This window comes from Acartia tonsa, chromosome 13 (assembly GCF_053477335.1).
Source record: "Acartia tonsa isolate MP-2025a chromosome 13, ASM5347733v1, whole genome shotgun sequence".
NCBI classification, from domain to species: domain Eukaryota; kingdom Metazoa; phylum Arthropoda; class Copepoda; order Calanoida; family Acartiidae; genus Acartia; species Acartia tonsa.
In genome coordinates, this window is record NC_137272.1 from 31,236,588 (window position 1) to 31,308,676 (window position 72,089).

The window sequence follows — 72,089 nt, forward strand, 5'->3', positions numbered from 1 at the left end:
GACTCTCTACTAGAGTTAATGTATGTTTGTCCTTCAATTTCAGCACTTCGCTTATGAATGTTGTCATCCTTGTTTTAATAAGTAATGAACAATGAATTTTATTTTTGAGCTTTAAAGTAAGATGTATTTTAATCATTGAATCAATATGAAACTTTTGTCTTAACTTGCTTTAAAGGGTTAATAAAAGTGTTTGAAAATGCATCAAAGTAAAAATTCATTAAAATATTTTGTTTTTTGTCTTTAATCAGTTACAAATATTATGGAAAAGAAAAAAAATTAAAGATTTAAATTTTACGAAGTAATTAAAAGTATTTTTTTAATCTCCCTACTTTTGAATTGTTTGGTAAGAATTCTTTTGTTTGTTTTGAAAAACGGTCTGCTAATTTCTTATCTAATAGTGAGGTTTAGTGATGAGATTTAGCGAATTTAAACCCTTATCTACTTTACTATAAACCCTTTTTTATAATAGTTGAATCATCCCAAACATTCAAAACTTTTAAAGGTTTTGTGAATTAGTTGCGTGATTTTAATAGAATTGTTGATCAGAAAGAACTTCCCTTGTCCCTGATTAGTAGTACAAAAGCAGGGATCTAAAAGGATAGATAATGGCCGATAAATTAATGTACATACCCATTAATGACATACAAAATTACCTTTTCTGTAATTCATAATTAGTGGTTTAAACGTTTGGACTCTTGAATTAATGAACCAACCAATAAAAAACTCAATAAATCCATCGGGTCAACGAATAAGAAAATGTTATTATAAAACTTTGGGGACTAGTGAATAAACAGTCCAATGTCCCCTACCTCCCTGGCATAAATGAGTTATAATTCTTTACCTAAAGTTATAATATGACAGTAGTGTAACAGTAGAGTATGATACTAGTCCAGACTGTTATCATACTGTCATACTAGAGTAGTAAACAACTATGGAAACTATGAGGAACAAAATACTTTTCGGTGACGTAAAATTTGCCAAACCTGATTTGATTAAGAGCTTAAAAATACACACACACACACACACACACACACACACAAACACATAAAAACATATTTAATGCTTTTATAAAAACAAGGATAATTATACTAATAAGTAGCGTGGACAAAGATTTATAGGTATATAAATTAGATAGATAGATATTTTCATGAAAGATAGGTTGATAGATAGATAGTCATAGATAGATAGATAGTCATAAATAGATAGTCATAAGATATATAGTAATAGATAGATAGTAATAGATAGATAGTAATAGATAGATAGTAATAAATAGATAGTCATAGATAGATAGTCATAGATAGATAGTCAAGTCATAGATAGACAGATAGCATTTGTCATAGATAGATAGTCAAGTCATAAATAGACAGATAGCATTTGTCATAGATAGATAGTTAAGTCATAGATAGACAGATAGCATTTGTCATAGATAGATAGTCATAAGATATATAGTAATAGATAGATAGTAATAGATAGATTGTAGAAATATAGTCATAGATAGATAGATAGATAGATAGATACTATAGTTAGATAAAAAGATAGTTTCATAGAAAGATAAATTGTCATAGATAGTTAGATAGATATACAGTGTGTTTTTTTTTATGAGCACTTTTTTGAAAGCAATTTTACCCCACTTATAGTTATCAGAATTTAATGATTAATGGCTTATTTTCTTCGTTTTTTAAGGGAAATTATGAAACAACAAAAAAAATTACAGTTTTTGTTGAAAAAGTACAGTAAAGTTGAAAATTAAAAACTTAGGTGTCAACATCTAAAAATGGTTTTAGCGCATTTTTCTTATGCTCAAATAATCAACCTTTTGCAAGAATGGCTGCTAAACACTTCAAAGTTGAGATATAGAGCTAAAAATGTATACAGATACTATTAGGGACATGTACTAGAACATATCAAAGTTTGAAGGTCATATCTCAACCAGGGAGGGAGTACTGGCCCCCCAAAGTTCTACAGAAAATCCATTTTTTAAAGAAAAATGTGCTAAAATCATTTTTATATGTTGACACCTAAGTTTTTAATTTTCAACTTTACTGTACTATTTCAACAAAAACTGTAATTTTTTTGGTTGTTTCATAATTTCCCTTAAAAAACGAAGAAAATAAGCCATTAATCATTAAATTCTGATAACTATAAGTGGTGTAAAATTGCTTTCAAAAAAGTGCTCATAAAAAAAAACACACAAACACACGAACGAACAAACACACAAAAATCAGTGTTGTTATTTTTGTAACATTTTAGAACGTATTAAAATTGTACTCTATCATATACTAACTATACAAACAAGGATGACAACATCCATAAAAACATCGTGTAATTTCTCTTGGGAGGGTGGATGTAAGTAGTTAAGAACTTTCCATTGAAGGAAGCTTTATTTCATTCAGCCGTTACCGAGATCTTTAGCTACACCTAGACAGACAGACATCAGATTACTTATATTTAAGGATTTAGGTTTCCTTGATATGAATGGTTGTTGTCATTCTTGTTATCTAATAATTTCTAATATAGCTACGCAACCAGCATATATACAAAGACGTCCATGTTTTTTAAAACCTGTTTATTTTCTCTTCTTTCATCAATATGACATGGAAACTAAGAAAAGTATTCTGATAACAGATTACACAAACGTACAAATTGATGTACATCCCCAATGCTGATACACAAAATTAAACCTTATGTAAGCTACAATTATTGGTTGAAACGCTTGGACACTCAACATAATTAACCAACCAATCAATATTCGCCAAAGGTCCCCAAGGTTGACAACAAAAAAGAAAACGTTATTATAAAACTTTGGGGACTAGAGTAATAAACAGCCCATTGTCCCCTCTCTCTCTGAAATGTTTGTCTATCAGAAAAATCCTCCTATTAATTTTCAGAAGTCTATCTATTAAGTAGCTGAGTAAATCACATTTTTTCATCAATAATTTTTTTGTTGGAATTTCCAATTACATTCCTGATAATCTGACGGACAAAGTAAGTTATAGACTAGAAGCTAACTGGAAAGCTCATAAAATTCTAATTCTATAAACTTCTAATTGCTATATTAACCGAGAAAAGTATCTCAATTATCTCTAATAACAGCTAAGAAATTGTCTTTAACAATATATATCACTATCCAGTAAAGATTAAAGAAGCAGATTAAAACATTTTACATTAAAATCATTAATAGATGGATAGATAAATACAAGAATCTTGTTTGTCTGCGCAGCTATTATAAAACGTTGATAGGCCATACAACGGACTTTCGCGACAGAAAGATTGTAATTCAGTTCAATTCAGGCGCTTCTATCTTTTGGACTATGTAGTCTAGAGCATACGGCCACCCTGTTCCTCCATGATGTCCTATCCTTGGCATGTGCTTCAGCTTCTCCCCATGTCAATTTTAAATTAATTAAGTCTTTTTCAGTGCTCTGCCTGCAGGTAATTTTTTGGTCGTCCCTGTATACGTTTACCAGTGGTGGGGTTCCATCTTAAGCACTTTTTGGAATCCTGTTGCGTTCCATTCTGAGCACATGTCCTAGCCATCTTAGTCTTTTATATTTCACTTCTGCTTCAATACTATTGCACTTAGTTTTAGCATACAGTTCAATGTTTGATATTTTATTTGGCCAAAATAGTTTGCAAATTCTTCTTAGGCAGCTTATTGGAATGCATTAAGTTGATTTGTTTCACTTTTTACAGTTCTCCAACATTCAGCTTCATAAAGAAGAACTTATTTCACATTACTGTTGTAAAGTCTGATTTTTTGTTTTCAGAGCAAGTTTCTTTGATTTCCAAACGTTGTGTAGACTGTTGGTTGAAAGCAATCCTAGCCTTATCAATGCTGGTTTTAATAGCAGCTTTTGAGCCAGAAAGATTGCTATACCCTCTTTGAATCATAAGGTGGGTGGGAGGTTCGCAGAAAAATATCATAAAACCACTCTAGACATGTATATAAACTGCGAACCAAAAAAATAGGCAAGTCTGAATTTTCAGAATATCAGCTTTATTATTCATTTATGATGATTTTACTGTAAATATGAAATGCAGATGCATATTTTGGTTACAAGTTTCCACTGTTAATTTTTTATTAATCAGCACCAATGAAGCACAAGATCTCAAAAACAGCATTTTGGGGAAATACTGGTGAACCAAATAGATATGCAAATCCGAAACAAAGCAATGGAAAAACGATTTTTTTGCACTTTTCTCCTCTTTTAAAGATTGATTCTGATAAATTAATAATTAATAAAATAATTTATGCATTAATTATTATGAAATATAGTATAAGGTAGAAATTAATGAATTTTCTAAATAAGAAATATTAGAAAAAAAGAAACTCGACCCCTATCACTTTAGAGGACAGCTGCTGACCTCCAGTCTTATGTATGAAGCTAAATACATGTTAAAGATAAAAATTACCCTTTAAAGTAAACAAAAATGTTTTTTGATGTGCTAAAAAAATCCATTTTAAAATCTTAATTTGGAGGATGGTGGCCTTTAAGATGCTTCTACTGGGGGTGATGGTTAGCCAAATGTTATCAAAGTGCATGCCCATGATTACACCCCATACACTGAACTATGGTCCAATTTTTGTATTCATAGCAGCCTCGAGCCAAGCAGTATTAAAAAAGAAAAAATTTCAATTTTATTTACTCAAATTTATAAAGTAAATTCTGTAGTTTTTAGAAGATGGTTTTATTTCTTGTCAGTAGGCTCCATTGGAGATTGCTATGACTACAAAAAATGGTACATAGGTTAATAGACAAGTTGTTGTAATGGGCATGTACTTAGATAACATTTGGCTCACCAAAAAAGTGAAGAAAAGTGCAAAAAAAAACAGTTTTCCCATTAATTTTCTTTTATATTTGCATATCTTTTTGGTTCACCCCCAAATGCTGTTTTTGAGATCTTGTGCTTCATTGGTGCTGATTAATAAAAAATTAACAGTGGAAACTTGTAACCAAAAGATGCATCTACATTTCATATTTACAGTAAAATCATCCTAAATGAATAATAAAGCTGATATTCTGAAAATTCAGACTTGCCTATTTTTTTGGTTCGCAGTTTAGATTATCTATTCGACCTTGCAAATTAAAATTTAATATAATATAAAAAAATTACTTACAAAAGTAAACCCCCCAATTAGATACAGGAACGTGTCTTCCCTCCCCAGAAAAATAGCTTAAAACCAAGATTTTTACCAATATGTACACTTGACGGACGTACATAATTATACTTTCTATCATAGAGTACATTTTTTATATCAAGATGTAGATTTAAGTAAACATTAGGTAATGTTTTCAATAAATTTGATGTAATTTACTTTTTTGGTTTTTCTAAATATTAGGATAAATTAAACAACATGTACTTAATTATGCCCGGAACCAATATGATAGATAAAAAGCACTACTAAAAAGTTTTAGAGGTCTTAAGTGACAACATTTTTACTTAATGATTACTTTTTTGATGTAGGTTTTTTTATTTAGGCGTTTTTATCGGAGCAAGATTATTCTTGGGAAGTTGAAGGTGCTTCAAAAATGGTTCAAAACCATTCACGGATTACAATAAAAAAGAACCAGTTAAGTTCAGCGGCTAGTAAGCTCTTTTGGTACAAACAGATTTACACACACACACACGCACACACACACAGACATAGATATGTGGGACAATGAACATTTATTACACTAGTCCCCACAGTTTTATAATAACGTTTTTTTATTCATTGGATTAAGAACTTTGGAGACTTTAGTAAATTTTGATTGGCTGCTTCATTAAATTGAGTGTTTAAACGTTTCAACCAGCTATTTTATTATACAGAAGAGGTAATTTTGTGTATCATCATAGGGGATGTACATCATTTTATCCATGGTCTTAGTCCATTAGATCCCTGGAAAAAAGTGTGAGGGGAGGGGATTCAGCGCTCGACAGGCACTTTGAGTGAAAGATTTATCTTCTTGTTATCATCGTGTTCCAGAGTACTCTTTGTCAGGGAGTAAGGGAGGGGACAATGGGCAATTAATTCAATTTAAGAGTATTTGTGGAAAGACCTTGAAATCCAGATTAATTAAGAAAATATGGAGGAAATTTTAAAGGAAGAGTTAATACAATACAGAAAACAATAAAATAAGAAGAAAGTTTCAAGAAAAAAGCATTCATTTGAAAATTATATTACCAGCACATCAGACTGACGTAACCATTTTGTAATTAATAACTAGAAAAATCTCCCTGGAACCCATTCAACCCATAGCCCCATAACCCAAAATTTAATTGGATTCTTAGATTTTTTATTAAACAAATATCACAATAAAGTTTTTATCTATCAAATGATATTTTCTGGAGAGAAAAAAATTGTTTAAACCAGCCACATCATAACAAATTAAGTTTATTGATACTTGTCTGCAATATTTAAAATTAACAAACGAGTTAGCGGCATTCTGTGCGCTAGTACCCAAAGTCAGTCAGAAACTGCTAAATTCTTGCACATTCCCTTTAAGCCAGTACCCAAAGTCTGAGACTCCTAAAAATTGAATATTCGATGCATTGTCCCCTCCCTTACTCCCTGACTCTTTGTCCCCTGGGGGATTTAAAAACCGGTAAGTTATACAGGGGTATAGGAATAAATTTTCTTCTCCCCGTATTTTATGTTTAAAAATCTGTTATATGCAGCATTATGACTTATTGGACAAGGGACATTCCATATCAAATTAAACTCGTAGCCAAATTTGTATAACCACGATTTAAACTTTGGGTACCTTTCTTCTTTATTGATCCGAAAAAGTAGTGTCCAAACTTTTTAACTAATAATTTTAAGCTAAAGGGGTAATATTGTTTATAATCATTCGGGATTTACTCTTATTTGTTGTTTAATGTCTTATGAAGAAGAAGAAAGTCCCTCAATGACGTCATAAAAATGAGTTATGAGGAGAGAAGGAGTGGGAAAGAAAACCCCCTAAAAATGAGATGGGTAATCCCTCTTTTTTAATACGTAACATGCTGATTTTTTGAGGGACTTTTTTCGTCTTCATGTCTTATCCCTTAAGATCCTATGCCTTATTAAAGTATCTTAAAAATTTAGGAACAGCAAGGTTTAAAATTAAAATATATGCCATTGTCTTATCCCTACCGTTGGTAGAAACACTAAATTACCCTACCCCCTTTTCAAGCTTTGGGGTGGAAGATAGATTTCACGATTTGCCTATCCCTATATTTCTAAATTAAAGCCTAAAAAGCTATTTGTAAATTTATTAACGTTCAGTTTAATTTTGGTATTTAGTATTAATCCGGCTTTCATAGCGAAAACATCATAAATACCATACAATATGATGGTTTTTATTATGTGTGAATTATTAGGAGCTCTTATATGGCAATAATTTTCAGTTTATAACAATTTATTTTATTTTATTATGTTTAAAAGTTCAGCTTTTTTAATGGTAATGAATTCTATATAATACCAACAAAATTGTTTATTTTCTTGGCTGCTAAAATAGTAAGAAAGTTGGATTTTTGGTGAAATGCTGTGCTGTGGAGCTGGAGCTGCCATATTTTGCCGGTTCCGAAGCTGGATCCAAGGCCGTTACTTTCAAATAAGTCTTTGGAAAAAAAAGATATTAATTACTTGATTAAACTTAATAATTAAATTTTATAATTTGGAAACTCTTTTCAGTGTTTAACCCATTAGTGCCGAGCGCCACTTTTATGGGCCGATCGAGCTGAAAGTTTCAGGGAAGCTTTATAATGGTCAAAACAGAATTCGTATTTTTTTGTTTTGCTCTAGTGGCGTGCACAGGAAAGTTGCAAAAAAACCCGGTTCGGCTCGGCCATAAATACCAACCAGGCATTATTACCCGTTTTTGGTGCTTTCCCCCGGCGTTAAAACCCGGTTTTCCTGTAAAAACCCGGTTATTTTGACCAAAAATCGAAAAATGTAATTTTTGAACGCCAAAAGTGAGATGAACACTTTTTAGAACTTTGATACGATCCGTAATTGAAAACTACACAACCTCATGTAATCTATAGAGCTACAAGTATAATACGAAGCGATTTAATTCAAATTTCGTGTTTTGCCGGCAATTTCGGGTAAAAAAACCCTGTTTTGTTGTTGTTGTCAAAAAAGATCTATTAGTGAAACCGGGTAATAAAAATTTCAGACTCCAAATGGAAATGCCGAACCGGGCCTATATAGGGCGTAAAAAACGATAAAAAAATCATATAAAAAATAATAATTTAAATAAAACGAATTCACAAATAGATGTACTTGTCAATAAACTTTAGATTTAACGAAAAAAATCAGCGACTTTACTATAAAAACAAAAAAGTTAGATGGGGTATTTTGAATTTTCATGATTTTCAAACTTTGTTGATCTATACCGGCAAACGGAAGTAAGCAAAACTGCCTGCTCCAGGGGGAAATGAAAGCCAGGGTAGTAGAGGGGGGATTCATACTGAGAATGATGCAATTATGAAGCCGGAAACCGTTTTTTTTTACATTTTCTGGAACCGGGTTTTAAAACCCGGTTCGGCACTAAAGGGTTAAAGTACATTTTTCTCAAAAAGTGAACTTTTAAAACCTTCATAAATAAAAATGAATTGGAAAAATTTTTTTTGTTAAATTTTTCTTAAATTTAGGTAGGAGACGGTGGCAGAGAAGCAATAAAATGAACCGGCTCCACAACACTGGTGTAATGAGTAAAGTACTCAATAAATACCTTAGTCTGTCGGTCTTTATGTAATGCTTTAAAAGTACATCATTCTTTTTAGAAATTCTTGGCTTAGCTTCTTACTAAAGCTGCTTCGCTTGCTATGGATGTTATTATCATCTATAAGAATAAAATTTTAAGATAAATATGAAAATTCCACAACTATCTATATCTCCAACCATAAGAGGGTTGCTGTGTGTTTTTGCTGGATTTATTATTCAAATGGTTGTAGGTAATCACATTATTTATATACCAAACTATATTCTATGCAGTTATTTATCAATTTATTTATATTCTATATATATTTACTAGCGGCTTCGCCCCTAGCCCAAAAAATTCTGGTGCTGCTGCCAATAATTTATGTGAAGTAGTTTCCCCAGCTTATTTTTTTTTTGGGGGGGGGGGCGAAAATTTTCATTTTTTGGGGGGTTGAGGGGTTGAGGGTGTCCCACCCCCCAAGAAAAATAGCCTAAAACCACCACAGGACCAGAAGGTATATTCCCTGAAGAGTAGAATCCAATCGGTTCAGTGGTTACCGAGATCTTAAGGGACGGACGGACAGACAGACAGGCAGACGGACGGACAGACAGACATCATTCTACTTTGTATTATAGGTATACACTAGCCCCTAGAGGTATCCTGGGGGTTAAGTCGACCTTTCACTTTCAATTTTAGTGAAATAAAAACTTTTTGGGAGGTTGGTGGGGGGGGGGGGGGTTCCGAGGACAATTAATTGATGTACATCACCATCAATGATGATAAAAATTCACCCATAATGTAGATTTAAATCAATCGTTTGAAATAATTGGACACTGCTTTTATGAACAAATCAATCAAATTTTATAAAAGTACCCAAATGTTTATAATTTTTTTGTTACCCGTATCATTTGCAGTCTATTACTCTCTCCCTCCAAGGGCAAAGTCATAATAAAAAAAGTAGCTGAATAAATACTTAAATGTATGTCTAATTTTAGGTAGTTATGTTAGCATTTTTGGAAATTTTTTACCATACCTAGTTTCATATAAAAGACAGGTAATATCAATTAATCTATAATTTAATCTGTTACAATAGCTATACAATTAATTTTGTCAGTAATCTAAAATCCATTGAATTATCTATCTATACCAGGGATCTAAAGGGATAAAACAATCGCCGATTATTTAATGTACATCTCCAATGATGATACACAAAATAACCTCAATTAATCTATAATTTAATCTGTTACAATAGCTATACAATTAATTTTGTCAGTAATCTAAAATCCATTGAATTATCTATCTATCATCATCAGGCGCATCTCTCTTTTTGACTGTGAAGTCCAGAGAATACGGACACCTTGTTCCTCCATGAATTCCTTTTTTTGGCAAGTGCTTCAGCTTCTCCCCATGTAAATTCTAATTTAATTAGGTCTTTTTCAGTGCTCTGCCTCCAGGTCATTTTTGGTCGTCCCTGTTTGCGTTTACCAGTGCAGTGGTGGGGTTCCATTTTAAGCACTTTTTTGGAATCCTGCTATGTTCCATTCTGAGCACATGTTCTAGCCACCTTTGTCTTTTAAATTTCACTTCTGCTTCAATACTATTGCACTTGGTCTTAGCGTACAGCTCAATGTTTGATATTTTGTTTGGCCAGAATATTTTGCAAATTCTTCTTAGGCAGCTATTGTGAAATGCATTAAGTTGATTTGTTTCAGTTTTCACAGTTCTCCAGCATTCAGCTCCATAAAGAAGAACTGATTTCACATTACTGTTGTAAAGTCTGATTTTTGTTTTCAGAGCAAGTTTCTTTGAATTCCAAACGTTGTGTAGACTGTTGAAAGCAACCCTAGCCTTATCAATCCTGGTCTTAATATCAGCTTTTGAGCCATTTTCACTGCTGATAACACTCCCCAGATAGGTGAATTTGTTGCTTTGTTTCAATTGTTCACCATTTATTGTTATATTTTGATCAGGGTTTGTAGGTATATTCATAATTTCGGTCTTCTTGACATTAACAAAGAGCCCGACTTGTCCTGCTTATTTGACTAGTCTATCTGTTTTAGCTTGTAGATGTTTGATTGTTTCTGAAATCAGTGCCAGGTCATCAGCAAAGTCCAGATCCTCTAGGTGTCCTAGTATGCCCAGCTGCAGACCACGTTTTTTTTCCTCTGTGGTTTTCTTCATCACCCAGTCAATGACCAATATAAATAGAATAGGTGATAGAATGCATCCCTGTCTAACTCCAGTGCTTATTCTAAAAAAATCAGACGTCTTATTGTTTCCAACTGAAACACAGGCTTGGAAGTTGTCATAGAATTTAGTTATCATAATTATCATCTTTTCAGGTATATACCAGGGATCTAAAGGGATAAGACAATGGCCGATTAATTAATGTACATCTCTAATGATGATGCACAAAATAACCTCTTATCTAGATTACAATCGGTGGTTGCAACGATTTTACACTCAACTAATTAAACCATCGAATCAAAATTCACAAAAGTCCCCAAGGTTGTTGAACCAACCAATAAGAAAATGTCATTATGAAACTTTGGGGACTAGTGTAATTAACAGCCCAATGTCCTCTCCCTTCCTGTATCTGTATAGTAATCTACCTATCCAACTTAAAATCCATCTAATTATCTATCTATCATTCTATCTAATTATCTATCCATCTAACTATTATGTATCTAGTATGATGACACAATATCCTATGGGGAAGCAGCAATATTGCTACCAGCCGGTGGCTTAACTATGGGCATTTTCTCACTTATTTGTAAGTATTAGTCCCCCCCCCCCCTTTAAAATCATTGTATATTCTGTTATATTTCTTTGTCTGTCTTTCTGTATGTCCGTCCTTCCTTCAGTCTTCCAGTCCATCCATAATGCTATAGAGGAAATTTAAGACACAATACAATCTGTCCCGATTTTGTATTACTTTTGCGGAACATGATTTCAGTTACGTCATATTTTTCTTTCCCGAAAAAGGGAAGGGGGAAAGAAAGAAAAGGGAAGGGGGGAAGAAAAAAGAGATGGGAGAAAAGGGGGTTTTCCCCATATCTTTTGAAGAGATTTTCTTCCCCCCTTCCCTTTTTCGGGAAAGAAAAATATGACGTAACTGAAATCATGTTCCGCAAAAGTAATACAAAATCGGGACAGATTGTATTGTGTCAAATTTAATTTTCTTAGCTACTATCTTAAATAAACAGCAAAAATTTTCGGCGTAGATTCTCTGAACCAATACATACCTATCTAGTTTATAATTTACATGTCGTTAATGCTTCAAAATACTTATTTTTTAACAGGTTTTGTGATTTTTATGATTTGTCATATGTTATCTCAAATTCTCAATTTCTTTTTCTTGTTTATGACTACTGAACTTCTGCCTCTTAACTTACTTTGTCTGTTTGGCCATTCATGATATTTTATGTCTGTTACTTGCGGATGCTGTCATCCTTGATTTTACTATATTATTTTTGTTTTCAGCCGGAAGCATTATAATCCCATTGGTTGGAGCACGGCTGTGTCTCATCTTTGGATGCTTCATATACACTATCTCACCAGTTTTAGGAAAGGATTAAAAAATAACAAATGGTATTTGCCCAGGGAGGGAGAGAAATTGGGCTGTTTATTACACTAGTCCCCAATGTTTTATAAAAGCATTATCTTATTTGTTAAGGCATAACAACTTTAAGGACTTTTAATGAATTTTGATTGGTTGGTTTATCAAGTTGAGTGTCCAAAGTTTTCCACCACTAATTGTAATCTACAGCAGGGGTAATATTGTGTATCATCATAAGGGATCTAAATCAATTTATCGGCCATTGCCTTATCCCTTTAAATCCTTAGTATATTACCCCAAATTAGTAAAGAATGGTATGTAAAATCATACCCCCAAATAATCCAAGTTATATTTCATTGCAACTATCCAAATTCATATAAATATAAAGATGCTTACAGGAAAAATGAAATAATTAAAGACTAACTGGAATATGTTGAAAGAAAAGAAAATAGACTGATAAAATTAAAAAAAAGGTTGTAAAACATATTTTTCAATTCCTTATAACCTTCATGTTACAGGATATTTTGCTCTAGACTCTTCAATCCATCTTCTAGCTTTTTGGTAAGTATTTTGTTTTATAAAATTAAAAAATATCAAAATGATTAATTATAAGTACCAAAAAAAGATGATTTATTAATAAGTACCTAGTTTATATCAATTAAATTCACATGATTTATAGTTTTATATCAAAAGTTAATCCTTTAAAAAAAATTAGTAGTATAATTACTCATATTTTGAATTAGATTTTACATTGTGCTATAATCTTTATTTCTCAAAAACTTTTTTTGCACTATTTTTGGTAGCAAAGCTATTCTGTACTTGTAAGTTTTCTGTAAATAATGATGCTCTCTTTTTAATCTATCTCTCTCCCACTATCTATCTCTATCTCTCTTAGAGGCATAGCTTGAAAGCCTAATGTAAAGAATGTACTAATAAAAACAATCAATGCTCTCAAAATAAGTTTAAGATTTCAAAAAGCTTATCTACTATTGGATGTAAGTCGCTATGTACAGTTCTTGTTTTTAAAAAGAGTAATGATTTATTTCTTAGTCTGTCACTACCTTCAAATTGTAAAATTTCCAAACCTGCTTTAAAAATATTTAATTAGATTTGTTTTAAGAAGGTTATGTTTATACGTTTTGTCCTTCTATACGTTTTAAAATTGTTTTATTTGAACAACTAAACCTTGTCAAGGTCTTAGGAAAAACGAAGGAGTGACAAACGTCATTTATCCTAACCCAACCTATTTTAAACCATATAACAAGTTTTTGAAATGTCTAACTACTGCGGGGGGCTTATTTGTTTACTCATATCTTAACCTAGCTTATTTTGTATAGAAATACTTAATTAACTTAATATGTTAGACATTATTGCCTTTAGTCACTACTACGATTGTCCTTGAACCCTATATAATAGTATCTTTGCTTATAATGTTATTTGACATTTTGCTGCCCAACTTATGTCTATATTTTTCAGTTACGGAGTGTTACCAATAGCTGCTATGAACATAGTAGCTATTCCAACAATGACTTTTGCTGTCTCCTGGTTTCCTAATAGGTAACGGTTAGCCTGCTTCGAAGCTGTAGCTTTTAGCCACTAACTATGGGCAATGTTGCTGTCCATGACACTGTTTTTACGCCAGGTCAAGCAACCAATGATCACTAAGGAGAACAACATCTTCTTTTCTGTGTTAATACACTAAGGGTCTTAGTTAAAGTGACACCCAACAGGCATAAAATCCCTTGATTGCATCGCCTTTTTCGAGTAGCCTTAACTGTGCATGGTAATAAGTTATCCAGCTTAGTAGGGAGGGTTTGTTATTGCAAACCCTCACAAAATAGCTTACAACCTTCCTTAGACCATTATAAACTTTCCTAAAAATTGTGCAATAATTAGTGCAACCATTTAAGATATCTTTAGGAACATACACACAAATTACTACTTAATAGAATATGATAAAGTCTTTTTTATATCCATATGTTCATCACGTTAGAATGAATTTTGCTACCTGCCTACTGATCTTTACTTTTCTATGGTAAGCAACCAATTAGTGGACTGATGTATATTATATAATTGTTTTCTTTCTGGATAATTAATGAAGGTGGTTATGAAAAAAAATAGTTTTGTGTTACTTTTACAAGCTCAATTTTTGCAGGGGGGAGGAAGCTTTAGCTTATAATTATTATGGTACCCAAAATTTTATAATCCTGCTCTGACTAAATACCTTTGGGTACTTTTATTAAATTCTTGACTGGTTTGTTCAAACTAGTAATTTTTATCCACAGAATTTTATTTATCATTAATGGGGATATACATTTATTCATTCATCCATTGTCTTATCCCTGAAGATCCCTGAATTATATGAAAAAAGCATAATATTATTTTCAACTCCCAATGAATAAAAAACATAAAGAACTAAATGATACACTTCAAATGCAAATTAATCAAGGGTTTTATTCTAATACTAGCGGCTATGCCCCGAGAGGCTTCTAGTGGAACTTTTTTTTTGTCAGATTTTTTCTATGTTGCGTCGAAGTCCTCACAATATTTTAAAAAATTCGATTTTTTGTGATTTCTGTTGGGAGGGTGGTGGTACCCTCTCCCAAAATAGTTATAAACCTTGCCGGGACCTATGAGAAGCTACTCTGTTCAGCAGAACCCATTCGGTACTGCAGTTAGCGAGATCCTTTATTACAGACAGACAGACATAGTTCTAATTTGTATTACATTTAGATATGTATGGCTTTTTCTACATAGACATAAATATGTTTATATTCTTATTTCTTATGCAAAAGACAACAACAATTTACATAAACAAATGGACAGAGCAAGATATTCTGTAAAGAAATAAGAAGCAGCTTATAGTGACCTGCAATGGTAAAAAACATATACTGGCCTATCATTGGTCATTTGTATTGTATTGTTTTAGTTAGGCTTTATAAGTTGTTTCAAGAAATAGAGAAACAACTACTATAGAATGTAGAACCTTTAGTAATTTACCCAAATGCTACTTATTTTCTGAAAAGCATATTGTATGTTCAACAAATTATGCAAAAATATCATTTTATATTTTGGGTATTTGTCCTGCTTCATATTATTTGTGTCCTTTACAAATTTTCCATCCAAAAAATTATGTAAATATTATTTAAGTTTGGGGGTAGATTCTATTCAAAGCATTCTTTTTGAAAATTGCTTAAAATTTTTTATTGATTTCAACATTGATTTAAGCATTTGAATTTTGGATAAAATATCCAGATTTCTAGGATGTTAATTAAGCCATGTTGTTTCCATTGATATAGAGATTAATCCTATAAATTCAGGGGTCTAAAGGGATAAGACAATTACCAATAAATTGATGTAGATCCCCAATGACACACAAAATAATCTCTTCTTAGATTACAGTGGTTGAAACATCAACTAGATGATGATACCACAGAGTTGACAGCACATAAAATAAAAAATGAAACTAATTAAAAAATTTTTAAAATAGATATAAATTTACCATCCAAGAAAAAACTTCCCAAATTTAAAATATATAAAAACTAAATTTTTTTTTAAAAATAACCTGCACCCAAAGACTGGAAGGACAGACTGAGAAAGATTATTACCAACCCATCCCCCACATTAAGATTTTGACCATTACAAGAAATATATAATTCGTGCTGCGCACGAATTGGCAATTTCTTATATACTAACAAAATCTTACCTCTACAGAGAAATACTTCCCAAAGAACTTTCAAAACTCAACAAAACAAAAATATTTTATTTGTAAACATATTGTCAATTTGATCTCATGTAATAAATATTTTAGTATTTTTAGTATTTTAGTATAACACTAAATCTAACAAGCCAAAACCAATCAAAATTCAATAAAAGTCCCCAAAATTCTTAAGCAAACGAATAAGGAAACGTTATTATACAAATTTGGAGACTAGTGTAATAAAAAGCCCATTTTCTCCTCTCTTTCTGCACTACAACCCAATTTTTGTTTAGTCGAGGAAAAGTGGTAGGGTGTGTTATGGCTGGTATGGGATTCAGCTCCACAGTGTTCATACCTCTACAGACTTATCTGGTAAACCCAGGTATTGCCAATCTATCTTTATATCATTCTATTTTTCCATCTATTAAAAACCTATCTGTAAATGAATCTATTCATACATATATTCACCTTGATTTCAACTATCAATCTATTTCTCTATCAATCCATTTGTCTATCTATCTATTTATCTATTTTATATATTCGTTCATTTATCTAATTATTTATTCATTCATTTATCTATTTATCTATTCATCCATTTATCTATCTATCCATTCATCTATTTATATAGAAAACATCTCCCCTGTAAAGGCTAATGGAACTGGATTTACACTTTTTGACTCACCAGAAGTTTTGGACAGGTATTGTGCATGTTTGATTAACAAAGCTACTCTATGGTTCAGCCATATCTGCCCGTCTTTCTATATAAGTATGTACATAAGTATGTCAAAAATATGATTCGAAAATAGACAATTGGTATTAAGTCATTAAATGACAAATAAAAAAATGCTTTGAACTAACCAATAAAAATTTGATAGAAGTTTTTAATCTAATAGAAGAATGAATAATTGACACTGTGGCAGTACTATGTCCCCTCACGCACTGTATAGCCACCTGTAAAACCAAGATAAATTGGGATGTCTTGGCCCATTATAAGGAGCAACCTGTTACAATTTCAATATGCATTCAATATATTCAGAGTTCCAAATTCTTTATTGTGGCTGGCTTTGGTATATGCTGTACTAATGGGTAGGTAACTTATATTTATTTTTAAAAATTAAAGAAAACTTTTTTCACTCAATAATCTTGACAGTGGCCTTTTTTATTTCATTATAAAGCATGGAATAATTGCCTGATTGCTTTAAAACTTTTAACAGTTTGATAAACAAAGATATTTTATAAGTATTAGGGAAATCAAATAATACTTTCTATTTGGTAATGATTAAAGTTTAAGTGACTATAGTTGAAACGAACAAACCCTAAGTCATGTGTTTGATAAATTATGCCATTTGTATAATTTCAAAACTTTAGGATTTAGTTTATTATTATGCATCCAAAAGACTGTAGAAGTAAAGAAAGATGAAAAATCAAACTCTAAAATAGCTCAAATAAGGTAAAATTTTTTTTTTAGTTTTATTGGCTGTATAGTTGGAATGTATTGCCACAAAAACAGGCGCAGCTAATTATTGGGAACAGTTAGGACTTTTAGGCAAAGGATATGCAATGAAAGGGATGGTTAACCCTTACCCTATATTAGGTTAGGTTCAGTATGAGTTAGGATAGCCCCACAGGCTTTGATCTAAGGGGTTAGAAAACTGCATGGTTAACATCATGGTTTTAAAAAAAAAAACTTGCATTTATAGAGGGGGTTTCTATGGTCCAATTGTCGGTTCTAGGGTTACATATTCATGGTTGACCATTTTAGCTAAAACTAATGTTTGAAATAATGAAACTGATGTGATTTTACTTTTCAGGGAAGCGTTTTTGTTTTTGAAAGATAAAGGATTAAAAAGCAGAGAGTTTTACCTTCTATTCATTTTCAGGTAAAAAAAATCACAATACATACCTATAAATGAAAAGATTTGATTAGATGTTGAATGTTATTCTGTGATTTACTTTGTCTGGCAGTCCTTCAATTTTGACTTCAAAATTAGATGTTTAATCCCTGATAACCAAAAGACTATTTATAAGTGCATCTGCATATCTATAAATCATTAATCCTATCTATCTATCTATTTCATTTTCTTCTATCCTATATCCATTATCATACATGTTTCATTTTCATAAATCTATCCATAAATCTATTCATTTTTTTCCTATTTTCCAATCTATCAATCTAACTATCATTTATTGAAATGTCAATCTATATAAATGAGTCCATCTATTTAACTAAAATGTGTATCTATTTATTTATCAGAGTTTTGATGATTGCAACTGGTGCCTCCATTCTATCTCAATGGAAATCTTTCAGGTAAAGAAATAATTTAAAAAATAACATATACAAGTACAAAATCAATTACAAGATAAGTTTTTTAAATGAAAAAAAGATTACTGTCTTTAGTGCAGACATACAAACCTAAGGGAATGTTAGAATTTTTTCTTAAACATAAAATTGGAAGAAAAAGATGTACGACATTTCATGAGACACACATATCAATTTCACATAGAAATATAAATTTTTTTTTTATTGGGTTGAGCCCAAAAAGAATTAAATTCTAATAAAATAAATATTTAAAAGTCACGCAACCTTGCAAAGTCCTTATTTTAAACTTATTTTACATAATTGGAGGAGGTGTAAACAAAATAACAAGCAGGCAATCTTTTTTTTGTCCCAAAGGCTAAAAAAACGACGAAAAAGCATTAAAACATTTTTGAATTTATGGCAGAATTAGAAACAATATGCTTTTTTCAAAAGACATATAAAACATTACATACTAAATTATAAGCCAAACAGATGAACAGACAAATTAGAAATCAAAACATTGTTATTTGGGAATCAAAAGGACCTAGAGACATTGCTTATTATAACAAAATTGAAAAATTAAACCTTTTCTAAATTTTTTAGTTTGTTACTAAATACAGATGACAGGTTGCTCTCTGTAATTGGAGGTAAAAAATTTGTATTTTTATAATTGGTTTATAAACAAGGAAGATGATTTATAACCTGAGACAGAGCACTAACACACAAACCACCCTAACCCATTTAAGGGTAACCACTGAACCCTTTTTAACATTTTTTTTAAAAATTACTTTAAACTAAATACCAATTATATGATTTAGGAGTTGGAGGTCTGTTTAACTGCCTATCTAGATTTGTAATAGGTGTTTTGTTAGACAGGTATGTATATTAGATTGAGAAAATATTTGATAAAGAATGTTTCAGAGAAAAATTATAGCTACTTAAAGTGCCTATATAAAAGGGGATAAATTCAAAAACTATTGGCCGAAGTATCCCCTTTTTTATAGGCACTATAAAGAGCTTATAACATTTTTTTTGGCTAAGTCATTAAAAATTGCCATCGTTACAAATATATGTATGAATACTGTTACAGAGATTTTTAATGATACAATTTTCTCTAGATTTAACTTCAAATTGGTAATGAGCATACAGACACTTATACTGGCTATTGATATGGCCTCCATATATTGGGTGGGATATGCCAGCTTTCCAGGTATTAGATAGACAAAAAGAGGTAAGATGTCAGTCTATTTGTCTATGCCAATGTCACTCTCTAAACAGTTAAGTCCTCCATTAAAGGGAAGTTTTTTGTGTGTTTCAAAATGCTTTCTATTTTTTTGATGATTTTAGGTCAACCATACAACCTTCTAAGACATAGAATGTTATTATCCTGAATAATATAAAACTGGCCACAAAGGACAAATTATGTAGCTGCTTATAGTGCCCTCGCAAAACGGGGATAGATGTCACAGCTTTTGGCCTACTTATTCTATTGACGTCAGGAAATACCCTGTACCCAATTTAATTTCTAGGGGGTTTCTCTCCCCTTTCCTCTTCTCTTCTCCTCTACTATGACGTCAATAAAATAGGTAGGCCAAAATCTGTGATATCTATCCCCATTTTCTTAAAGCATACATTAAGTAATGTTAAAGATATAAGAGTAAAGCCTTGTTTTATTTTACCCTTACTACATATTTCCCAAAATTTCAGATATTGTTATAAACTCAAAAGTTTATAACAATATCTAACAATATAACAAAATAAGATTTAATTTGAAATATCATAAATTTAAAATTAAAATTAACTTTGGCTAACTTTATTATTGGACAGAAACAGAGATATTTAGAATTTAAATACAATAAAAATCAATGAGTTGAAAGAAAAATCAAGCCTAAAATTCAAGAACATCGTTTTAAATGATATGAAAAGTAAAGTTTAGATTTATACATAATTACAATTTATTGCTATCACTATTACTACTTTGATAGAGTGGCCTTTATTTGGATGTGCTATTTTTTGGTCAGAAGGATTCCCTCTAGTCTTCTATTAATATCACGCCCTTGACATAACAGCAGTGCATGGCTCATCAAGCCTGATGCCTACCGAACCTAAAAAATAAGCGCATTTCTAACTGTGCTAATTACATGGGTTTTTGCGCATTTTTAATGGTTTTAAATTTTAGGTTTCTGTGCTCTGATATTGTTGGCATACTTCTTAAGCTTTTCCTTTTTCTCAGCTGTACCTGCCCAGGTTAGTGGTTCCTTCAGTCATGTTATCCTGTTATATGACAGTATATTTAATTCATAGCAAGCCTGTAATTGTGATGCAATCCTGTTAAAACTAATATTTCTTAAACTAAACCTTGCAATATCTTTACATGTTTGAATCTTTAGCGTGGAAATTTTCTAGGTTGAAAATTTGAAGCAGCTTATTGTGCCTATAAGAAATGACGTCATACAATACAATAACTAATTTAAACAGTCTTTAAATGAAAAGCTAGTATCATATTGATTTCTATTAATACTAGATAAGAACTTCTTAATAATTACATTAAGAAAAAAAAGTTAGTAATACAATGCATTCTAATTTTAAAAAATGCATCCAAACCCATCAGACTCTAGGTAGAGCCCTAAGGATTTTTAGGCTTAGTATTATTACAGTAAAGGTGAAAGCAAACCTTCGGTAAAATCATATTGTTATAGTATGGTTTTAGTCCACTTTAACATTGTGAAATATGGGACAGTGACAAATTTGGGACATCCCTATGCAAAAAAGTTTACATAATTAGAATTCATTTGTAACACTTTGTTAAAAACAGTCCTTAAAAATAACAATATAAATAAGAAATAGGCAGTTAAAAATGCAATAAGTTCAAAGTCATGTTTATCTAAATCCAACATAGTATTACTCTGGTATATGCCAAAAATTTGATTATATTTTAAACACTTTGTGAAAAGGCAGTCAAATTGTCTTTAAAAATGACAATAGTATTCAAAATTATTGAATAAAAAAATACACAATAAATACAATACATTTAAAGCCATGTTTAATTTTCAAATAACTAAATCCAATATAGAAGGAGTGGGGACAAAACACCTAATTAAAAATGTCTAACTAAAAACACCTAAGTTTAAAAATACCTAATGTTAAAAACACCTACGTTAAAAACACCTAATTTAAAAACACCTAATTTATAAATGCCTAATTTAAAAACGCCTAACTAAAAATGCCTAACTAAAAATACCTAATTTTAAAAATGTCTAATTTTAAAAATGCCTAATTTAAAAATACCTAATTTTAAACTATCTAAACGCCTAATTTTGAAATGCCTAATTCTAAAATATCAAATATTTTCACTAAAATACCTAAAATTTTAATAACATTAATCCAATTAGCTGATTGTTATTGCTAAAGGATCTTGCTAGTCGAAGAAACAATATGGTTCATTTTCACATAGACGTCCAGGGGGGGGGGTAAAGTGGGGATTTCCCCCCCCCCCCCAAACGAATTTGGGGGTGTCGTAGGCACCCCCAACATTTTTTTCATTTTACCCCCCCCCCCCCCATTTCAAATTTACCCCAACCATTTATGAGGGGGTATTTACCCCCAACAATCAATTTTGGGGGGGTAAACACCCCCCCCCCAAAAAAAAATATCTCTAACATAAAAAATGTTTGTGCGCTTCGCACGCATTTTTAATACTAAATATTTAATAAAATTTAAATTACCTCCCCCCCAGAAATTTTACCCCGGGGGTAAATTTTGGGGGGGGGGGTAAACAAAATTTACTCCTGCCAACAGATTTCAGGGGGGGTAATTACCCCCCCCCCCAAGCTAATTTTACCCCGGGGGGGACACCCTGCATTTTTACAATGAAGCTTCTCGTATATCATGGGATGGTTTATATAAGGTTGGGAAGGTTTTGGGGAGGTTACCAACATCTTCCACTGAGAAATCACCCTTCTTTGAAAAAATCCCCCCCCCCCCCCCTCCGTTTTTTAATATTTCTTTATCAAACTAGAACAAAAATGAAGATGATTAACTGTCACCCCCCAAGAAAAAAAAGGGATGCTAGAGCAGTAGAGCTACTTAGGTTAGGGAAGAAACCAAAAAAAATCAAAATTCATTTGTTTCCTTGTCCTTCAACCTTTGAAATTCTAGAGGGGGGGGGTCATGAACCCTCAATCCCCCCTCTCCCCCCAAAGACTTAATTGAATTCCCCTCCGCACTGCAATCGCCCCTAGAGGCCTCCAGGGGGTGTAGCCGCCGGTTTAATGTATTTAACAACAGTTTTAAGATATACTTAAAATTAGGTTTTTTATATTAGGTATTTTAAAATTAGGTATTTTTAAACTTAGGTATTTATAGTTAGGTGTTTATAAAATTAGGCAATTTTAAAGTTAGGTGTTTTGTCACATTAGGCATTTTTAAAATTAGGTATTTTTAAATTAGACATTTTTAAATTAGGTATTTATAAATTAGGTGTTTTGTCACATTAGACATTTATAAAATTAGGCATTTTTAAATTAGGTATTTTTAAATTAGGTGTTTTGTCCCCACTCCATATAGAATACTCTTTTATATATGTATGTAAATACTGCAAAATAGGAAATATTCAATACATGGAATGTGTAGAGTGTTATTTTATTATCTTCCACATACATACATAGCATAGTCAGCATACTTGCTTTTAATATTAATGTAAGCTTGCTTTCAGAATAATGTTTAAATGTTTTTCTAAATATACTATTTTAAAGAAGAATTATTTGGTTCGATAGATTTATATGTAGATGGTTAGATTGGCTTATAACAAAAGTTATAATGTTATGCTAGACTTTTTGATTTGCATAATAATAGGCTTTTAAAATTTATAAACCATGTACTATAAATTACTAAAAATATTGATACAATAACAAAAAAAATAATTGATAGGCTAATTTATAAACTAATTGATAGGCTTCTTATTACACTTATCATAAATAAATACTTTAAAGGCTAATTGAAAGAATATATACTAAATTTTGGACATTTTAATGGACTAATTAACAGTTTAAAGAATAGACTTTGATCAAATATGGACCAAAAACCAAATAACCAAACAAACTATTTTTTAAGTACAAAAATAATTAATAACTTAAAATTAGATTAAAACTTTTTTTTCTACCATAATATAATACTTTTTGTTTTAGATAATGAAATTGTTTCCTGGGAAGAACAGTGGGGTAGTTATTGGAGCTGTAGGTAAATTTAAAATTTTTTTTTAGTTTTGAGGTTAGGATGTCAAATCATTGTGAGTTTCTTGACAGGTAGAAAAGAGTAGCAACTTTATAATTGCACATTGGTGTTTGTATTGATTATTTAGTGTGAAGTTTATCTTTTCAAGTAATGGCTGTGTGTTGTTCTGCCTAGAATTGATAAATGTACGTAGGCAATGAAATTTAATTTCATAATTTAAGTAAGTAACTTTGTTAGTGGACTGACAAAAAATCATTGCATATTCCCCAAAATTAGGCTTATTATTATTTCACAGTTTTGTACGAGAGTAACAAATAACTGACTGACTGACAGTCAAACAGCATATATAGAGAAGATTTGCTGCAACAGTCATGTTAGCCAACTTTCTCCTACTTGAGAACTTTTCAGTGTGTTGAATCTTTTCTTAATTATGATGTAGCCAGTAAAAAGAGGAAACTTTATATTTTTTATTTTCATCAACATTTATAACCATGGATATTAAGGGATTAGATAATGGAAGACTAATTAATCTGATCCCAAATTTTGATTAACAAAATTACCCCTTATTTAGATTAAAATTAATGGTGGAAATATTTAAAATCTTGAAGGGCAATCCCCCATTCCTCCTTGTTTATTCCAGACAAAGATTTATATTTTGACCTAGATTTTCTGATTTGTCTAGATTCGAATCTTGATCTAGATGTAAGGGAAATTAGATTTACATCTGAATATATTTTAAGTCTTAAACATATTTCTAAAATGACCAAACTAATATTGAACACAGTAAAAGTGTCTGACTATGACGTCAGAAAAAATTAACAATTAACCAATGAGATGCCGCTATATATTTTACCATTGTGAATACTGGCTTCTCATTGGTTAATTGTTAATTTTTTCTGACGTCATAGTCAGACACTTTTACTGTGTTCCTAATATTGCTTGTTTCACTTCTACAAGAGATACAATTGATAATGAGTATTATTTATTTAAAATGTACTTTGGAATCATAAAGTAAATGAGACCTCTCATCTAAATTTTAAAAAAAATATGGGGAATGGGGTTATCAGTGCTCAACAGGCATTTTATGTGAATCCCTCAGCCATGTTCTTTGATTTTTAGATAGATTAATATAAAAATATATTGTTAAATATAATTATAAGTAAATTGAAAATTGTATCTCTCTTGTTCTATTTTATGTCAAATAATTGTAATATTAAGGACTTGGTGACTCATTTGGATTTCTGGCAATTTTCATTCTGAACAAAACTCTTTTTAATGGAACTTCAGAAGAACCATATTTGAAATTCTTTATTGTGTGAGTTTTATTGCCTTTTTATTTGAAAAAATTAATAATTTGTTTACAGAACCTTTTCTTTAAGATATTAATGATTGATTACAATAACGTTTATTATAGGCTAAGTCTGTTCTCCTTGATATCAGCAGTTCTAGCAATATTTGTACGTGAGACTCTAGAAGATAAACATGAAGTTACAACTGAAGGAAGTAAAGAAAAAGCTAAATCTTCAGATATAAATTTAGAAAAATGGCACTCAAATTCTGGATTTGATATGGATCAAGCTGTATGATTATATATTTTTAATTATATGTTCCCAAATAAAATTGCTCAACTAATAAATAATATAACCAACACAATTTAATTTGATTATCAAAACTATAAATTGGTCACCTTTAATTATAAAGTATTTTGATATATATATTGTCTAATAATACAAAGCTCAACCACAAAAATCAACATGTTTACGATACTTTTTAATTTCCTTAATTGTTAGTGGGTAATATAATTCCATTTTGTTTACTTTGTCTTATATGGTAAAATAATACAAAACCCTCTAAATCTGCATAATAGAATATGCTAAAAATTTTACTTTACGGGTAATATAATAAATTTAAAAATAGAAAACTTTATTTTTTTGGAGTTTTTTTTTCTTAATTACAAATCTTCTTGTGTGTGTGTGTGGGGGGGGGGGTGGTGGGGCGATGGGTTGGTGTAAAAACCAATACAAATAGATTAACACATTTACAAGACCAACACTTAATTGGTTTCAGATTGAAACAATTAGTCTAGCTGTCTTAAGGACAAATTTACATCCATTTACTGTATTATGTTGAACACTTCTAAATGCAATGATAATTAGAATGACCTCAATATAATAATACACTATCCTCACCTTTCTATAATTGCATTAAAATAAATAAAGAATTGTACTAATTGAAATTAATAATTGATTTGCAATGCAGCAAAGTTTTCTTTGCTTGGCAAGTTGTATTTAGGTAAAACTAACAACAATGACTGGTGTTTTTACTATAAAAAGGTTGCAATTTTCAACCCATAATTCTAGATTATTACAAGAAAATGCATTGATATTAAATAAACTAGCTACTCAAAGGCTAATTTTAAATAAGAATAAAAGGGGTATTTTTCATAGATATAGTAAAATGATTTTCTTTCTTTATGTAGATGTCCCATCCTCCAATGAAATAGATTAAAACCGTGCTATAACCAGAACAGATGACTGACAAAGACACACGTTGGTGTAATTTATGTTATAGATAGGTATTAAATAAAATAAAAATTACCTTCCAAATCCATTTCATAATTCATCATTTTAAACACCCGTGTCATCATTTTTACAGCTTATTCATCCACTTATAACTTCAAAAACATCACATATGCCCATCAGTCTTTAATGATATAGGGGCGTTTATATCACCATTTAGAGGTGGGTTCTAGGTTTGGTTTAATCTGCCAGCAACTACAAGATGCAGCTATGACATCAAAACTTTTGAACCCACATTAGCACTTACAATGAGATTATTATAATTCTTGCTTGTATTTCATACCAAGCCTCTGAAAATAATTTCTCCTAATCATCACAAGTCAGAAATTTAAATCTCTTTTACACAGAAACAGTATATCAAAAAAACTCATTTATATTTCCTTTCAAGTTTAATATCTTTTTAAATAAATAAAGCAAGATGGGAATCCTTCCATAAAGCAATGTAGAATGGCCAAGAAATTGCATTTCCTAATATTATTGCAATACTCCCAGAAGATTTAAAGCCAGCAGTATCCCACACAAGATCACATACATTTACAGGAAGATTCTAAATACTTTTATTCTCTTTAATTCAAAAAGAAATAAAAAATATATCATTTAGCAAAAGAGGTTCATAATGGCAAATTTTATACAACAAACTTTAAAATTCAATCAAATTCAGGTAGTTGTAACAATCTTTAAATATTTCATTTTTATTTCAGAACAAATTATTTTATGAATCACTCTTTGAACACACACACACCCACACACCAAATGTGCAAAATACTTGAAACTTTTTCTGGCAAAGTTCAACTCTCCCAACTTCTATTAAGGTTTCTTTTCTCTGCATAAAATATTATCTATAATTTCCTTTTTTAAGATAAATTTTAATTAAATTAATCTGTTAATTTTACTTTCTTTAGTACATATATCTAATATTTTTAAAGAATATTTTCCTTTAATTTTTTTTATATTTGAACTTTATAAAATCCCAAAAATTCTTTTGCTTTAAATATTCAAAATAACTATCAAACTTATTAACTGTCACAAAATTTGTATTCTTCAATTTTAACTACTCACAGCATGGGTAAACTTATTCCCCAAGGTCATAGCTCCAGAAATACAACTGTACTGACTGGATGGAAGAACCATGTATCATCAAAACTTAATATTCCATTCTTTTTCACAGGGTGGCCGTTACACAAAATTGATAATAAAGAATTATTTGATTCTTATTTACGTGATTAGAATTAATATTTAGATGAGTAAAATTGGACATTTTTTTAAAGTTAAAAATAATAGAATATTTCAGAAAAAGGTTAAAGTTGGCCACTCTGCTGTAATTTGATCCTCAGTTAATGTTGTCTGCCGGGGAGGAAGCATGGCTTGGGACAAAAAAATGGTCCCTTAAGAGATAATATATCACAAGCTCTTTTAGATTACAGGCTCTGATGGAAATCTTACATAAATGTGATTGTATGTGAAGGAAAAATTAAAGAAACCAGTGAGAGCAAAGCCCAATCAGCTGATTGTGCCGGCTCAGGCCCAGAGACTACTCCTCTCAGAGCATAACTGAACTCCAGGGTTACCAACTTTATGTATTGGTCAAAATGCAAGTTTGAAAAGATATTTAAATATGTTTCAAACAAACTTTGGTACAGAAAGAAGCAAAAAGGTTGACAAGGATAGAATGTAACTGATTAAAATATGTTCCTACTTTCAAGCTGTGTGTTATTTGTGCATAGACGTCCAAGGGGGGGGGGGGTAATGGGGGTGATGACCCCCCCCAAAAAATATGGGATTTTCAATTTTTACCCCCCCTCCCAAATAATAAAGCTTCCCTCTATGACATTAAGATTACCCCCCCCCAAATTTTTATTTTTAAATTTTTACCCCTCCCAAAAGCTTGCCCCTGATTTGTGGATAGTTTTTTTAACATTAGTGCCGTGTATTGTTCTGTTTTAATATACTTAAAGAAGAATATAAAAGTAGAGGAAATAAAATAAAATAAGGAAACATTAAATTCACAACTAGAGGAAGTATTATGAAAAAAGAGAAATAATATAAGAAAGCTAATTATACAAAGAACTTGAGAATGGGAGAAAGAAAATAATTTTACCCTAAAAAAGATCCTGTTTGTCTTATATAAAAACTAGCAACTACGCCCCTGGGGGCACTTGAATAAAGGGAGGATTATGGAGGCGATCTCCCGTCATGTTGCTTTCATAAAGAAATGTATTTGCTCATTTCAAAGTCTTGACACCCATGATTTCCAAACCATCCTCCAATAGTTGATGTTTTTAAGATATTTGCTACACCAGTATGACAGTATATTTTTCATTTTTAGTAGTCTAATATTGAGCTGTTATATTGTAGTTACTAAATAACTTAGACCACGTCATCGAGTAAACTTTCAATTAAACCAAAAATACCAAAAGAGTATAATTTTTTACCTTTTCAAGGGGTTGCTTATAAACCACCTAAAAGACCTCTCAAAAACCTACTTAAGGACCAATAACAAGCTTCTTTTAAAATCGTAGACAGATCAATACAGACGTTTATGAGACTTTTTTTGAAAATCCACATATAAACTCATTTAGCTACAGTACATATTTTGAACAATATCACATGGTTTTAACTTTTTTATTTTCTAGTTTTTCAAATATTTTTAAAGAATTTTATTTTCTAAAGGGTATGAAGCAAAGATATTCTTGAATTAGATCATGTATTAAGAAGCAGTTTTTGGCACTTGTACTTGTTAATTTACAATACACTATAGATCTGCTGGATTTATGTCCTCCAGATTATCCTCCATTAGAAATAAACAAGTACATTTTATCTTATATTTTCCGTTGATTTTTGCTCTTTTGTGAAAACACCTCTCAGCCTCGTTCTAAATATTAATTCACTGTTCAAACTATTCCAATAGTATGACGACATATGAAGAAACCATTCTACTCATGGTATATTACAATCCTCTGCTTTATTCAAAGAGGGCCATGGAAATGCATATTATACTGGCACCCAAAGTTTTTTAACATGATCTCACATTTTTTGGCTTTAAAACTTTTGGTACCTTTAATAAAACTGAATTGATTGGTTCTAAACTAGCTTTTTATAAATATTAAAACAAATGATTTTAATTTTTAGAAACCATTCTTTTATGGTATAATACAATTTTCTGCCTTATTCAGGGAGTGAGAAGCCATGAGACTGTATATTATACTGGTACCCAAATTTTTATAAACGGGCTCTTTGGCTTTGGCTTAAATACTGGTTTTAATACTAGCTTTGTGTAATAAAGGTACTAAGAAAGGGAGGGAATGTCTGATTGAGCCAATAGGAGAATCGCATCGGAATTTACATTGGATCTCATTGGTTGAAATTATGTACACATTTTCCTACGAAGGCATGTTTTTTTTCATTTCATACATACATAAAAGTCAGCTGTTAACAGTATATTTTCTTAGTAGAAAGCTTTGCGGAATCAGAATTAATTGCCCAAAAATTTCGTTTACAATTTGAAAGCTTGAAACAAAGTTGGATTCTTAAAAAAAAAGTTAGGCTGGCAACTCGCTGGTGAGGCAAAGTTATTTTTGTGAAAAATCCTCCAAAATCGAATAAAAAAATTTACAAAAATGAAATAAAATCTTAAGAGGGTTATTAACATATGATTTTGTTTAATTTTTGTAGATTTTTAATGTGCTTTTGGATGATTTTTCACAAAAATAATTTTGCCTCATTATCGAATAGCGAGTCTATCATTTTTTAAGAATCTACATCAGCTTGAGTCGAAAGTAAACAATACTTTTGTCTGCTAGGAATGTTCTCTCTTAGATTTGACGAAAAAAGGGTTCAGAATATTCTTCTACTCTTCTATTTCTATTCTTTGTGTAAACTATCCAACTATCTAAATGACTATTTTCTATCTTATTTGACTATCTATCTATCTTACCTATCCAAACAGTTTGATGTACAGGAGAAGCATCTGCTATCACAAGATCACTAATAAAATTTTTAATTTAGCCAATAAACAAGGACATTTCTCTATTTTTTTATATTGTTTAAGAAAATAAATCACGGAACTTATATAGCATATCCTATACAAACTACAAAGTGGCTCCACCCCTAGCCTCTATAAAAATTATAGAAAACCACTCCATTTTGTAACAGACACAAACGAAAAAAAACGAACAAATTTTTAGAAGACCTCTGTTTTAGAGATTCCATGGGCCATACAAAGTACGAGAAAGCTTTAAAAATTTTGATTAGATAATTGAATAACTTAATAGTTATTTCTTTCATCGTATTATAAACGGCTTTCCGCGGATATAGAATGTACAATTAAAGCCCCGCGGTGCCGAAGGCACCGGCAAAAAAACTAGTTTTAATCTTATGATTGTACATTTCTATATTCGTAGAAAACTGGATATAATACGATGCTAGACATAGTTTTTTCGTATGGATGAGAACCGGTTCCTATCCACCGGATTCGAATGAATACGAGAAAACTATATTACTTTTTAAAGACAAGTTGACAACATAAATACGGGAAGCTCAGAAAGTAGGACACACGAACATTAACACTTTTAGAATGTCAGAACTGAATAAGTTTAATATCAATGCATAAGTCTATACAAAATTGTAAGCAAATATGTTCTTAAATACAGGATACTGTTTAAGGACAATAAAACATACAAAATTTGTTGTCAAAATGTAAAAAATCAGCATGTTTTGAATGGACGTTTGTACTTTCTGGAAATGATTATAGAGTTGCTAAGCTTCAATGTTGATATTATAACAGCAAAATGATTGGCTAATTAAAAATTCCTAAATCCAGGAACCAGAGTCTTCATGTCTTCTTTGAAACTATCCTCACACATTCTAATATCAATAACTTGGTTAGGAATCTATTAATGCAGGGATCTTAAGGGATAAGACTATAAATTAATGTACATTCAACATAATTTAGCCTCTCCTGAAGATTTAAATTATTGGTTTAAATGTTTTGACATAGCTGGTTTGAACCAGATGAACTGAAAATTGATTGCCTATTTCTTCCCTAATTCCCAAAGTTGTACAGCAGATAACCCAACTATTGTAAAACCTATTTTCAGCTACTCCAGTCAAAGGGAAAAGCGATATAATGTCTTTATATATTATACATTCAAAATTTAATTTTTCTAATTTTGATTTTTTTTTTGAAGCTTGAAACTTTTTTTGAAAGTAGTAAATATTAAGATAGGATGAGGGTGCTATGTACACAATCGGAAACTCAAATTCAGCTGCCCTTGAACCAACTCTTTTTAAAATTTTAAAAAGTACACAAAGTTTTTACACCTATCAATGAGGAAATAGTACAATTTATGTCCTTTCCTTATCCTTATATGTTAATCTACCTAGCAATCTATTTTTTTTATATAAATCAAACAAGATATCCTTTTTAATCAATCTGTTGTTATAAACATTTCTATTTATCTATCCTTCTATCTATCTATATATCTGTTAATCTATCTATTTATCTATCTGTTAATCTATCTATTTATCTATCTGTTAATCTATCTATTTATCTATCTGTTAATCTATCTATTTATCTATCTGTTAATCTATCTATTTATCTATCTGTTAATCTATCTCTTTATCTATCTGTTAATCTATCTATTTATCTATCTGTTAATCTATCTATTTATCTATCTGTTAATCTATCTATTTATCTATCTGTTAATCTATCTATTTATCTATCTGTTAATCTATCTATTTATCTATCTGTTAATCTATCTATTTATCTATCTGTTAATCTATCTATTTATCTATCTGTTAATCTATCTATTTATCTATCTGTTAATCTATCTATTTATCTATCTGTTAATATATCTATTTATCTATCTGTTAATCTATCTATTTATCTATCTGTTAATCTATCTATTTATCTATCTGTTAATTTATCTATTTATCTATCTGTTAATATATCTATTTATCTATCTGTTAATATATCTATTTATCTATCTGTTAATATATCTATTTATCTATCTGTTAATCTATCTATTTATCTATCTGTTAATCTATCTATTTATCTATCTGTTATAATATATATTTATCTATCTGTTAATCTATCTATTTATCTATCTGTTAATCTATCTATTTATCTATCTGTTAATCTATCTATTTATCTATCTGTTAATCTATCTATTTATCTATCTGTTAATCTATCTATTAATGCAAACTTGTCTAATTATCCACTATGTAAACTTGTTTAAATGTAAACAAGGATGACAACATCCAGAAAAGGATATTTGATTTGTTGTAAAATTATTGAAAAGGACGTACTTGGAAAATTGATAGACTGGTTTAGGGAATATTCACACAAAAAACCAGTCTAACTATCTTTAATATCAGCCATGTAAATTAAATTTACAATTGTTGGAACTACGGACAAACAGACTAGGTAAGTTGTAGAGTATCTTTGCTACTTAAACTGCCTGAAAAGGGAAATCTAAAGCTATTTCTCGAATAAAATATAAATAAGAATAACGGTACAAAAGAAAACTACATTAGACAGAAATTCTGGTGTAAAATTATAAAAATAACAAGTAAGAAAAGCCCCATTGGAAGAGTAAAGTTTAAAGCTCAAGTACAAACTATCTTTAATTACAACTTAGATAGGTTAATAAAGTTAATAGATAGATAAATTAAATGATAGATTGATAGATAATGATCGTTGGATTAGTAGATAGATTAGATAGATAGATTGATAGACAGATTGATTGATTGATAGATAGATTGATCGATGAATAAATAGAAAGATAGATTAATAAACCTTAATGTATAGATTGATAGATTAAAGAATTTTATTCATATCGTTATATTAAATAATATATAGATTGGTATAGTTTTAAAACGCTGTGCTACAATTAAATAAAACCATACTTGTTTGGTGCAATGATCTCTTCTAATATGGAGTGTGCATTCATCTCCGCGTATTATTACAAGTTACAACCCCAAAGAGTCAGATATCTTAAGAAATAAGACAATGGATAATAAATTGATATCCATCCCTAATGTTGATAAACCTTATGACTCTGTACATCTAAATTGTTGGTTGAAAAGTTTGAACACTACTTGGTTTGAACCAACCAAACTAAATTTTAAAAAAGTACCCAAATTTTCTGAGCCAACGAATAAGATGATGTGTCTATAAAACTTTAGGTACCAGTGCTTTGTCCATTCCCTTCCTGGCAAAAAAATGTTAATTGATTTCATGATAGTAGTGAAACAAAGGGTAAAGTGCGGTTCTGAAGATTTAATATTGTGATACATAAGGGGAAGTGGAGGCACACCAGATTGTTGAATGTAATATCATCATGATATTTGTGGAAGTGAATACACACCAGATTATTGAATATAATATCACCATGATATTTGTGGAAGTGAATACACACCAGATTATTGAATATAATATCACCATGATATTTGTGGAAGTGAATACACACCAGATTGTTGAATGTAATATCATCATGATATTTGTGGAAGTGAATACACACCATATTATTTAATGTATTATCACCATGATATTTGTGGAAGTGAATATACACCAGATTATTGAATATAATATCATCATGATATTTGTGGAAGTGAATATACACCAGATTATTGAATATAATATCATCATGATATTTGTGGAAGTTAATACACACCAGATTATTGAATATAATATCACCATGATATTTGTGGAAGTGAATACACACCATATTATTTAATGTATTATCACCATGATATTTGTGGAAGTGAATATACACCAGATTATTGAATATAATATCATCATGATATTTGTGGAAGTGAATACACACCAGATTATTGAATATAATATCACCATGATATTTGTGGAAGTGAATACACACCAGATTATTGAATATAATATCATCATGATATTTGTGGAAGTGAATACACACCAGATTATTGAATATAATATCACCATGATATTTGTGGAAGTGAATACACACCAGATTATTGAATATAATATCACCATGATATTTGTGGAAGTGAATACACACCAGATTATTGAATATAATATCATCATGATATTTGTGGAAGTGAATACACACCAGATTATTAATGAATATAATATCACCATGATATTTGTGGAAGTTAATACACACCAGATTATTGAATATAATATCACCATGATATTTGTGGAAGTGAATACACACCAGATTATTGAATATAATATCACCATGATATTTGTGGAAGTTAATACACACCAGATTATTGAATGTATTATCACCATGATATTTGAGCAATCTATCAAAAGTTTTATCCCATCTTCTATCGGCAGCAAAGCTACTGTATCATTGTAAATGTCCGTCTTTCTGAACATCTATAATCGTCCTTAGCTGGATATTTAAATGTTTAGCCGTATCCGTGGCCGTAGTAGTGGCCGTAGTAGTAGTCGTAGCCGTCGCCACTGCCAGTGCTGCCAATAACGTGGATGTTTAATGTTTAAAGCTTTTACATATTATTATTATTTTTTTTTTCTTCATATTTTTGCTGAAAATTCAAAAAGTGGTTGTGATTTATAGATCGCATATAGCCGTGGCCACGCGTAGCCAATTTGATTTAAAGATCGGTATTAGGTTAGTGGCTGTAACTCTGGCCACGGCTACGGCAACGGCTACATATTTAAAGATCCAGCTCTTGTTCCTTTCTAAACTTTAAAAAAAGTTGAACTGTTTTTCTATGTAACAAAAGTAGACGGATTACATATAACTGCTGACACGAGACTTAAGTTCAACTATTTTTAAAGCGAAGCTTTTCTATAATTAAGGTCGGTCTGTCCGTACGTCCGGAATGGTTATTTATTTTCGTAATCTATGAATGTTAGAATTGCCCTGTTGATTTCAAACTTTGCCTGTTGACTTTTGGAATAATGTAAGTACTAAAAACATAAGTATGTCCTTAAACAGTATCCTGTATCTAAGCAGTTTTGTAACACGTTTTCTTACAATTTAGATTGTCCTTCTGTTTCAGAGCTCTGCTTTTATGGATGTTGTTTTCCATGTTGTTATTCTAAGAACGCAACTGTTAGGCTATGCTACAGAGAACTAAGTGTTTTCTAATATAAAAATTTACCCAAAGGCTAGAGGCGCATCTTAAATTTATCTCCCTATAATAAAACTATGTATGTTTATATCTATCCTAATCTATCTATCTTAATCTCTCTATCTATCTATCTTAATCTATCCATCTTATTCTATCAATATCAATCTATCTATCTTAACATATCTATTTTAATCTACCTGTCTTAATCTTTCTATCTTAATCTATCAATATTAATATATCTATCTTAATCTATCTATCTTAATCTATCTATCTATCTATCTTTATCTATCTATCTTAATCTATCTATATTAATCTATCTATCTTAACCTATCTATCTTAATCAATCTATTTCAATATATCTCTGTTAACATATATCTTAATCTAATATATCTTAATACATTTATCTTAATCTATCTATCTATCTTAATCTATCTTAATCTATCTATCTATATATCTTAATCTATCAATATTAATCTATCTATCTTAACATATCTATTTTAATCTAGCTATCTTAATCTATATATCTTAATCTATCTATCTTAATCTATCTATATTAATCTATCTATCTTAACCTATCTATCTTAATCAATCTATTTTAATCTATCTCTGTTAATTTATATATCTTAATCTAATATATCTTAATGTACTTATCTTAATCTATCAATCTTAATTTATCCAACTTAGTAAATCTCTCCTTATCTATCTATCTACATCTATCTATCTTAATCTATCTATCTTAATTTATCTATCTTAATCTATCTATATTAATCTATCTATCTTAATCTATCTATCTTAATCTATCTATCCTAATTTATTTATCTATCTTAATCTATCTAGCTACTTAATTTATCTATCTATCTTAATCCATCTATCTTAATCTATCTATCTTAATCAATCTATTTTAATCTATCTATGTTAATATATATATCTTTATCTATATAAAATATATTAATCTATCTATCTTAATCTTTCTATCTATCTTAATCTATCTATCTTAATCTACCTATCTACATCTATCTATTTTAATCTATCTATCTTTATCTTTCTATCTCAATCTATCTATCTTAATCTATCCATCTTAATCTCTCTATCTCAATCTATCTATCTTAATCTATCCATTTTAATCTATCTATCTTAATCTATCAGTAATAATCTATCTATCTTAATATATCTATCTACATCTATCTATTTTAATCTATCTATTTTAATCTATATATCTTAATCTATCTTAATCTATCTATCTATCTATCTTAATCTATCTATTCTAATGTATCTATCTATGAATGAGAGTACAAGTTCTGACAACTCTAACATGATACGAGGATAGAATTTCAGTTAGTAAGTGTATTTTTACCAATTGGTGGTTCCCACAGTTATTTTCTGTGCTATTATCACAGTATAAATCCAGTCTTTTACTATCGTACACTGTTCTGTAATTTTATAGTTTCTAAATGTCTTTTGAAGCCTTTATAAAAAAGAGGGTTTCTAAAATTGCTTGTTACCCTTGTATGAGAGTTTATTTACAGCCAAGATTTGCCTCATAATGTATTGTGATACTGCTAAAACATTGTTTTTAAAACTTACTTTTACAAAATAATTGTAATAGTTTTTTAATAGCGAAGGTTATTGATGTTTTGAAGTACATTTGAAACATTTCTTTATAGGATTTGAATAAACTAGTGTAAATTTTTCATATTCGTATGCTTAACAACTTTGGAGTCTCTTATGGAATTTTGATTGGTTGGTTCATTAAGTTGAGTGTCCACACTTTTCTACCAAGCATTGTAATCTGAAGAAAGGGTTATTTTGTGTAGCATCATTTTGGATGAACATCAATTTATCGGCCATTGTCTTATTCCTAGGTAGATGCCCTTTTTGAGAAAAATACAAACACAATTTTACAATAGTCATGCTTTTTATGTGTTTTCTTACACTAATTTAGTTGAGTTTATACTATTATACTTTCGTTGGTTTTATAAAATTTTATAGCTGCCCTACTAATGTTTATAATGGTCCTTATTTTAACTTTGCTTTATCATCAAATATCAGGATTGATAGGTCCAGTTCTAAGGACAATAAAGGTCCGTATTATAACAACAGGATAAATAGATACATACTAGGGCAATAATTAACTGTAAAATGACAGAATCACGGAATGCCAATTTAATTTTCAGATTTTTTTTATTGATTTCAGAAAGTAGACTTTAGAAATTCAAAGACATTTATATAAAATAAAGCATCCATTTAATTAGCTTAATTTGTTTAGAGTCTTTATGACCAGAGAGAGAGAAAGAGAGAGGACAATACAATGGGCTGTTTATTACACTAGTCACCAAAGTTTTATAATAACGTTTTCTTGTTTGGGATTTTGATTGGTTGGTTTATAAGGTTAAATGTCCATACGTTTCAACCACTAATTGTAATCTAGAGAAGGGGTAATTTTGTGTATTAATACATCAAGTTATCGGCAATTGTCTTATACCTTTCATAATAGTCTAGGTAGTAATTAAACTGTTATACCGTCAGTAAAAAGAACTATAGACACCACTCTTCTATTTATTTAGTTCAATATATAATGCAAATTAGTTGATAGTTGATAGATATAGAATCAATATATAAATCAAATTATGTTTCAATGTATCTATTAATTTGTATATATTATCATATAAATGATCCTGCGCCTTTAAGATCTAAGAGCTCTATAGGGGAAGGTTGGGGTAGAAAAATAGTCTAAAACCAATCTAAGACACAACATAAAAAAACAGCCTGAAAGCACCATCAAACATATTTAAAGCTTCACTAAAAAACTTTATATAAGAATACCAATCTTTTAATAATTTATCTATCAATATTAAAAGCTTTCAATTTTTAAAAACGCATTACCTACTGGCCGACTCTAGGGGTACTTCAACAAGGGGTTGAAGGGGATAAGTGGGGTGAATAAGGGTTGAAACTTAAATAATATTTCTGTTGGAAGGGTGGTGGTACCCTCCCCGAAATTTTCTTGGGACTATCCTAAAGAACTAAAAACACAATGACACCTAGCTCACTAGTAGAGTTAAAATGTCGCCATTTAACAGTGTGAGTTTGTAAAAGTGTTTAATTGTGCTTTTTGTATTAACATTAATTTATCAATTAATCTATTTTTTCAATTTATCAATAATCTATATATCCATCTTTTATCTATCTAATATCTATTTTATTATCAATATATCTATCTATCAATTTATCAATTTAGTTGTTATTCTACTAAAGTGTGTATCTCGTTATTATTTGTAACAACTTTCATTTTTATTTTTCTGCATTTCTCCGATTTTGGACGGTTCCATTACTTGTTTACTATCCTTGTATAACAGTATAACTACAACCTAATCGAACCTCTCACCTTACTGTCATACTTATGTGATTAAAACAATTTTTAGAACCATCCTTTTTATTTTTGCAAAACATGGTTTATCATTCAGTATTTTTTCTTTGAAAACAATTATATTTAGGACACTACTGCACTTTTAAGTAGCGCAGCTATACTATTTTCAAAGTATTAGACACTTTTGTCTGTAGCGAAAGATATCTATAACCGCTGAACCGACATGGTTCACCTGTTCATTAAGCTTTTTATATGTCTAGGGAATTTTTTTTGTTAACTATTTTGGGGGAGGGTATGTCCAAACTCCGCAAAATACCAAAACTCCAAAATAAATGACTAAATAAGTCATGGTAAAGAATAAAGAATTATTAAAAAAAACTGTAACGGACAAAAAACAATGCCCCTAATCACAAGGTAGCTATTGGATTAAAATACATATAGGATATTGGAAAGTGCCATGTTTGACGTCATAAAAATACGTCTATTATCTATCTTTTTTATGGGTTTACTTTTCCACTTCTCCTCACATCATTCCTATTTTGACCTATTTTTATGACGTCACATATGACACTTTCCACTGTCCCTTAATATTGGTTATAGAAGACTGACAGATTAATCCAAATTATTTATCAGTCAAAAGTTAAAAAAAGTAACTTTTAAAATAATAAATGCTAGAATCATTTGTATTGTGTTATAAACATACCGACATTAGCGATTTGTAGATTAGCTACACTTCTAAGAGATAAATTGTGTAGCTATGGCCTAAAAAAATAGACAGATAGATACACCTTGACCTGTTTATCTATAAACAAGGATGACTACATCCATAAAAGCAAAGCATAAGAAATAAAAAAAAATGACAAACGAACAAAATACAGAATGGATAATTTCAAAAAATAAAAAATAAATTTAGAAATTCAATTTCTATATAAAATTAGATAAAAACTAATATTGTAGCTGTCTATAGTGCCCTAGCACAATGGGGATAAATTCAATTCTATTGACGTCAGAAAAAACATTATACTCCATCTCTTTTCTAGGGTTTTCCCCCCTTCCCTTTCTCTTTCCCTCTACTATGACATCAATAAAGTAGGTAGGCCAAAAGCGTTGACATTTATCCCCATTTTCCTGGGGCACTAAACACAGCTATATTAATGTTTCAAGAGAAGTTTGAAAATGAAAGGATGATTCTATCATGATTCAATCAAACGGACGAACGGACGCACCTAAAATGTAGAAAAGCTGTGCTTTTAAAAAGTTGCGAGTTTATTTTATTACCAAGAATTATTGTTTTATTGGAGAATAAACTTAGTCACACAATAGGTAGATAGATAGATAGATAGATAGATAGATAGATAGATAGATAGATAGATAGATAGATAGATAGATAGATAAATAGATAGATAGATAGATATATATATAGATAGATAGATAGATAGATATTATGTTTTATCAAGAAATACTATAAGTAAGTTTTGGTTAAGATGGTTGTTATCAAACGCTTTGTTAAGTTCAAGGTGCATCAAAATGTCTCAAAATATTAAATATAGAACCCAAATTTGATGAATTCGAATCTCAGTCAAAATAAGAATTAAAGATGTAAAAACATGATTTCTTCTACTGCTTTGTCTGGCTAATAGTAATGAAATTTTAGCAAGAATAGGGATAATGCTTAAAGTATTTATATGTACGTTGTTAAGCTCTTACACTTCATTAGACATGTTTTAAAGGTAAGTTTTAAAGTAAAGAGCGTTATTGAGAATAAAGGTAGCTTTCTATTGATTGTATTTTTGCTGCAAGAGTTTATTTATCTATCGTTTTTAGATTGTCTATGGTTTTTAGTTAGGAGGGGGAAGGGGGTGGGTGGGTTGGGGTGTTTTTGGCTGGAGCGAATTAAATGTAGTAAATGAAGTATTTTAAACTAAAGTAAATATCGATTATCTATCTACATATTCATATGAGGGTATAATGGTGCATATGTATATATAACATTAAATATATGTATGTATATACACTATTTATCAATACAATATGGTGACTATATGCTAGCAATTAATCAAGGATAGTGTATTAAATACAGAATAAAAGAATTAAATAACAAAAAAGATAGACATTTTTTTGGTTAATGTCAACGCTCAACTTTAATTTTAAAAAGGAAAAGTAGAATATTGGAGGAAATTTTGAGACTCTACAAAGTGTTCGAAAAAAATTAGCCGTGTGACGTCATAAAAGGGAGAGATGAGAGGACAAGGAGAAGTGGGAAAGGAGACCCTTAAAAAAGGTATGGATCTATTGACGTCACACGGCTCTTTTTTCCCGACACTTTGTAGAGTCTTGGAAATTTTTAAGGGGTGATTTTATTGGGAGGGTGAAGTTACCCTCGTCCCTCCCTCCCAAATAGTTGTACACTTTCCTTGGACCTATACGATTCACTTTTGAAGAACCATATCAATCCAGCGCTTAGCGAGATCTTAATCTACATACAGACACACGAACAGATAGATAGATCCTGTTACCTTTAGATGATAATAAAATAAATTCCTCTACCCTGATCCAATATTTGAGACTCTACAAAGTGTCCTAATATGCCGTGTGACGTAAATAGATCCATTTCTCTTTAAGAGGTTTCCTTTCCCACTTCTCCTCTCGTCCCTCATTTTTATGACGTAACACAGCACATATTTTAGGACACTTTTTAAGCACCCCAACTATTGTTTTTGTAAAACCATTTCTCTGTGTGTGTACATCGTAGACAAAAAATAACATATTACTATTGTAAGAAAAAACAAGGATCAAAATATTAACAAGTAGCGCAGGGATTACAAGAATAAGATAGATAGATAGATAGATAGATAGACAGATAGATAGATAGATAGATAGATAGATAGATAGATAGATAGATAGATATATAGATAGATAGATAGATAGAATAGCCAGTAGGATCTCTCTAACGGCTAGAAACTCGTTTAAATATGTCATGAAAGGTTTTGTATTGGACAGGCGACATACGCTAACTATAGAGAAGCTATACTAGGAATAATAACATATTACTATTGTAAAAATAAAAAAGAATAGAAAAGTATTCACTAGGTTTTCACAGGGATAGAACAATAGGCGATAAAAGTATCTCATAATAAATTCTTATTTTTAAATTCTCCTAGAGGCCTCATTGTGCTTTTGAGGGTAGGATGGGAATTACCCTAAGGAGGATATCCCAAATCTTCCATGGAGAAGCTTCACTGTAGAGGAGAGCCTCATCAGTCAAATGGTTAGCGAGGTCGAAATACATACAGTTACTTTTTAAAAAACTGCCAAAATTGGAGAATGAATGTTGAAATTGATTTAATTCTGTGGTTGGTCACATTCATCCTAGTTTTCTTGCTATCATTATTCATAGAGTGGAGAAAAGATTCTTTATTTTTTTTCTTATCTATTTAAGGATTGGGCAATGAACAATAATAAATCTTTCCCAAAAAGGTCTAGAAGCTATACAAGGTTTTTTTAGCTAGTAAACTTTATATCTAGTTCTTAATTTTTATTTACTATATATCAACCTATCCATTATTAAAAAAACTATTATTATCTTTATGTCTAAAAATCTCGAAAAATACTGGTCCGAATAGGCTGTAGTTTTCAGGGAAGCTTTAAAAATGCTTTTTAAGTATATCTCCCCAGAGCTTAGAGGCGAAGCAATTAGTATCAGTAACTATCTATCTATCTATCTATCTGTCTATCTATCTATCTATCTATCTATCTATCTATCTATCTATCTATCTATCTAACTATCTATCTATCTATATCTATCTATTCATAACGCAAGTTATTCCTGAATATTTGACTGGGAACCAGAAGAAACTCCTCAAAGTTTTCTGCAATAAAAAAATTCTTCACAACTTTTGTTCTAAAGTCTTAAAATTGAGTAAATCACACCATGATATAACACATTTATAAATGTACTTTTAATGTGATTTTTTAAGATTTGTTTTGTTGTGAAACCGGCCGTTATTGTTTGACATGTGCCTTGCTCTTGACATTGAATATTTTGGTTAGTAGTGCAGCTACTCTATACAAAGGATAATGTATGTTCGTCATTTGACAGTTGTACCCAAAGTTTTGTGACCACGTTATTTTATTCGTTGGCCTAAAACTTATTAAATCATGATTAATTGATTGATTGCTGCAGTGTCCAAACATTTCAACTAATAATTTTATCCTACAAAAGGGGTAATTTTGTTTATTTTGATTGATGATGTACATCAATTTGTCGTCAATTGTCTTATCTCTTAGAACCCTTTACTATTAATTCATTCTTATAACGATCAGTTAAGCCGTGTGTAAGATTCTAATCTATTATTTTACCGTTACTGGCTTCGCTACAATTGAATCAATTGTACTTGTTTTTTTTTTGCCGCAGTGATTAAAGTATTTAATTATAAATATTTAACTTTTGTTGCTATGGTAAATAAATATAAAATAGAGCTTTCTATGGCGATTAGATACTGTGAAAAAACGGCACATTTACGGTAAGACAAGGTTGTAATTATCCTGTTATAGTTGAAAATAACGATTTTGGAACTATAATAGGTTTGTTTCTGTAGTCCAATCTAAAGTACAGTTACATGTAGGATAAGGCTGCAATTTTATTAGGGATCTGAAGGATGAGACAAGGAACAATAAAAATACAAACGCCTTTTCTTTTCAATTTTGGTTCTGGTTTCATTTACAGTTTAATGTCCCCACCCTCACTGAAATTCATGATAAATGATATTAGAAATAATGTTAATCGTCTGAAAGTTCAAAACACTGAATATACCTAATAAATATACTATAAATGAGTCTTCCTTTCATAATATTTTCTACCTTTGGTAGTCTAATATTGACAGGAAAAATATTTGAAGAGGGCAAAGGAGAAACTTTGATTGGTATGAAGAGGGCGATCATTTTTTCTCCTATTGCCATATCCTTGTATTTGTAAAGATCTATTTCTATAATTTAATAAATAAAAATGATTAAGTTTTAAGTATCCAATTATCAATTTAGTATTCAATAAAACTCATGAATTCATTGATAATGATAGAAAAATAAACAATTAATCAAAGTCTTAACCCTAGTCCAGGAGCGTAGAGCCTATATAATTAATCCTCCCCCAAACATTCTTTCATATAATATAACTAGTTGTCCGCCCTTTGCATCTAGGGGGCTCTGTATTCAAAGTGATAGAAAGAGTACAGAAAATAGCTTAAAATCATCCCAAGAATCAAATCTACAATGAAAATAAATGTGTTTAGTAGTTGTTGAAACCTTAAGCTTCAGAAAATAAAACTATCTATAATACAAAGTATAACGATGTCTGTATGTCTGTCTGTCCGTCTGTCTGTTTGTTTGTCTGTTTGTAGCAAGGATCTCGCTAACCGCTGAACAAATAGGATTCTCCTTTACAAGTTAGCTTCTTATAGGTCCCGGGATGTTTTATAACTATTTTCTTGGGGGGTAGGACACCCCCAACCCCCCCAAAAAATGAAAAATACCCCTCTCCCCCCCCCCCCAAAATAAATTCTTTTTTAAAACTAAAATTAAAATAGAGGAGTCGACTAACCTCCCACCCAAAAAAATCTAATTTTTTAAAAATCTAAAATACGAAAAATTAGTTTGATCAAACCTCTTGTATAATAGTTTTATATAATAGGATATTAACCCTTAACGGTCGGGGGGGGGGGGGCGTTGAACGCCCCCCCATCCGGTTTTTTCTATCTCATTTTCTGTGTGTGAAAGATAAAGAGCCCAAACTGCGTGACTTTTTAAGTTTGGGTATGACACATAGCCGAGAGTTGGAATTTTTTGAATATCTCCATCCTGGCGGGCACAGGATGCCAGCAAACCTGGCAGGGTCATCCAGGTAAAGAGCAAAAATATTTTTTTGACTTAAAAAAGCATTTTATCTTACCAAAATACTAAATATCCTTTAGTAGTACATCCTAATATTAAATACAGGTGTTCAAGTCAATTTCAGGTTCCAGGTATGATCCTGCAGGTCCTGATCCTTTAGTTCTCCAGAAATCTTTAAATGGCTCCTGTGGCCGCAATTTTTGACTTAGAGACTTCAAATTTTAAACTTAAGCTTTTCATACATGTCTACATAACGTATCAAAATTTCATAAAGATCCGCCGCCGTTTTCCTGCCGACCGCCGACTGCGGCGGCTGGCAGCTACCAAGTACAGCTGCGGCCGCTCAAATTTATATTTTGATATTTGAAATATAAAATTTACATAAAGATTAACATGTTCTGCAAAAAAATTTTTATTCTAGCTTCAAAAATAAAGAAATTACAGCCGTTTGAAATTTTTAAGTAAAAAAGGACCTAAAAACACAGGTTGTTAAATAAAAGGGTGAAGGAAGCGAAAATTGACCTTGACTTACTTAAGGTCGGAAATTCATCATAACACAGGGGACTTACACAAAAAAAATTTAGCCCTCTAGCTCTAATAGGAACTAAGATAACATGGGGGGGCGTTGAACCCCCCCCCCCCCCCCCCCCCCCCCGACTGATTAAGGTGCGGCAAGGGGCCCGACTGTAAAGGGTTAATAAAAACAAAATGTTTAGTTCATTTTAACCCTAACAGATTTACAATAATTTCTTGTGAAGAATTTTCCTAGAGATGAGAAGTCTGTGTCACTAGATTCACTGTTCAATTCAACACTATTCACAGGGGTCACCCAACCTTGTCGAGATTTTAAAAACCTTAAGAAAAAAAAACATTTACATGATTAGTCTTTTGAAATAAATAGTGCTAAGCAGGCACACAAACCTTTTAGAACAAAAGAAAATCAAATTTGAATACTAAATTTTTAAAACCTATTGTAAACCGTTGTTGACAAATAAGTTGTTAAAGCTCCCAATTGAGAAATTTTCTGAAATATACTAATTATGTAAAAAAACATAAAATTTAAAATAATTTTAACGTCTTTTGTATTATGCAGATATTATTTACACTTTAGTGCTAGGTTATATAAGAATGAATCTACCTTTGATCTTCATTAAAGCTTTCTCTATGTCCAAGATCTTCTCCTTTAGATTGAAAAACACCTGCTCTTGACTCAATAGCTGATTTAGAGTAATCAGCTGATTTATGATCAACAGTTGATATGGAATAATCAGTTGATTTAGAACTAACAGATGATATTGAATGAACAGCTAATCTTGAACCATTAGATGATGATGAGTGATCAGTTGTTAAGGAACAATTAGCTGTTGAGGAATAATCAGCTGATTCTGAGGGAGGTGAAAGAGAATTATGTACACGTGTACAATTATTGTTAGCAATCTCTGACTCGCGATACCAAACACGTGTATTAGTCGTAGACTCCCGTTGGGTACAATTCACTTTTCGGGTTATAATAACTGATGGTTTTTTGGGAAGCGGTGGCTTTTTAACTACCAAAGTTGGATTGTTATTATTGATAAGGTTCGGGTTGTTGTTGTTAATGATAAGGCTGTTGTTTTGTTTTCTCCACAGATGTTGCTGTTGGTTTATTTTGTTGTTGTTTCTATTTAGAAGATTTTCAAACTCATTGTCCTCATTTATTACACTGAAGAATATCAAATAAAAGCTTTTGTTTTTAGGATCTGATTTAATGAAAATCATATTAGTATTACCCTTTAAAGATAGTTTGAGGAACAGTTTTGAAATAAACTTATTTACCCCATATTTTTTCTACCTTTTTATTTACTATCAAGTAAATGTAATATCAAGAAATGAAATTTAGACAACCTTATGTATCTTATTCAGCATAATGATGATTTTTAGTGGAATTCAATTTTGTTTTATTTATTACATCATGAAGTACCAGCGGCTGCGCCCCAAATAAAAACCTAAGAATTTACGAAATATTCTTTTTTTTGAATTCAAGGGTTATTTCTATTTTTAGAAGTGTAAGAAAACTAGACAAAAATTTTAAAAGAGCCTCACAATTAAGAAGAACCCAATCAGTTCAGTGGTTAGCTTTCATAATCTAGAGGCTTCAAATGCAATTTTAAACAATCATAAAACCTATAACACAAAAAAATCAATTAAAAGTACATTAATTTTTTTTTACATAAAAATGAAAATTATGTCATGATATAAATTTTACTACATAATGTATATATAAGGTAATATAATTCCTATGATAGCAGGTTCTTACGACTATTTTATGTCCTTGTATCACAGTACAGATCTTAGAAAAAAAAACTTCGATACAATTAGAAATGATACCTTAAACTATTTTGATTAATTTCAGGGCTACATATACATAGCTACCTTTTTTATTCAGTCTGTTGATTATGATATTTTTTGGGGAAAAAATAATTAATTTACTCTGCTTATATTAGAAATAGAACGTTGAAATTTCTTTTAAAGATTCTCCTGACCCATAAGAATCTACTCGTTAATACACATGGACCGTCAGTCCTTCTGTAATGCAACGAGGAAGAGATATATGCATTACTTAGCTGCTGTATGTGAATTTTTTATTATACATGACCAATATGCTAGCAGTAACTAAAATTGAACGCCAGTCTATTTGATAGATTCAATTCTTCATGTTTGTTGTTTATAAGCTTTGCTACTTATGTATTAGTACTTAGAGAGGGAGGTTACATTGGGTTGTTTATTACACTAGTCCCTAAAGTTTTATTATGGCGTTTTTATTTGTTTGCTTATCAACTTTGGGGACTTTAATGGAATTTTGATTGATTGGTGTATTAAGTTGAGTGTCCAAAAATTTCAACCAATGATTTTAATCTACAGAAGAGATAATTTTGTGTATCATCATTGGGGATGAACATTAATTTATAGGCTATTGTCTTATTCCTTTAGATCCCTAATCAGTACTGTCATCCTACTGGGATGTGGAGACTTTAGAAATTTAGATATTATTTCAAAAGTTGAGGTATGCTGATGTATGTTGTTTAGTTAAGCCAAAGTATATTGCAAAAGTTAGGTAATAAAAAAAACAGGGATGGCAACATCCAAGTGTAGCAAATCACATAGATGAATAGGTAAATAATTTGACAATTAAAAAGAGTGAAAGGTTGATGCCAATTATTCATAGAAATCTTGACAGACATTTTTTACATCTGCATTTGATAACAGTTGTTCAAATTTCAATCACAGCCTACAATACATGGTCGGACATAAACAGATTCCTTATTGCCAAATGTTTATTAACAATATAATGAATTTAGGTATCTTTTATAGCATAAGAGAAATATTATATTTATCCCATGAAATATCGATCTTTATTACAACGAAATTGGCATACAGACAACCAAACCTAGTTATATTGTATATTGAAATTCAGCCATCTATCTTTGATAGAAGCTGAAAATTTAACCAAAATATTATCAATTATATAGCTTTCTCAACCTACTTTAAATAATTAAACTTTGATAGTTTAGTGAGTGTTGTCTTTAGCTGGGTCCAAAGATATTCTAAACTATACTATAACAGTTTATTTACAGCCTAACCTACCCTTACTAACATGCTGTTATACTTAATCACCATAGAAACCACTTTAAAGCCTGAATGCAAAACTTTTCAGAAAATTTTCAAAATTTTTAACCTCATCCCATGAAATTGATATGGTCCCATTTAGTAACACCCTCTTACAATGGGTTGTGAATAATTTGGACCCAAACTTTTATAAAAATGTTGTCGTATTCTATGGGGGGGGGGGTGGGGGGGGAGTACTAAAATTTTTAAAATTTAAAAACAAATCTCTAAGAGGATAACGCCCTTATTCTTTGGCTAAAACTTTGGATACATTTATTAGATTTTGATTGGTTGATTTTAAACTAGTAGTGTACAAACTTTTCAACCCACAATTATAATCCTTAGAAGGAAAATTTTGTTTATTATCATTGTCTTGTCCCTTAATATCCATGGAAAGTAAAAAAAATACTAAATCTATAGCAGCAACATAGAACGCAGTAAATTTGATGGAAATTGTTACATTTTGCTGCATATAAATTTAAAACAGTTTCTAACGAATTAAATTACAAATATATAACAGTAAATTAAGGTCCTAGATCGGGCTGTAATTATACTGTCATACTAAGTAAGTAAACAACCATAGGAACCAAACTTTGAATGAATTCTTTTTTCTCATTGAATTAAAGTTCTTGGCTGGGTTAGGTTTGTTTTGAGACTTTGTGTGTGTGTGCGTGTGTGTTTGAGTGTGTGTGTGAGTTTTGAAATCCAACCACACCGAGAAGGTATTAGTGTAAATGTTCCATTTTCTTTTTCTATTAATTCAATATTATTACATAAACATTTCATTAACATAATATAAACTTTAAATAAATGCTTGTCTGTTCAGGTTTACTTTTGTTGTTCAATGTTTAATTTATTATGAAACTAACAGAAAGACAAACAAACAAGCAGAAAGACAAATAGACAGACAGAACGACAGAAAGACAGAAAAACAGTCAGACAGACGAAGAGATTGATAGACCGTTAAAAAGACATATAGGCAGTTAAATATGAAAACAGACAGACAAATGGACAAACAGACATACAAACATACAATCAAACAGACAGACAAACAGACAGACAGACAAACAGACAGACAGACAAACAGACAGACAGACAGACAAACAGACAGACAGACAAACAGACAGACAGACAGACAAACAAACAGACCAACAGATAGAAAAACATACAGACAGACAAACAGAAAAACAAACAGACTTACAAACTGACATACAAACAGAATTATATACAGACTGAAATATAGACAGATAAACAGACAGACAATATGATAGACAGAAAGACAGACTAACAGACTGACAGACGGAGATTTAGAAAGAGAGACAGACTAACAGACAGATATTTAAATACAGAAACAGACTCACAGGGATATAGGCAGTTTTTTTAAATTCCAAATACTATTTTGTTGTATAACCAGCTCTACCAATCCTGTCACATGAATCTATAAACTAAACATTTGTTGGACATGTTCTACTACTTTTGGTTTACAGAATTAAGATTCTCATCCCAGCTTTCTTCAAAGTAAACAATATTTATCTGCCATGGATGAAAGGGACAATGGGCTGTATATTACACTTGTCCCTTAAAGTTTTATAATACCATTTTCTTATTCGTTGGCTTAAAAACTTTGGAGACTTTTTATTGAATTTTGATTGGTTGGTTTATTAAGTTAATTGTACAAACCAATAATTGAAGGGGTAATTTTGAGTGTCATCATTAGTGATGCACATTAATTGATTGTCTTATCCCTTATATCCCTGTTTATATGTTCTCTATTATATCCAGGGGACACATTATTGCAACTTAGATAGATAGATGGATACAAGATGAATAGAGGGAAAGATAGAAAAAAAATTGTAGATAGATAAACACACAACCAGATAAATATAGTATTCATTCACGCAACTTCCCCTTGGATGTGTGAAAAGGGTGATAATTAGGTAGCTTGGATACTCAATAGTCAAGTACATAATTTCAGTGCAACCCTTACCCAAGCTCCTCTGTGGAGAACGTCATTCATTACGGTGACTTAATTTGGGACACCTGCCATACTCGGCGAGAGTGAGGTAATAAAGAGTAGGTCCCTTGAGACAGCGGGTCAAGTACTTGTACTTGAGCGTGGACCTTGAGCTTGCCCTGGTGCTAGCATACAAACGTGTCTTGTCCTACTCCATAACTACTTAGGTCCAAACACTAAGAAACTATGGCTTCACACACATGAATGGATAGTTGGATAGAAAAATAAATGATCGATAAAAAGATAGATAGGGAAGAAAAAAAGATAGATAGATAGACAGATATATAATAAATACATGCATAGATTAACAGATAGATAATTGAATAGATAGTTGGATTTAAAAGTAGATAGTTCAGAATATGGAAATATGGCTGAAAGTTATAATATATTTGTTTTTCATTAAAAGCTCAGAGCATAGAAGTTTAGATTTTAAACTTAATTGTTTGTTTTAGGATCTATAAATTCTATTATACAAAGAAATAAGTTTTTTTGTATTTATTTTTAGATAACTACGAAAACTGTGTTCTCCATTTAGGGAAGCTTTATATTGATCCCGGTATGGTTTATTTTTAGATTTTATCCTTGGGATGGTTTAAGACTATTTTTTTTATTTTTTTTAAAGTCTCTATCTATTTTGGGAGAGAATAACAACCTTACATAGAACCCCATACCCCCCCCCCCAAAAAAAAAAAGTTTACTTTTTTAATTTCAAAACTAAATTTGAAAAAAAAGGTTGGTAGGGTGACACCACCCATCCCTGCCCCTTGTCCATAAGGGCACAGCCGCCCTTATTATATAAATAAAGAGTTAGATGGATAGATAGGCTCGGCATCCAATATATTTTAGATGCAAGGTATTTATTTGCTTTTCATTAAACATCAAGGACATATATGTGCAACATTAGGTTAGGTAAATACATACAGGAATAGATAGATGGTTGGATTTGATAAATATAAAGATATACAGTTCACTCATAATGATTAGAAGAAGGGCGTCGAACTTTTCCCTCCGGTTTTCTCATTTATTGTGTATAATTGGCGTGCACCGGATGCCAGCAGACCTGGCAGAGTTAACAAACAAAAGTAAAAGTATGTTTTTTTCTATAACAAATCAGTTGAAATTACAAAAATACAAAATTTATCCCCCCCCCAAAAAAAAACAAAATTTCAATCCTTAGAATCATATGGTGGGGTTGGAGAGGATAGATGGATAATTATATTTATAAAGGTGGACAAAGTAACGTACAATTAGAATATGTAAGTAGAGATAGATAGATGGAAACATAATATAGATAGAGGGATAAATAGATAAGAAGATAAATGGATAGATAACAGCTACGTTAATAGATAGATAGAAAGGTAAAAAATGATTGATAGAAAGGAAAAGAAAATTATAATTCTAAATAACATACTTTCAAATGTACGATGTATTGAGAAAAAAATCCCTTCATTTCGATTATTGGAATCAAAAGTGTTCTACAATTAAATATGGTTCCTATAGTTGTTCATTACTACATAATGTGACAGTTTAATAATAGCCTAAGCTAGCTTCATACTCTATTGTAGTATTAGTATGATTATTAAATGAAGAACCTATCAATTCCTTTAGCAAATCTTCTCTATAATACCTAAAATATTTTGATGCATTTTGTTTTTGAAATTGAAAATCTTATTTACTAAGTATATTTGCGATTACTTTTATTTAATGAAATCTTCCAATTTTTAACATTTACAAAACAGCCTGCTTTATTGCATCAAGATCCATGACAGATCTATATAGGAAATAAACGTCTATAAATGAGCTCGAGTCTTCCAATGGTAAAGTGTTTAAAACTCATAGTGCTCCAATAATCCTCATTAAACTCTCATTTACCAAAGCGATAAGACCTTTATCCTATTTGTTTATGGATTGAATTAAGTTTTTCACTTCATGTAGATATTTGAATTACATTGAAGTATTTAATCCTTATTTCATAAATAAAATATATACGTTCATAATAGAGTAAATCTAAGAAAACTGTATTTTAAAAGAATTCGATTGTGGCGACACTTCCTTTGTGTTAAAATATTAAAACTAAAATTTTAATCATATTAACCATTTGGTGATGGTAATGTGAAAAAAATATAATTGAAAAAATCTTTTTAAAATCATTTAAATTATAAATTAAATTAACTTATAGAAAACTAGCCAATAGCGATATAGTAATATTGAGCCAACTCTAGTATTTAATATAATGAATATATTTATGTTGATTTTACTATTTGGAACCATGGAGGAAGGGACATTGGGCTGTTTATTAAGTTTTGATTGGTTGGTTCACTAAGTTGAGTGTCCAAACGTTTCAATTTTTAACTGTAATCTACAAAAGTGATGTTGTTCATCAATTTATTGGCCATTGTATTACCACTTTATATATCTGATTATGGACCCATCAATTATCAGGATTTTAAAAAATCATCTCTTTTGTATATTACAGTTATTAATAGAAAAGTTTGGACACTGCTAATTTGTACAACCCAATAAATTTTCAATAAGATGCCTAAAGTTTTTGAGCCAAACAATGTGCAATAAAACTTTAGGGACTAGTATAATTTGCAACCCAATGCTTCTATAATTGTTAGATATCTTGTATTGCAAATGTCAATATGAATTATAAGTCGGCTAAATTGCAAACTTCGATTTTATTAATTTTGACATCCTTGTATATGTATTGAATAGTACAGTTATTTCTACAAGAAAAATTTTCTCTTGCCATTGAATATGGATAAAAAATCCCATTATTTAAAGTAGTAAGGTTTTTTTGTTTCCGTTAAAATCTTACTTATCACTAAACTGATTTAGTTTATTTTATAGAAGGTTCATATTTTTTTTCACTTGTTTTGGGATGGTTTTTGGCTATCATACTGTATTTCTCCCTTAGATACTAGGGGCATAGCCACTAATATTATTAAAGTAGTAAGGATATTAAAATCTCGTTTACACTGAACCAATTGAGATCACTAATTTAGGGAAGCTTCACATATGTCCAACCAAGGATGGGTTTAGACTATTTTCTGCCCTCTCCCTCTTTGTATGAGGACTCGAGGAGACAAACAGACTGACAGACAGAAAGACGGACAGACAGACGGACAAAAAGACAGACAGACTGACGGCAGACAGACAGACAAATAGACAGACAGACAGACGGACGGACGGACGGACAGACGGACAGACGGACAGACAGACGGATAGCCAGATGGAAAGACAAAAAGATAGACAGACAGAAAATTTATTTCTCAGAACACTTTTCTCCATCTCTGATGGGTACAATGTTTGCAAATTAATTACAATTAAAATTGAGTTCTAAAGTCATTTTATCTCTGTTAGTATGATAGTAGAGTATGAGGCTAGCATAGGCTGAAATCATACTATCATACTAGGGTAGTAAATAACTATAGAAACCATACATATGTATCCTAGGGTCTCTAGTTCTTTTATATTAGTAGCATGACACTACTTTTTAAGCGTATTTTAGCTTTTATTGCACAGTCATACTATGGTAGTAAATATCTATGGAAACCACTTGTTAAAATTTGACCATTGCAAATAATATTCTCATCAATATTTCATATCTATCATTTTTCTATCTATCTATTTATCATCTTTTTATCTGTCTTTCTATATATTTGTCTATATTACTATCATTTAAATTGTCTTTTTTTTGTCTAAAAGGCTTTCAATCTTGTTTATAAAATTGAAAAACAAAATATGATTTTTAAAAAACACATATACATTTCATAAAACGTTCTATTTAACCTAAATTTATTGTTCAAAACTAAGCCCTTTGGAGATACTATTTCTTGTATTATGTATACTTAAATAAAATAGTCTCGAACCTGCTTATAGAGAAAAAAACACAAATCTAAAATGAATATCAGCAAAAAAAACGACAAATTTAAATTTCTTTTTGTTATGGGGGGGGGGTGGGGAGGGAGTTATTCTTTTCCAGTGCTATTCTCTCGTGAGGGTGGGGTTGATCCCCCCCCCTTATAATAGTTGTAAACTTTTCCTGGACCAATTAGCTTCACTGTAAATGAGAACCATATTGGTTCAGTGGTTAGAAAGATCCTTCGCTATTCACAGAACAATATAGACAGACAAACATCATGTTACATTTATCATTCTTATCATTCAGTAAAGCTTTTATATGTTCCTTAAAGAATACTTATTGCCATGAAGAAAATTTAGATCACTAAACATTGTTATACAAAAACATATCACTTAAAGAATATACATAGGTTTTAACTTATTCTTTAATTCACTTAAATTTGATGTATTTTTTGTCACTGTTTTTGGATGTATTTATTTAATAATTATTCACTTTTGATAAATATATAAATATATCACTATAACATTTTAACTTTCTAAAAAAATATTTTTTTTGTTGTAAAAAACATCTATTGTAAATAAAAATATATCAACTGTATCAATGTATTTTCTTTACAGTGAAGCTTCTATTAGGTTTAGAAATGCTTGCCCCCAAAATGTTTTTTACTTTTTAATTTCAAAAATAAAATGAAAGTGGAGGGTCGGCTTATTCTCCATTCTCCCCTTAAGTGCCCCTGGAGGCCTTTAGGGGCATCAATTAGCTAAATTTGAACACAGTAAAGAGTAATATAAAAATACAGAAATATAAAAATTTTAAACATGAAATCAAAGACCATAGAAAAACTTATTGTCCCCAACTATTCTGCCTGTCAAAAAGTAAAATATTATTTTTTACTATATTATATATTTTTATTTACTAAGTATATTTGCGATAACTTTTATTTAATGAAATCTTCCAATTTTTAACATGTACAAAACGGCCTGCTTAATTGCTTCAAGATCCATGTCAGATCTATTTAGGAAATAAATGTCTATAAACGAGCTCAAGTTTTCCAAGGAATATTTGTTTAAAACTCAGAGTGCTCAAATAATCCATAATAAACTCTCATTGCCCAGAATGATAAGACCCATTACTTTACTTTATTAAAAATAAATTCCTTTTTTTAATTTCATGTTGCTATTTACCTTATATCAATGTATTTAATCATAAAAAAAGAAAATTTAAATTTATAATATAATAAATTTAAGAAAACTCTGTTTTAAAAGAATTTGATTGTGGCGACACTTTGTGTGTTCAAATATTAAACTAAAATTGTAATCATCATCATTAACCCTTTGGTGATGGTAATGTAAAGAAAAAAATATAATTTAAAAAATCTTTTTAAAATCATTTAGATTATAAAATATTTACTTTCTTTTAGATAGTAATGCCGGGCGAGGAAAATAGATTTATTTAGAAATAGATATGCATATAGAAAACTAGCCAATAGGGAGATAATTATATCGAGCCAACTCTAGTAATATTATAAGAATAATATGTTTCACGTATAATATGTTTTTTTTGGGTAACATATCCCTTTTACTAAAACTGCATATAAGCAGAAAAATATTAAAGTATCAACACTTTGAAGTAATAAAACTTACTGATTTTTTGAAAAGTAAGATTTCTTCAATTTTTTACCACTTGATTTTTACCAGCTGTGCAATTACTTTCGCATAAGTATCACATTGTCAAATTAGCAAAATTGCACATTATTACAACAGCACAAACTTCCCCTTCCACGTCTTTTTGTAGTAAACCTACTCTATAATTCACATTGCTTATCATTCAATTCGTAAAGGTGTATGTGAAATGTGTTTTTTCTTGGCTGCTATTTAAGAAAGAAAGCTGAAAATTTTGGTGAAGATTCCTTGTACAAATAAGTATTCAATTACTTGGTCTCTCGGTCATACATAGACATAAATACATACATTTTTTTATAAAGATTTCATTATAGTCATGTTTGTTTCGCTACTTATAAAAGTTGTCGTCCTTGTTGAAAATAGGAAACACTTCGCGTCTGTATAAATATTATTTTAGTGGTAATATATGCGGATGTGAAGATATGTCAATTTTTAACAGTTGAAGCTATTCTATGATTTACAAATGTCTGTTGATCTATACATTTTTTATTATAATTGTTGTGCTATAATTTTTAAAAACACTTTGACAATTTTTCAAGAAAACAATATTTTTAATCCAAATTTTAGGGATAAGACAATGGTGATAAACAAAATTATCCCTTTATATTAAAATCATTGATTGAAAAGTATAAACAATACTTGTTTAGAACCAACATATCAAAATGATTTAACGTTTTAGAGCCAAAGACAATAGAAAACGTGGTCTCATAATTAAAACTTTTGGTAACAGTATAATTAACGGAACAATGTCCCCTTACTTCCTGCATAATTTTAAGATTAATAAATGATTGCGCTCTATTGAACATAAATATTCTTGTTATTGTTGTGATTTGCTTGAATGATTATTTGTTCAACATTACGGGTGTGCATTCTCTTCCACTTACTTTTAAATCCACATTAATTATAATGTTTGCAAAAAGACATTACACATAATAGCAGACAAGTAAGAGGTTGTGTGACTTGTATGTGTGTGTGTGAGAGAGAGAGCAATAAAGGGAAATGAACACTAAGCAGTTTTGCTGATTGAGTAAAGTTTATTAATGGATGCGCGGAATCGAATGCACACCAAACCTTATATAGCTGTTCATATAGTCAGATAGACAGTAGTATGACGGTAAGTTATTAGGCTATTTAGAACTATAATTATGGTGTTAGAATTCAGGTTGCTAGATTTTAGAAATGAAATAATAAAAATGGTTTCGGATCATGGAAAGAAAACGAAGTAGCGGGTTTCGTCGCATTTTCACAGTAGCTTTGATTTGTAGATTGTGTAAATTTTAATGATTGCCCGGAAATTTTAGGAAATCCCGCAGGGTTAGAGCCCCGCAGAGAAGCTAGAAATAGGAGAAAAGCTACTGTGAAAATACGACGAAATACGCTACTTCGTTCTTTCCATGGTCCATGGTTTTTAGTGTCTATCCCTCTTAGTAGTATGACAGTACAATATGATGCTTAAACAGTTGTGATTAAACTGTTATACTAGGGTAGTACACAGCTTTACGAATATTTCAACAAATCAAAATCCATAAAAAATTTATAAGCAACAAAGTCTGCTTGTTTGTCCTTTAAGGTCTCTAAAACGGCTTTTAAAATGAAAACTAATTAGTTCGAATTATGATTACAAGAAAACCATTTTTATATTTCTTTTTTTTTGTAAACTAAATTGTGTATAAAGTACTTATAATGATGGCTATAAATTAGCAAAGCAATAACAATTTAGATTTTCCATGTTGTAATATTTATGTATGAATTTTGTTATTTTGGTACATTTATTAAATTAAGTATTATAATTTTAAACTTAGGTAGAAATAACTAGTAAATTACTAAGTATGTCAATTTTGATCAAGGTGTTAAGGAATGAGACAATGAACGATAAATTGAGGTCAACCCCAATTATGATAAACAAAATCACCCTTTCTTTAGATGAAAATTAAAACACTGCACCGCTATTACAATTCAATCAAGATCTATTAAAAGTCCAGAAAGATTTAAGCCAACGAAAAAGAGAATTTCAGGTTTTTATTCATTGTAAAAACAATCTAAATACAATCAAGTTTTAGCTATTTAATGTGACAACGACGGACAAACAGACATTTCCTTCTTTTAGAGTAGCTACGAAACTATATACAGAGAGGATGGAAAATTTGACTGTAAATTACACCGGTACCCAAAGTTTTATAAACACCAACTCTCATTGGTTGGCTTAAATCTTTGGGTACTTTAATTTTATCCTGATTGGTTGACACCTCTAATATCTAAAATAATGATTAGTATTGCTGCACGACAACTTATAGTCTATTGTATTATCCCTTAAGATTCCTGAGTTTCACTTGAATTGAAATATAACTTGAAACACTAGAAGTCATTATGAGTAGTATCGGTTTCTTTACTATACTAAAAACCTTTCCTCTCTCTCTTTCTCTTTCTCTCTCTCACTCTCTCTCTCTCTCTCTCTCTCTCTCTCTCTCGCTCTCTCTCTCTCTCTCTCTCTCTCTCTCTTTTCACATTCCCTTCTCCCCCCTCTCTCTCTCTTTCTAAATAACTCTTTCTCGCTCTCATTTTTCGGACTCTATGTATATCTCTCTTTCTCGATGATACCGGCTTCTCCCATTTTCTCTCCCTTTCTCTCTCTCTCTCTATTACCTCTATTTCTCTCTCTCCCCTACTCTATGTATCTCCCTTTCTTTCTCTCTCTCTCTCTCTCTCTCTCTTTCTGTTTCTACTCCTATTTAAATGACTATAAAATTGTTTTCCAAATATTTAACCCTCAAAGTTGAAAATCCATTTTGCAACCTTATATACTATTTATATAAACCCCGAACCACTTCATTATGCAATCTACATTTTCCTGGATATTTTGTCTACGGTAGACCATAAGTGTAAATCTTTACAGTACATTGTTTCTATTTGTTAAAGCAACACATATGATAAAAGAAAACGATTCTGTTTAAAGTAAAATGCTTGTATTTCAATCAAAATCTATATTTTTGTATTTTTTACCGATCCACTTCATTATGCAAATCAAAAGAAAATCAATGAGAAAACGTTTGTTTTGCCCTTTTCTCCACTTTTTAAAATTAATTCTGATAAAATAACAATCTTTTAACAGATTTATGCATTAATTATAATGAAAAACAGTTTAAGGTAGATTTTATTGATTTTTCTAAATAAGAAATAATTGAAAAAAAGAAATTCTATCCCTATCACTTTAGAGGACAGCTGCCGACCCCCAGTCTTATGGATGAAGCTAAATACATGTAAAAAATAAAAATTTGTCTGAAAAGTATACAAAAATGTTTTTTGATGTGTTAAAATAATCCATTTTAAAATCTTGATTTTGAGGATGATGGCCTTTAAGATGCTCTTACTGGTGGTGATGGTGAGCTAAATGTTATCAAAGTGCATGCCCTTGAAGAAAACTTATATATTGAACTATGGTCCAATTTTTGTAGTCATAGCAGCCTCCAGCCAAGCAATATTAAAAAAGAAAAAAATTGCAATTTAAATTACTAAAATTCATAAAGTAAATAATGTAGTTTTTAGATAATGGTTATATTTCATGTCGAGAGGCTCCACTGGAGGCTGCTATGACTACAAAAAATGGTACATAGGTTAATAGACAAGTTGTTGTAATGGTCATGTACTTAGATAACATTTAGCTCACCTTCACCACCAGTAAGAGCATCTTAAAGGCCATCATCCTCAAAATCAAGATTTTAAAATGGATTTTTTTAACACATCAAAAAACATTTTTGTCTACTTTTCAGGGTAATTTTTATCTTTAACATGTATTTAGCTTCATCCATAAGACTGGGGGTCAGCAGCTGTCCTCTAAAGTGATAAGGATAGAATTTCTTTTTTTCAATTATTTCTTATTTAGAAAAATCATTAAAATCTACCTAAAACTGTTTTTCATTATAATTAATGCATAAAGCCCTTAAAAAATTGTTATTTTATCAGAATCATTTTTTAAAAGTGGAGAAAAGTGCAAAACCAACGTTTTCTCATTGATTTTCTTTTGATTTGCATAATGACATGGATCGGTAAAAAATAAAAAAATATAGATTTTGATTGAAATATAAGCATTTTACTTTAAAAAGAATCTTTTTCTTTTATCATTCGTGTTGCTTTAACAAATAGAAACAATGTACTGTAAAGCTGTACACTTATGGACTACCGTAGACAAAATATCCAGGAAAATGTAGATTGCATAATGAAGTGGTTCGGGGTTTATATTCTATATACTATTTACACATCATTTAACTTATCTATCTACTAGTGGCTACGCCTCTAGAAGCCTCTCGAAAAGGAAAACAGAATTTTGAAAAGGGAATTTTCTCTAGGGAGGTTGGGGGTACCCACTTGTTAGATAGTAACAGACCTTCAATGGATATACATATATAAAGCTTCACTGTGAAGGAGAACCTTATCGGGTGACTGATTAGAGAGACCCTTCTCTAGACATTTCTATTTATCTATGAAAATATCTATCTTTCTTTCATTTTAGTCATATGCCATTTTTGTGCATCTATTTAATAACAAACAAGGATGACAACATCCATAAAAGCAAAGCTCTAAAACAGTAGGACAAACGAACATGAACACTTGTAGAGGTTCAGAACTGAATTATCAGAATATGAATATACAAGAGTCGAAACAAAATTGTAAGTGAATTTGTTGAAAAACTGATTAAATACATGATAATGTTTATGGACATACTTACATTTTTAGAAATTGATTATTGAGATGCTTCGCTTAAAATATTGTACTTTGTTGTCCTAGAAATCAGTATATCTAAAATAAGTCCAATCGGATAATTAGATCACATAAAAATTAGTTGTTAAAAAAGTAAAAAAAAATCAAAACTATTTTAGAGGAGGGTACCACCAACCTCCCAAGAGAAATCACCCATACAAAAAATACCCCACCCCTACAAAAAAAATTGCACTGATATTTAATACTATTAATCCCTATATAAAAGTAATAGGCCTATCTTTAATTCCGTCTGTCTCTTTCTTACAAGAGATCTCATTCATTGCTGGGGTTATATTCATGGCGAACATATTTCATACTATTCTAATGAAGTATTTATACCGAAACTAAATTCTATGTTGATATAATAACAACACAAAAGTTTAGCTAGTATGCATGTATGTATGTATAGGGGACTCTTGGGAGTAGACATTGGGGACAATTGCATTACCTTTCTCTCACACACACACACACTCACACACATACATACACACAACAACACTCACACACTCAAACACATACATACACACACACACACACACATGTAATTAATAATAGGCCATACAATACTTAGAACTGAAGAAGTATAAAAGGACTGTACTCAACCAATATTTTATCTATTTGATATTATAAATTCTCTGCAATTTAAAAAGCTTGAGCTAAAGTCGTTCTCAGCCTTTCAACTAAGACAGCCCTGAAGATTTTGTGATCTAAATAAATCTGGTAAGATGAGAGAAAGAATCAGCCACTCTAAGCCAGAGCAAAAATCAGCTGAAGCAGCAACCCAAATTATATTCAGCAAGCAGTAGTTACAGCTAACCTGATCCACAGCTGTCCACTGCTATTAAAATTATCCTAAAGATATCTAATTGTTTAGAAGATTAGTTTAAAAAATCTAAATGAACTCTAATTCTACTTGTTGTAAGTGTTTATGGTTATTGACCCATAGAACCATTATTCATATTCCTTATACTAAAGTAAGAGGATCTCGACACCATGGAAACTGTCCCAATTTTGTATAACTTTTGCGGAACATGTTCCAGTTACGTCATATTTTTCTTTCCCGAAAAAGGGAAGGGGGAAAGAAAAAAAAGGGAAAGGGGGAAGAAAAAAGAGATGGGGGAAAAGGGGGTTTTCCCCATCTCTTTTGAAGAGATTTTCTTATATTTTTGTAACTGGAACATGTTCCGCAAAAGTTTTACAAAATTGGGACAGTTTCCATGGTGTCGAGGATCTCTGTCTGTCTGTCTGTCTGTGTGTACTGAAAGATCTCGCTTACCACTGAACCGATATGGTTATCCTTTTAGGGTAGCTTTTCAGACGTCCTAGGAAGATTTATAACTTTTTGGTTGGAAGTTAACATCACACCCTCAATGAAAAATCGCCCCCAGAACAAAAATTCCCCCCCCCCCAAAAAAAAAAAAATAAAATCTAAATCCTAACCTCCACCATAAGGTGCCCCTAGCGACTAGGGGGCGTAGCCGCTAGTAAATAATAAACAAAATGTACTCTCCTTTTACATGTTGTAAGTTTTAAATTTATTGGCCTCAAGAACCATTATTAATATTTAGGTTAGAATGAGAATTAAGCAGAACTTACTAGTTAATATCATGTTAAAATAAAAGGGTAATTTAATGTAGGTCTGTATGTCTGAAATACTCCAAGAACAATTAAAATTTCTTTTACTACTACTTTGTTGCTAGTTTATTAGAAAGTGCCTAATTATCATAGGACTCAATAATTTTAAAATCATTGGAAAAGGATGATGATAAGTCATATGAAAAATTATTTTCAAAAAAACAAAATCATTGTGTTCACAATAGACATACAGACTTACTAACAATAATTAGAGAGTTTCTACGCTTTTAAATTGTACTAAACGGTTGCAGGAATCGTTATGCAAAGTTTCCAACACTTCGTGTCTGACGGACAGACGGACATTGGAATCATAGAGTAACTTTGCTTGTAAAAAGAAAAAGAAAAATAGGGTAAAACTTAATATTGAAAGGTTGCGTGAATATTTGTTTTAAAATTATAAATAAGACAGAGTATAATGTAAAGGATGTATGTAATATGTATGGTAATTGAGTCACTTAAAACCTCTAAAAGAGATAAAACAGGGTAGGATACAAATGTGCTTAACTTATATTATTTTTAAAGTTTAAGAAAATAGAACAGATTTTTATATTGACAGCACCAAAATAGATTAATAATATATTCTTTTTAAAGTTTATTTTGGAGGCAATTTTTTTAAAACAATACATTTTTATCGCAGTTTATAACCGATTTGTAAGCTACAGTTTCTAAGTTTAACAATTATCAATAATAAATATTAATTGTACTTTTCTTAATATTAAATTTGAACTTCTCAACTTTTGAATAAATATTCTATAATTCTGGGATGCATTTTTTATAGAATTAAAATTATCACTAATTAGAATTTAAAACAGCATTCCAAATAGCGAAGCTTGAATTTACAAGTTAGGAAAAATAATCCCTTTAGTAAACTGATCTTTTCTCTCAATGAAGCTTCCTATAGGTCCCAAAGAGGTTTATAAAGCATATTGAGAGGTAGGTTAACTCCGCCTTCCAAAGATGGTAGTCCTATAATATGGTTACTATTTAAATTTTTTTTTGGGGGGGGATTTTTTTTTTGGGGGGGGGGGTAGTCGACCCCACTATTTTAATTTTAGTTTTAAAAAGAAAAAAAAAATTTTTTTGGGGGGGGGGTATTTTTCATTTTTGGGGTCCACCTCCAAAAAAAATAATTATAAACCTTCCCGGGAACTATGAGAAGCTACCCTGTAAAGGAGAACCCGATCGGTTCAGCGGTTAGCGAGATTCTTCGCTACAAACAAACAGACAAACACACAAACAGACAGACATCGTTCTACTTTGTATTATAGATATTTGTTTTTCTAACCCCTTTGAATAGAGAGTACCTAAGTGTTAGGGAGGAAGTCAATATGAACATTAACAATGAAAACAAGGATGACAACATCCATAAGTAGCGAAGCACAAAAATTGTGGATGGGAATACGTAGAAGTAGATTTAAAGTTTATTTATTAAAATCAATAATAGATTTATTGGAGAAAATAAACATGAAACCTTATTTTATTTTGTATGATGAAGATGGTTAAAGTAAATTACATACTAGATGCACATAACAATGGGAAAAATATTTTGAAACTGTTAATGCAAAAAAGTTTTAAAATTGGACCAAAAATGCCAAAGATATGGGGAAATATATCAACATATAAAAATAGCCAAAAACCTGCCGCCATTGTTTCTTTTCTTAAAACGCCAGAAATTTAATTTTAATATCTTTAACTGAAAAATTTATGAAAATTGGACTATAAACACCAAAGATATGGGTAAAAATGTGAAAAATATAAAAATAGCCAAAAACCTTCAAAAAGGCAGTCTGACCGTCATTGTTGTTTTCTTCAAATGACGGGAAATTTGTTTTGATAACTTTAACTGAAAAAATTTTGAAAATCGGACCATAAACACCAAAGATATGAGGGAAATTTGGAAAATATAAAAAATAGCCTAAAACCTGCAAAAAGGCCGTCCGACTGTCATTGTTGTTTTCTTCAAACGACAGGAAATTTGTTTTGATATCTTTAACTGAAAAAATTTCGAAAATCGGACCATAAACACCAAAGATATGGGAGGAAATGTGAAAAATATAAAAATAGCCAAAAACCTGCAAAAAGGCAGTCTGACCGTCATTGTTGTTTTCTTCAAATGACGGGAAATTTAATTTTGATATCTTTAACTAAAAAAATTTCGAAAATCGGACCATAAACACCAAAGATATGAGGAAAATTTGAAAAAAATAAAAAATAGCCTAAAACCTGCTAAAAAGCAGTCCGACCACCATTGATGTTTTATAGTTAATTGTGCTCCTTAATGATGGAAATGTTGTCAAAAAATTTCAGCTCTCTATCTTTTATAGGAGCCGAGAAAATCACGTTTCCCCCAATTCATTAATTACGGACGGACGGACAGACGGACGGACGGACATTGTGAATTATAGAGTAGCTTCGCTACAAAAAAAATAAAAATACTGTAATAAAATTGTCTATAGTTTGCATTAACATTTATATCAAGGAAATAAAACTTATATTCAGTTATATCCCATCAGAGTAAAACACTAGAGGGGGAAAGGGTTAAATAATAGTATCTCCCCATCGCATTGCCCTTGTGCCGACTCTTAACTGGATCATTGAAAATCAACCAATGGTGTGGTGTATATTAACACAGCCAAGTAGCAGAAAACGACGAAGACCTAACTACATTACTTTGGTGTCACTTTTGATTTCTGCGACGTCATAAAATGAGGAAGATGAGAGGAGAAGTGGGAAAGAAAACCCTAAAAAAGAGATGGAGAATATGACGTCAAAAGTGGTGCAAAAGTAATGCAGTTTGGTCTTAGTCTAGAAAACAATTTGCTCGCAGACGAATAAGGTCATTGGAAAATTGAGGGAGGTAGCTAAATATCTGTATATACATTATACATTTATACTATATAGATCTCTTGATATCCCAATGGAAGAAAAGCATCGCGTTTGATAATGTTATTCGTATGGCTTCTTAATCATATTTTCTTAATAAATATTTTAACATCTAAACTGTGGAATACAAAAAGGATGACAACATCCATTAAAGCGAAGCTCAACAAAAAACAGAAAGTAAAGTCCGTATATATCTATCTCATAATTGCTTAAGTACATTTTTAAAGGTGCCTAAAAAGTTCTAAATCTCATTCGTTTTGCTCTTATTTGCTCCACCAGTAACATAGATGATAAGCTTCTAAAGCCGTTGACAGGTATATCTGGCACTGGTTTCTGGAGCATCCTGCTGACTTTAGTTGTCCATAAACTCTAGATTTTTAAATGAAATATATATATGGTATTTTAATATCTTTTATATTCTCCGAAATAGCAAGATGGGTTTTAACTCCCCCTTCCCCAAATAGGGATTTTTAGAAGACACCCCCCGCCCGCCCCCCTCCCGGAATGGGTTAAATCACATAGTGGGAAAGAAAAATAATTTTTTTGTTTAACTTTTTCTTTAATACATACAAACCGATAGACTTACCTTAGCTATAGAAGTACTCTGCTACCTTACTGAAATCTTAAGCTAAAGATAAAGTTTTAAATAGTTATTTATCGCATCATATTATGGACTGATTTCCGAGGATATTAAAAAAATATAAGATTTAAATTAGTTTTGTTAGCCCCGACGGGCTGAAGGCCCAGCATACAAAATTGGCATTCATCTTATGATTTTCATATTCGTGGAAAATTGTCTTTGATACGTTGCTATACATGATTTTTCGGATCATGGAAAGAAAACAAAGTCATTCCTAAATTAGGACAGAAGTCACCTTCCTAGGAAGGACATAAGTAGCCTTCCTTAAGTGAGAATTTCTTAGATGAAGGGCATAACATGCCTCCCTTAACAAAGATTTTGCAAGATTGAGGACATAAGTAGCCTCCCTTCACCTCACAAAACCTAGCTTTTTGATCCTTCACATAGCAAAATCTTGCATAAAATTGGTTTTTGGTCCATCACATTGCAAAATTTTGGAAAACTTAGCTTTTTTGTCCTTCACATAGCTAATTCTTGCAAAACATAGCAAATTCTTACAAAACATAGCAAATTCTTGCAAAACATAGCAAATTCTTGCAAAACATAGCAAATTCTTGCAAAACATAGCAAATTCTTGGAAAACTTAGCTTTTTTGTCCTTCAAATAGCTAATTCTTGCAAAACATAGCAAATTCTTACAAAACATAGCAAATTCTTGCAAAACATAGCAAATTCTTACAAAAAATAGCAAATTCTTGCAAAACATAGCATATTCTTGCAAAAAATAGCAAATTCTTACAAAACATAGCAAATTCTTGCAAAACATAGCAAATTCTTGCAAAACATAGCAAATTCTTGGAAAACTTAGCTTTCTGTCCTTCACATAGCTAATTCTTGCAAAACATAGCAAATTCTTACAAAACATAGCAAATTCTTGCAAAACATAGCAAATTCTTACAAAACATAGCAAATTCTTGCAAAACATAGCAAATTCTTACAAAACATAGCAAATTCTTGCAAAACATAGCAAATTCTTGCAAAACATAGCAAATTCTTGCAAAACATAGCAAATTCTTGGAAAACTTAGCTTTTCTGTCCTTCACATAGCTAATTCTTGCAAAACATAGCAAATTCTTGCAAAACATAGCAAATTCTTGCAAAACATAGCAAATTCTTGCAAAACATAGCAAATTCTTGCAAAACATAGCAAATTCTTGCAAAACATAGCAAATTCTTGCAAAACATAGCAAATTCTTGGAAAACTTAGCTTTTCTGTCCTTCACATAGCTAATTCTTGCAAAACATAGCTTTTCTGTCCTTCACATAGCAAATTCTTGCAAAACATAGCAAATTCTTACAAAACATAGCAAATTCTTGCAAAACATAGCAAATTCTTGCAAAACATAGCAAATTCTTGCAAAACATAGCAAATTCTTACAAAACATAGCAAATTCTTGCAAAACATAGCAAATTCTTGCAAAACATAGCAAATTCTTGCAAAACATAGCAAATTCTTACAAAACATAGCAAATTCTTGCAAAACATAGCAAATTCTTACAAAACATAGCAAATTCTTGCAAAACATAGCAAATTCTTACAAAACATAGCAAATTCTTGCAAAACATAGCAAATTCTTGCAAAACATAGCAAATTCTTGCAAAACATAGCAAATTCTTGGAAAACTTAGCTTTTCTGTCCTTCACATAGCTAATTCTTGCAAAACATAGCAAATTCTTGCAAAACATAGCAAATTCTTGGAAAACATAGCAAATTCTTGCAAAACATAGCAAATTCTTGCAAAACATAGCAAATTCTTGCAAAACATAGCAAATTCTTGCAAAACATAGCAAATTCTTGCAAAACATAGCAAATTCTTGCAAAACATAGCAAATTCTTGGAAAACTTAGCTTTTTTGTCCTTCAAATAGCTAATTCTTGCAAAACATAGCAAATTCTTACAAAACATAGCAAATTCTTGCAAAACATAGCAAATTCTTACAAAAAATAGCAAATTCTTGCAAAACATAGCATAATCTTGCAAAAAATAGCAAATTCTTACAAAACATAGCAAATTCTTGCAAAACATAGCAAATTCTTGCAAAACATAGCAAATTCTTGGAAAACTTAGCTTTCTGTCCTTCACATAGCTAATTCTTGCAAAACATAGCAAATTCTTACAAAACATAGCAAATTCTTGCAAAACATAGCAAATTCTTACAAAACATAGCAAATTCTTGCAAAACATAGCAAATTCTTACAAAACATAGCAAATTCTTGCAAAACATAGCAAATTCTTGCAAAACATAGCAAATTCTTGCAAAACATAGCAAATTCTTGGAAAACTTAGCTTTTCTGTCCTTCACATAGCTAATTCTTGCAAAACATAGCAAATTCTTGCAAAACATAGCAAATTCTTGCAAAACATAGCAAATTCTTGCAAAACATAGCAAATTCTTGCAAAACATAGCAAATTCTTGCAAAACATAGCAAATTCTTGCAAAACATAGCAAATTCTTGCAAAACATAGCAAATTCTTGCAAAACATAGCAAATTCTTGGAAAACTTAGCTTTTTTGTCCTTCAAATAGCTAATTCTTGCAAAACATAGCAAATTCTTACAAAACATAGCAAATTCTTGCAAAACATAGCAAATTCTTACAAAAAATAGCAAATTCTTGCAAAACATAGCATAATCTTGCAAAAAATAGCAAATTCTTACAAAACATAGCAAATTCTTGCAAAACATAGCAAATTCTTGCAAAACATAGCAAATTCTTGGAAAACTTAGCTTTCTGTCCTTCACATAGCTAATTCTTGCAAAACATAGCAAATTCTTACAAAACATAGCAAATTCTTGCAAAACATAGCAAATTCTTACAAAACATAGCAAATTCTTGCAAAACATAGCAAATTCTTACAAAACATAGCAAATTCTTGCAAAACATAGCAAATTCTTGCAAAACATAGCAAATTCTTGCAAAACATAGCAAATTCTTGGAAAACTTAGCTTTTCTGTCCTTCACATAGCTAATTCTTGCAAAACATAGCAAATTCTTGCAAAACATAGCAAATTCTTGGAAAACATAGCAAATTCTTGCAAAACATAGCAAATTCTTGCAAAACATAGCAAATTCTTGCAAAACATAGCAAATTCTTGCAAAACATAGCAAATTCTTGCAAAACATAGCAAATTCTTGCAAAACATAGCAAATTCTTGGAAAACTTAGCTTTTTTGTCCTTCAAATAGCTAATTCTTGCAAAACATAGCAAATTCTTACAAAACATAGCAAATTCTTGCAAAACATAGCAAATTCTTACAAAAAATAGCAAATTCTTGCAAAACATAGCATAATCTTGCAAAAAATAGCAAATTCTTACAAAACATAGCAAATTCTTGCAAAACATAGCAAATTCTTGCAAAACATAGCAAATTCTTGGAAAACTTAGCTTTCTGTCCTTCACATAGCTAATTCTTGCAAAACATAGCAAATTCTTACAAAACATAGCAAATTCTTGCAAAACATAGCAAATTCTTACAAAACATAGCAAATTCTTGCAAAACATAGCAAATTCTTACAAAACATAGCAAATTCTTGCAAAACATAGCAAATTCTTGCAAAACATAGCAAATTCTTGCAAAACATAGCAAATTCTTGGAAAACTTAGCTTTTCTGTCCTTCACATAGCTAATTCTTGCAAAACATAGCAAATTCTTGCAAAACATAGCAAATTCTTGCAAAACATAGCAAATTCTTGCAAAACATAGCAAATTCTTGCAAAACATAGCAAATTCTTGCAAAACATAGCAAATTCTTGCAAAACATAGCAAATTCTTGGAAAACTTAGCTTTTCTGTCCTTCACATAGCTAATTCTTGCAAAACATAGCTTTTCTGTCCTTCACATAGCAAATTCTTGCAAAACATAGCAAATTCTTACAAAACATAGCAAATTCTTGCAAAACATAGCAAATTCTTGCAAAACATAGCAAATTCTTGCAAAACATAGCAAATTCTTACAAAACATAGCAAATTCTTGCAAAACATAGCAAATTCTTGCAAAACATAGCAAATTCTTGCAAAACATAGCAAATTCTTACAAAACATAGCAAATTCTTGCAAAACATAGCAAATTCTTGCAAAACATAGCAAATTCTTGGAAAACTTAGCTTTTCTGTCCTTCACATAGCTAATTCTTGCAAAACATAGCAAATTCTTACAAAACATTGCAAATTCTTGCAAAACATAGCAAATTCTTACAAAACACAGCAAATTCTTGCAAAACATAGCAAATTCTTACAAAACATAGCAAATTCTTCCAAAACATAGCTAATTCTTGCAAAACATAGCAAATACTTACAAAACATAGCAGATTCCTACAAAACATAGCAAATTCTTGCAAAACATAGCAAATTCTTACAAAACATAGCAAATTCTTGCAAAACATAGCAAATTCTTGCAATAAGGGTCCCAAACTCAAAAACGAATTTTCAGCACGATCTGACCACCGGTTCTTGAGTTACTGTGACCTGGTGTCCTTGGTACCGACGGTAAGATTTGGGAAATGGTTCGAATCCTTAGTAAATTTGGCTAAGTCCAAAAATTCTTTGACCTGGTGTCCTCTCAGTAGGTACTCTTGGTGTCACCTTGGTATTTTTTCTTCAAAAATTTGACTAAGTGTCAAAATATTTTTGGACTTAGCCAAATTTACTAAGGATTCGAACCATTTCCCAAATCTTACTGATTGTAAGTCCAAAAATTCTTTGACACAGAATATTTTCAACCTGGTGTCCTCTCAGTAGGTACGCTTGGTGTCACCTGGGTATTTTTTCTTCAAAATTTTACTAAGTGTCAAAATATTTTTGGACTTAGCCAAATTTACTAAGGATTCAAACCATTTCCCAAATCTTACTGTTCGTACCAAGGACACCAGGTCACCGTATCTTAAAAACCAGTGGTCGGATCGCGCTGAAAATTCGTTTTTGAGTTTGGGACCCTTATTGCAAGAATTTGCTATGTTTTGCATGAATTTGCTATGTATTGTAGGAATTTGCTATGTTTTGTAAGAATTTGCTATGTTTTGCAAGAATTTGCTATGTTTTGTAAGAATCTGCTATGTTTTGCAAGAATTTGCTATGTTTTGCAAGAATTTGCTATGTTTTGCAAGAATTTGCTATGTTTTGCAAGAATTTGCTATGTTTTGCAAGAATTTGCTATGTTTTGCAAGAATTTGCTATGTTTTGCAAGAATTTGCTATGTTTTGCAAGAATTTGCTATGTTTTGCAAGAATTTGCTATGTTTTGCAAGAATTAGCTATGTGAAGGAGAGAAAAGCTAAGTTTTCCAAGAATTTGCTATGTTTTGCAAGAATTTGCTATGTTTTGCAAGAATTTGCTATGTGAAGGACAGAAAAGCTAGGTTTTCCAAGAATTTGCTATGTTTTGCAAGAATTTGCTATGTTTTGCAAGAATTTGCTATGTTTTGCAAGAATTTGCTATGTTTTGCAAGAATTTTCTATGTTTTGCAAGAATTTGCTATGTTTTGCAAGAATTTGCTATGTTTTGCAAGAATTTGCTATGTTTTGCAAGAATTTGCTATGTTTTGCAAGAATTTGCTATGTTTTGCAAGAATTTGCTATGTTTTGCAAGAATTAGCTATGCGAAGGAGAGAAAAGCTAAGTTTTCCAAGAATTTGCTATGTTTTGCAAGAATTTGCTATGTTTTGCAAGAATTTGCTATGTGAAGGACAGAAAAGCTAGGTTTTGCAAGAATTTGCTATGTTTTGCAAGAATTTGCTATGTTTTGCAAGAATTTACTATGTTTTGCAAGAATTTGCTATGTTTTGCAAGAATTCGCTATGTTTTGCAAGAATTTGCTATGTTTTGCAAGAATTAGCTATGTGAAGGACAGAAAAGCTAAGTTTTCCAAGAATTTGCTATGTTTTGCAAGAATTTGCTATGTTTTGCAAGAATTTGCTATGTTTTGTAAGAATTTGCTATGTTTTGCAAGAATTTGCTATGTTTCGTAAGAATTTGCTATGTTTTGCAAGAATTAGCTATGTGAAGGACAGAAAAGCTAAGTTTTCCATGAATTTGCTATGTATTGTAAGAATTTGCTATGTTTTGTAAGAATTTGCTATGTTTTGCAAGAATTTGCTATGTTTTGCAAGAATTTGCTATGTTTTGTAAGAATTTGCTATGTTTTGCAAGAATTTGCTATGTTTTGTAGGAATTTGCTATGTTTTGCAAGAATTAGCTATGTGAAGGACAGAAAAGCTAAGTTTTCCAATAATTTGCTATGTTTTGTAAGAATTTGCTATGTGAAGGACAGAAAAGCTAAGTTTTCCAATAATTTGCTATGTTTTGCAAGAATTTGCTATGTTTTGCAAGATGAAGGACATAAGCAGCCTACCTAATGTAAGAATTTGTCAAACAAAGGACATAAGTCACCTCCCTTAAGTTAGATTTTGTTAGATGAAGGACATAAGTAGCCTTCCTTAGATCAATTTCCAGTGACTTCTGTCCTAATTAGGAATGACTTTGTTTTCTTTCCATGATCCGATTTTTCAGTATGACAGAGAACCGGTTCAAATCCTCCGAATAATAATCGGTTTCGAAGCTATTGGAAGGACATTATACAAGAGTTGACCCTTTAATAATTCAATAATGA

The 72,089-nt window shown here is 30.7% G+C and overlaps 1 protein-coding gene across 1 annotated transcript; it reads left to right on the forward strand.

The window, feature by feature from the left end:
* The first annotated feature begins 8,657 nt into the window (after positions 1-8,657).
* LOC145334906 (uncharacterized) lies at positions 8,658-25,103 on the forward strand. Its single transcript, XM_080180528.1, has 19 exons — positions 8,658-8,922; positions 9,665-9,723; positions 11,361-11,442; positions 12,153-12,234; positions 12,745-12,789; positions 13,705-13,785; positions 16,222-16,310; positions 16,557-16,626; positions 16,965-17,014; positions 17,297-17,378; positions 17,740-17,808; positions 18,183-18,236; positions 18,831-18,874; positions 19,046-19,103; positions 19,346-19,437; positions 20,407-20,474; positions 23,414-23,465; positions 24,678-24,774; positions 24,874-25,103. The coding sequence occupies exons 1-19, from the start codon at positions 8,838-8,840 to the stop codon at positions 25,043-25,045; spliced, it is 1,431 nt and encodes a 476-aa protein (XP_080036654.1). The 5' UTR covers positions 8,658-8,837; the 3' UTR covers positions 25,046-25,103.
* The last annotated feature ends 46,986 nt before the right edge of the window (positions 25,104-72,089 follow it).

Coding starts and splice junctions, on each gene's coding strand:
- LOC145334906 (XM_080180528.1), top strand. CDS start 8,838: ATGAAAATTCCACAACTATCTATATCTCCAACCATAAGAGGGTTGCTG. Junction 16,311..16,556: donor GACTTATCTGGTAAACCCAG/GTATTGCCAATC, acceptor CTATTTATATAG/AAAACATCTCCCCTGTAAAG. Junction 19,438..20,406: donor GGGATATGCCAGCTTTCCAG/GTATTAGATAGA, acceptor TTTAAATTTTAG/GTTTCTGTGCTCTGATATTG.